Source organism: Neodiprion pinetum, chromosome 7 (assembly GCF_021155775.2).
Source record: "Neodiprion pinetum isolate iyNeoPine1 chromosome 7, iyNeoPine1.2, whole genome shotgun sequence".
NCBI classification, from domain to species: Eukaryota; Metazoa; Arthropoda; class Insecta; order Hymenoptera; family Diprionidae; genus Neodiprion; species Neodiprion pinetum.
Window position 1 is genome coordinate 4388389 of NC_060238.1, and position 69961 is coordinate 4458349.

General features: G+C 37.9%; 7 protein-coding genes and 2 long non-coding RNA genes across 14 annotated transcripts; 4 read left to right on the top strand and 5 right to left on the bottom strand.

Annotated features, from left to right (window-relative positions):
- Positions 1-2618: 2618 nt before the first annotated feature.
- LOC138191223 (uncharacterized) lies at positions 2619-4692 on the top strand. Its single transcript, XR_011177582.1, has 4 exons — positions 2619-2717; positions 2955-3039; positions 3278-3400; positions 3595-4692. It is a non-coding gene; the product is annotated as an uncharacterized lncRNA (long non-coding RNA).
- Positions 4693-12471: 7779 nt separating this feature from the next.
- LOC138191224 (uncharacterized) lies at positions 12472-14789 on the bottom strand. Its single transcript, XR_011177583.1, has 4 exons — positions 14651-14789; positions 14125-14209; positions 13764-13886; positions 12472-13569 (listed from the first exon to the last, which is right to left on the bottom strand). It is a non-coding gene; the product is annotated as an uncharacterized lncRNA (long non-coding RNA).
- Positions 14790-14879: 90 nt separating this feature from the next.
- Positions 14880-17546, top strand: IntS11 (integrator complex subunit 11). Of its 2 annotated transcripts, XM_046634417.2 has the most exons (3): positions 14880-15086; positions 15195-16714; positions 16918-17546. In XM_046634417.2, exons 2-3 carry the CDS (start codon positions 15218-15220, stop codon positions 17206-17208), a joined length of 1788 nt encoding a protein of 595 aa, XP_046490373.1. In that variant the 5' UTR covers positions 14880-15086; positions 15195-15217; the 3' UTR covers positions 17209-17546. The 2 variants fall into 2 exon arrangements, with proteins under 2 accessions (XP_046490373.1, XP_046490372.1); XM_046634416.2 differs by having other exon boundaries at positions 14880-16714.
- Positions 17547-18376: 830 nt separating this feature from the next.
- LOC124222920 (protein stunted) lies at positions 18377-20656 on the top strand. Of its 2 annotated transcripts, XM_046634419.1 has the most exons (4): positions 18377-18536; positions 18718-18848; positions 19750-19775; positions 20536-20656. In XM_046634419.1, the coding sequence occupies exons 1-3, from the start codon at positions 18508-18510 to the stop codon at positions 19761-19763; spliced, it is 174 nt and encodes a 57-aa protein (XP_046490375.1). In that variant the 5' UTR covers positions 18377-18507; the 3' UTR covers positions 19764-19775; positions 20536-20656. The 2 variants fall into 2 exon arrangements, with proteins under 2 accessions (XP_046490375.1, XP_046490376.1); XM_046634420.1 differs by lacking the exon at positions 19750-19775.
- On the bottom strand, positions 20124-24943 carry TH1 (negative elongation factor complex member TH1). Of its 2 annotated transcripts, XM_046634418.2 has the most exons (12): positions 24830-24940; positions 23783-23964; positions 23385-23604; positions 23182-23289; positions 22803-22952; positions 22573-22703; positions 22313-22500; positions 21678-21930; positions 21379-21589; positions 21045-21185; positions 20843-20972; positions 20124-20751 (listed from the first exon to the last, which is right to left on the bottom strand). In XM_046634418.2, the coding sequence occupies exons 2-12, from the start codon at positions 23962-23964 to the stop codon at positions 20714-20716; spliced, it is 1752 nt and encodes a 583-aa protein (XP_046490374.1). In that variant the 5' UTR covers positions 24830-24940; the 3' UTR covers positions 20124-20713. The 2 variants fall into 2 exon arrangements, with proteins under 2 accessions (XP_046490374.1, XP_068993719.1); XM_069137618.1 differs by having other exon boundaries at positions 20124-20972; positions 24830-24943.
- A 367-nt stretch (positions 24944-25310) lies between these two features.
- Positions 25311-32823, top strand: LOC124222663 (serine/threonine-protein kinase NIM1-like). 2 transcript variants are annotated; one of them, XM_046633866.2, is made up of 8 exons: positions 25311-25446; positions 25650-25708; positions 27840-28101; positions 28417-28631; positions 28775-28889; positions 29185-29475; positions 29590-29735; positions 29849-32823. In XM_046633866.2, exons 3-8 carry the CDS (start codon positions 27876-27878, stop codon positions 30092-30094), a joined length of 1239 nt encoding a protein of 412 aa, XP_046489822.1. In that variant the 5' UTR covers positions 25311-25446; positions 25650-25708; positions 27840-27875; the 3' UTR covers positions 30095-32823. The 2 variants fall into 2 exon arrangements, with proteins under 2 accessions (XP_046489822.1, XP_046489823.1); XM_046633867.2 differs by having other exon boundaries at positions 25324-25513.
- A 1910-nt stretch (positions 32824-34733) lies between these two features.
- LOC124222660 (PP2C-like domain-containing protein CG9801) lies at positions 34734-41973 on the bottom strand. 2 transcript variants are annotated; one of them, XM_046633861.2, is made up of 7 exons: positions 41274-41973; positions 39993-40219; positions 39092-39766; positions 37646-37843; positions 37249-37552; positions 36639-37125; positions 34734-36369 (listed from the first exon to the last, which is right to left on the bottom strand). In XM_046633861.2, the coding sequence occupies exons 1-7, from the start codon at positions 41438-41440 to the stop codon at positions 36151-36153; spliced, it is 2277 nt and encodes a 758-aa protein (XP_046489817.1). In that variant the 5' UTR covers positions 41441-41973; the 3' UTR covers positions 34734-36150. The 2 variants fall into 2 exon arrangements, with proteins under 2 accessions (XP_046489817.1, XP_046489818.1); XM_046633862.2 differs by lacking the exon at positions 39092-39766.
- Positions 41974-42105: 132 nt separating this feature from the next.
- Dph2 (Diphthamide biosynthesis 2) lies at positions 42106-45115 on the bottom strand. The gene is made up of 4 exons (XM_046633865.2): positions 44271-45115; positions 43457-43790; positions 42882-43363; positions 42106-42766 (listed from the first exon to the last, which is right to left on the bottom strand). Exons 1-4 carry the CDS (start codon positions 44424-44426, stop codon positions 42314-42316), a joined length of 1425 nt encoding a protein of 474 aa, XP_046489821.1. The 5' UTR covers positions 44427-45115; the 3' UTR covers positions 42106-42313.
- A 453-nt stretch (positions 45116-45568) lies between these two features.
- On the bottom strand, positions 45569-49641 carry LOC124222661 (F-box/LRR-repeat protein 18-like). Its single transcript, XM_046633863.2, has 8 exons — positions 49377-49641; positions 49099-49242; positions 48135-48760; positions 47370-47590; positions 47055-47196; positions 46565-46721; positions 45989-46465; positions 45569-45834 (listed from the first exon to the last, which is right to left on the bottom strand). Exons 1-8 carry the CDS (start codon positions 49385-49387, stop codon positions 45663-45665), a joined length of 1950 nt encoding a protein of 649 aa, XP_046489819.1. The 5' UTR covers positions 49388-49641; the 3' UTR covers positions 45569-45662.
- Between the last annotated feature and the right edge of the window lie 20320 nt (positions 49642-69961).

A 69961-nucleotide genomic window follows, 5' to 3' on the forward strand; every position in this document is an offset into this window, starting at 1 on the left:
TTGTCATGGTTACTGACTATAGTTTAGGTTCCGGCTTACGTACTAGAGCACCTCTACGGAATACGATCTGTTATGTATAATATTGTGTTAGTACTATTTTATGTGTAACCCGGATTGAAATAAATAAATAATCTAACGTTCTCATATTATATTCGCATTGTATCAGCTGTTTGTCCCACGATGATTTGAACGCCTTCTCCCAACTTCTAGAGGCCCGATCAGTCCAGGAAGAGTCGTATCACCAGAACCATAGATGAAGAGGGTCTTGCCTAAAATATCGTAAAAAAATTAAGGTAAACCTTTTACATCCTGTTTCCTAACATTGTAATGGGAAAATCAATCAATACCATCAACCATCAATCCCTTCGGATTTTTAGGTGACAATTTGTCAGTTTGAAAAATGCTGAAATTAATTCTGAGATAAACTATATCGACGTTATTTCGCGAGAGGAATCGATTGCGTTCAGTCAGACTACGCTGCGAGCAGCGGATCAAAAGTTGCAGCCAAAATTCGAAAGACTTCCTGTTGTCATTTCTCTGCTGTTGGTTTTACGCTCTTTTTGGTGCGTTTTCTGCGTTCCTGAGTGTCCAGTTGTTGGTTTAGACGTTCTAGAAAGTATTCTATAATGCCGCATTAATAGTATCGCTGAATGAAAAATGATCTGAATAGAGGTTTCCTCGGACCCTTCAGATAAACAACAATATTCACAGCTGATGGGTTGACGTATGTCCATACCACGAAGTAGCGGTCCTTGCACATTGTTACAATCACTTCTGAGGTTTCAAGTTTTCCATTAATATCGGGAATCGGGATATCGACTATCGAAAGGGGGATATCGAAGTAACCTGTCTTGATTATCATTTGAACAAAATATGAGTAGACATGTGCAACGTGAATACGTTGACTGAAGAATATGAAGACGGATACACCTGGGTAAATTTTTCTGACCAGTTTTCCGCGAGCAAGTGGGCCCAGGTGGGCCTGGGAGCGTAGGAGGGTATGGACTCTATGGACTCTACCTAACGGGCTCGCACTGACATTCGTAGCAGCCAAAGTAGTGTCGGAATGAAAGCTCGAGATTGAGTCCGTATGACATTAGTACGCAAGACTACTTGACGACTGCGACTTATCGTTAAAAATGTCGATCAGCTGCATCATCCCCGTGAAAAGACGCGTAACCGCGTCCACCGCCAACCACCGGAACAACTTCCGAGTACCTCCAACCACCGTCAACCACCTCCTCCCACCGCCGACGATCTTCGTTCTCCTCGTCCGCCTCATCGTCCTCGTCGTCCTCGTCCTCCTCGACCACCGCCGATCACTTCCAACCACCGCCAAACACCTCCTGCTACTTCCAACCACCTTCGTCCTCTTCGTCCTTCTGCTCGTTCATGTATTCCATAACATTATTATTCACAATTATTTCAACAACTTTTCATTTGCTCTCTCGATCTTGTATTTTCGTAGGTATAGAATAGAAACGCCGTTCTAGCTAGTCGCAAGTGAAGTATCTACGTTGGGTAGAGAAGCACAATTGTTTTTCGAAAAGTGTTCATATGGAATAAAATTCGGAGTAACTGTAATACATCACGAATGCGTTAATTTTGGTCGAGGTGAAATGGATGCTCCGTATATTAGGCAGTATTTAACGCAGTGTCCTGATTTAAAGACCTGAAAAGGTGATTGTCGGCGATTTTTTTTTCTTCTTTTGATGGGGAGAGATAGAACGAAGCTTCTTAAAACTTCGAGTGTATTTTAACACACGTTTGAAAGGTACGAGCAAAAATTTTTATCTTCCAACTGTCGCAGAACGACAGCGTTATTAGCTGACCCGTTAACTGGAGAACATATCCTCAGTCAACGGCTGACCATCGAAGGGCCTAGCCGCTTGAGTCTGGAATCGGCAGGAAAGATAAAGTGCGTATTTCTTGTCTGAAATGTAAAATCTAAAATCGTACATCATATCATATCATCGTACATCATACATCATACATCACCATACATCATGCATAGTATTGAAGTTCGAAACCAAAGTTTGGATGTTCGGACGTTCAGAAAGTGATGCAACCGAAAATTTTGTTTCTCTCGACGTCATCGATATAGAATCAGCTAACCGAATTCCTCAGTCTGTGAACAACCGCGCGGTAGAGCGGACGTATGAGAATCGCGCTCCGCAGATTTCGAGTAACGGGTTCTCTACCTCCTGAATCCTGCGCTCCGGGTCCACTTTCTGGTGCAACTCGAGCTCCAGGACAAGCGCTCCGTAATTTCTTTGCTCCAGGTCCGCTACCTGGTGAAACACGACTTTCAGGACACGCGTTCCGTAGTTTTTGCGCTCAAGGTCCACTACCTGCAGAAACTCGACTTCCAGAACAAGCGTTCCGTAGTTTTGGCTGTCCAGGTACTTGACCTGATGACTTTTGACCTTCCGGACTAATTTTTGAGTTTACAAGTTTTATTATTCAAAACGTCATGTTTTGTACTATCAAAGCAATAGCTAATAAAATTGCAATCATTTTTTATAATTTTCTCATAAATTTCTTGGTGAAATGTGCCGGTAAAAAAATTATATTAATCCTTGTACAATATTTTTGATGTCTTACAATACTGAGAACATTTATCAGTATTCGAGTTACAAGACGAGGTGGTTGGCGGTGGTTGGAAGTAGTTGGAGGTAGACGAGGAGGAGGACGAGAAGGACAAGGATTTGTGCTCGGTGAGTTTAACGTTTGTTTAATATTTCATGGCAATTGTAATGATATTTTGTCTGAAATTTTTCAAACTTGTCATGTTTACAATCAATTATCTCAATTCATTTTTTGCGCAAGCACATATTCAGTTGCTTCAAATGCGCTGATAAATTTATTACGTATTAATAATTAATTAATTATATTAATCCTTACACAATATATTTGATGTGTTCTTATACTGAAAATATTTATTACTATTCCAGGTATGACCCGAGGTGGTTAGCAGTAGTCGTTGGAGGTGGTTGGAGGTGGTCGCAGGTGGACGAGGAGGAGGAGGATTTGTGCTCGGTGAGTAAAACATGTTCATAATATTTGATGGCAATGCAGTTATATTTCATCCATAAGTTTTCAAACTTGCCATGTTTACAATAAATTATGTCAATTCATTTTTCGCGCAAGCACATATTCAGTAGCTTCGAAGGCGCTAATATAATTTATTACATATTGATTGATTAATTATTCATATTATTCGTTACACAATATTTTTAATGTGTTCTTATACTAAAAATATTTGTTACCATTCTAGGTATAACCCAAGGTGGTTATCGGTGGTTGATGGAGGTGGTTGGCGGTGGTCGAGCTGGACAAGGAGGAGGACGAGGAAGACGAGGAGAACAAGGTGGACGAGGAGGACGAGGATTTGTGCTCGGTGAGTAAAACAGTTTTACAATATTCAATGGCATTTGTAATTATATTTTATCTAAAATTTTGGAAACTTGTCACGTTTACAATAAATTATTTCAATTCATTTTTCGCGCAAGCACAAATTCAGTAGCTATAAATGCACTTATAAGATTTATTATATTATTAATTAATTGATTACTTATGTTAATTATGTTTCAGTTCTGTGCCCCACCTAGTGATCCGCTAGTACATATCCTCCGACGTGACATCGCTCTGCTACGTATGAAGAAGAAAAGATTTATTAAGATGCAAATTGCTCCTCTCTTCTTGCCATTGTGCTTTTAGCCATTGTTGTGCTGTGTGTTTAAAATTTAGGACAGTATGTAATATAGAATAACAGGTACAGCTACGAATATAGTACTACAATAAATCTTATAGAAATGAGCTCTCATTGAGATTTCTCTGTATTTATAACTCGACGCGAGAAGGCAAAAATCAATGTAATGCCATCTGTAAGGTAATTGGACTCGTATTTGCACTACGAGAACTCGTTGGGCATTTTGCGGTGAAATTTGAAAAAATTGTTGTACAAGAAATTAAATAACTATAAAAATGGATAAAAAATATTATCTCTAATAGTGAATGTAGCTAATACAGCTTTAACCGTATATTGATTATGTTAATGATCTATTGTGACAAGATCGGAATTAGATAAGCTCTCTAAATACTCTTTTCTAGACTATTAATTTATATCATGTATATGTAAATGTATATTTCTTCAGTTTATACAATCACTGCACTAGGATTACCCTTGCCATGTTTTATGGTGCGCTTGTGTAATTTGTATATTATTAACCTTACGTTTTACTCTATTTGCGACAAGTTGTGAGTGTTTCTAATTTCTTGGCAATTATTTATGTACATGTATGTGTATATATGTATATGTATACTTATGCATGCGTATATACATATATACACATATATAAAACTAGATTTTTACAATAAACACAGAGGTTTTAGTATATTCACATACGGATTTCTGTGTATAGGTATACTTGAACTAAAATATCCTTATCTCTAATACGGAGTTCTTCGTAATTCGCATTTGTTCTTGTAACCCAATGTCCTACATACGATGGCAAAAATCGAGATCCAACTTAACTGAGTCTCAAAGCCCTGTTGACATAAAAGCAGCTATTTGATAGAAATTATAGTTTGTAGTTTACACAGCCCATTGCATGATATTTCATTTTAAATACATATGTTTCAATGTATTTAGGAATAATTTATCAAATATACAGAGGTCATGTGCAAATAATAAATGAATTTAACAATAAATTTAAGCTTTGTTACTTCTTTTATTTTATTATGGATAATCAAAAACATTTCCGACTATTCGTGCTGTGGAAGCATGGGGATTAAACCAAATGTAGCAAAAGATTAGAAACAGTGTATGTAGAGTACGGGTATTTTTCTAATAATGCAAACACGTGCCGCTAGCTTAGTTTTGACATATCTAGAATACCACGCCTTGCGAATTAGCTTTCCAGACAGAGATGAATAAGCGATTTTAAGGACTGCATTCTCGTTGTTGAATACTCTATGCCTCATGGGAAAAGAAAATCTGTAACGACGAAATTGATGCACCGGATCATCGTCGACTTCAACTTTTGAAATGTCCTACCATTTCCGAACACCTCCAATCATCCTATTTACCTATATTACTAGATTAGCTATGATATGAAAAGAGAAGAATTATTCATTTTGAAATGGGATTCTATTCGACACGCGCTCGATGTATCCCATAACATTAATATTCAAAATTATTCCAACAACTTTTCATTTGCTCTCTCGATCTTGAATTTTCATAGGCATAGAATCGAAACGCTGTTTTAGCTGGTCGCAAGTGAAGTATCTGCGTTGGGTGGAGGAGCGGAATTGTGTTTCGAAAAGTATTCGGATGGAAAAAAATTCAGAGTACTAATTTTGAACGAGATGAAATGGATGCTTCGTATATGAGACAGTATTTAACGCTGCGTAGTGATTTAAAGACCTAAAAAGGTGATAGGGAGAGAAAGAACAAAGCTTCTTAACACTTCGAGTGTTTTTTAACACACATTTGAAAGATACGAGCAGAATTTTTCATCGCCAACTGTCGCAGAACGGCAGCGTTATTAGCCGACCCGTTCACTGAAGAATATATCTTCAGTCAACGGCTGACCATCGAAGGGCCTGGCCGCTTGAGTCTGGAATCGGCAGGAGAGATAAAGTGTGTATTTATTGTATGAAACGTGAAAACTAAAATCATTATACATCATATCATATCATCATACATCATACATCATACATCATACATCATACATCATACATCATACATCATACATCATACATCATACATCATACATCATACATCATACATCATACATCATCATACATAGTATGAAAGGTCGGCACTAAGTTTGAATTTTCGGATATTCGGAAAGTGACGTTACCAATCTCAAATCAGCTAGCCGAATTCCTCAGTCTGGAACGAACCGCGCAGTAGAGCGGACGGATGAGAGTCGCGCTCCGCAAATTTCGAGTACCGGGTTCTCAACCTCCCGGATCCCGCGCTTCGGCTCCGCTACGTATTTCGAGTACCGGGTTCTCAACCTCCCGGATCCCGCGCTTCGGGTCCGCTACGCGGTGAAACTCGACTTCCAGGACAAGCGCTCCGTAATTTCTTTACTCCAGGTCCGCTACCTGGTGAAACACGACTTTCAGGACACGCGCTCCGTAATTTTTGCGCTCAAGGTCCACTACCTGCAGGAACTCGACTTCCAGAACAAGCGCTCCGTAGTTTTGGCTGTCCAGGTACTTGACCTGATGACTTTTGACTTTCGGGAGTAATTTTGCGTAGTTCCGGCTGTACAGGTTCGTGACCTCGTGACTTTTGACCAAGCACTGTCTAGTTTCTGCGCGGGTCTGCTACGCGGTGAAACTCGACTTCCAGGATAAGCGCTCCGTGGTTCCTGGTTCATGTTTACAATAAATTATTTCAATTCGTTTTTCGCGCAAGCCCAAATTCGGTAGCTGTCGGTACGCTAATAAAATTTCTCGACTTCCAAAATAAGCGCTCCGTGGTTCCTGGTTCATGTTTACAATAAATTATTTCAATTCGTTTTTCGCGCAACCCCAAATTCGGTAGCTGTCGGTCCGCTAATAAAATTTCTCGACTTCCAGGATAAGCGCTCCGTGGTTCCTGGTTCATGTTTACAATAAATTATTTCAATTCGTTTTTCGCGCAAGCCCAAATTCGGTAGCTGTCGGTCCGCTAATAAAATTTCTCGACTTCCAGGATAAGCGCTCCGTGGTTCCTGGTTCATGTTTACAATAAATTATTTCAATTCGTTTTTCGCGCAAGCCCAAATTCGGTAGCTGTCGGTACGCTAATAAAATTTCTCGACTTCCAAAATAAGCGCTCCGTGGTTCCTGGTTCATGTTTACAATAAATTATTTCAATTCGATTTTCGCGCAACCCCAAATTCGGTAGCTGTCGGTCCGCTAATAAAATTTCTCGACTTCCGGGATAAGCGCTCCGTGGTTCCTGGTTCATGTTTACAATAAATTATTTCAATTCGTTTTTCGCGCAAGCCCAAATTCGGTAGCTGTCGGTACGCTAATAAAATTTCTATAACTTTATAATCTTCTCGTAATCTTTCTGGTAGATAATATCGATAAAAAAATTATATCAAACCTTACACATTATTTTTGATTTGTTCTTATGCTGAAAATATTTATTACTATACAAGGTATAACCTGAGGTGGTTGAAGGTGGTCGGAGGTGGACGAGGAGGAGGACGAGGAGGACGAGGATTTGTGCTGGGTGAGTAAAACACTTTTATAATATTTGATGGCAATTGTAATTATATTTCATCTGAAATATTACAAACTTGTCACGTTTACAATAAATTATTTCAATTCATTTTTCGTGCAAGCACATATTCAGTAGCTATGAATAATCTTATACAATTTATTATATTATTAATTAATTAATTAATATTCTTATAATATTTGATGGCAATTGTAATTATATTTCATCTGAAATATTACAAACTTGTCACGTTCACAATAAATTATTTCAATTCATTTTTCGTGCAAGCACATATTCAGTAGCTATGAATAATCTTATACAATTTATTACATTATTAATTAATTGATTAATTACATTAATCCTTACACAATATTTTTGATGTGTTCCTATACTAAAAATATTCATTACTATTCCAGGTATTACCCGAGGTGGTCGGAGGTGGACGAGGAGGAGGACGAGCTGGACGAGGAGGAGGACCAGGTGGACGAGGAGGAGGACGAGGTGGACGAGGAGCAGGCGGGGTGGGTCGTGGGAGAGGACCTCTCCTCTCCTCAGAGGAGGGGAGGGGGAGGGGCAGGGAAGGGGAAGAGGTGGGCGGGGAGGGGGAAGGGAAGGGAAGGGAAGGGAAGGGAAGGGAAGGGAAGGGGGAGGGGAAAGGGGGAGGGTGAGGGGAGGGGGTGGGGGAGGGGGAGGGGAGGGCGGAAGGGAGGGAGGCGGGGAGGGGGGTGGGGGTGGGGGAGGGGGAGGGGAGGGCGGGAGGGAGGGAGGGAGGGTGGGGGGTCGGGAGGGAGGGAGGGAGGGCGGGAGGGTGGGAGGGTGGGAGAGAGTGGAGGACGGATGTCGATGCGAGCCCGTTAGAGTTAATAGAGCAGTACCGCCCCCTACACGCCCGCCCTCCCTCCCTCCCGACCCCCCCACCCTCCCTCCCTCCCTCCCGCCCTCCCCTCCCCCTCCCCCACCCCCCACCCCCTCCCCGCCTCCCTCCCTTCCGCCCTCCCCTCCCCCTCCCCCACCCCCTCCCCTCCCCCTCCCCCTTCCCTTCCCTTCCCTTCCCTTCCCTTCCCTTCCCCCTCCCCGCCCACCTCTTCCCCTTCCCTGCCCCTCCCCCTCCCCTCCTCTGAGGAGAGGAGAGGTCCTCTCCCACGACCCACCCCGCCTGCTCCTCGTCCACCTCGTCCTCCTCCTCGTCCACCTGGTCCTCCTCCTCGTCCAGCTCGTCCTCCTCCTCGTCCACCTCCGACCACCTCGGGTAATACCTGGAATAGTAATGAATATTTTTAGTATAGGAACACATCAAAAATATTGTGTAAGGATTAATGTAATTAATCAATTAATTAATAATGTAATAAATTGTATAAGATTATTCATAGCTACTGAATATGTGCTTGCACGAAAAATGAATTGAAATAATTTATTGTGAACGTGACAAGTTTGTAATATTTCAGATGAAATATAATTACAATTGCCATCAAATATTATAAGAATATTAATTAATTAATTAATAATATAATAAATTGTATAAGATTATTCATAGTTACTGAATATGTGCTTGCACGAAAAATGAATTGAAATAATTTATTGTAAACGTGACAAGTTTGTAATATTTCAGATGAAATATAATTACAATTGCCATCAAATATTATAAAAGTGTTTTACTCACCCAGCACAAATCCTCGTCCTCCTCGTCCTCCTCCTCGTCCACCTCCGACCACCTTCAACCACCTCAGGTTATACCTTGTATAGTAATAAATATTTTCAGCATAAGAACAAATCAAAAATAATGTGTAAGGTTTGATATAATTTTTTTATTGATATTATCTACCAGAAAGATTACGAGAAGATTATAAAGTTATAGAAATTTTATTAGCGTACCGACAGCTACCGAATTTGGGCTTGCGCGAAAAACGAATTGAAATAATTTATTGTAAACATGAACCAGGAACCACGGAGCGCTTATCCCGGAAGTCGAGAAATTTTATTAGCGGACCGACAGCTACCGAATTTGGGGTTGCGCGAAAATCGAATTGAAATAATTTATTGTAAACATGAACCAGGAACCACGGAGCGCTTATCCTGGAAGTCGAGAAATTTTATTAGCGTACCGACAGCTACCGAATTTGGGCTTGCGCGAAAAACGAATTGAAATAATTTATTGTAAACATGAACCAGGAACCACGGAGCGCTTATCCTGGAAGTCGAGAAATTTTATTAGCGGACCGACAGCTACCGAATTTGGGCTTGCGCGAAAAACGAATTGAAATAATTTATTGTAAACATGAACCAGGAACCACGGAGCGCTTATCCTGGAAGTCGAGAAATTTTATTAGCGGACCGACAGCTACCGAATTTGGGGTTGCGCGAAAAACGAATTGAAATAATTTATTGTAAACATGAACCAGGAACCACGGAGCGCTTATTTTGGAAGTCGAGAAATTTTATTAGCGTACCGACAGCTACCGAATTTGGGCTTGCGCGAAAAACGAATTGAAATAATTTATTGTAAACATGAACCAGGAACCACGGAGCGCTTATCCCGGAAGTCGAGAAATTTTATTAGCGGACCGACAGCTACCGAATTTGGGGTTGCGCGAAAAACGAATTGAAATAATTTATTGTAAACATGAACCAGGAACCACGGAGCGCTTATCCTGGAAGTCGAGAAATTTTATTAGCGTACCGACAGCTACTGAATTTGGGCTTGCGCGAAAAACGAATTGAAATAATTTATTGTAAACATGAACCAGGAACCACGGAGCGCTTATCCTGGAAGTCGAGAAATTTTATTAGCGGACCGACAGCTACCGAATTTGGGCTTGCGCGAAAAACGAATTGAAATAATTTATTGTAAACATGAACCAGGAACCACGGAGCGCTTATCCTGGAAGTCGAGAAATTTTATTAGCGGACCGACAGCTACCGAATTTGGGGTTGCGCGAAAAACGAATTGAAATAATTTATTGTAAACATGAACCAGGAACCACGGAGCGCTTATTTTGGAAGTCGAGAAATTTTATTAGCGTACCGACAGCTACCGAATTTGGGCTTGCGCGAAAAACGAATTGAAATAATTTATTGTAAACATGAACCAGGAACCACGGAGCGCTTATCCTGGAAGTCGAGAAATTTTATTAGCGGACCGACAGCTACCGAATTTGGGCTTGCGCGAAAAACGAATTGAAATAATTTATTGTAAACATGAACCAGGAACCACGGAGCGCTTATCCTGGAAGTCGAGAAATTTTATTAGCGGACCGACAGCTACCGAATTTGGGCTTGCGCGAAAAACGAATTGAAATAATTTATTGTAAACATGAACCAGGAACCACGGAGCGCTTATCCTGGAAGTCGAGAAATTTTATTAGCGGACCGACAGCTACCGAATTTGGGGTTGCGCGAAAAACGAATTGAAATAATTTATTGTAAACATGAACCAGGAACCACGGAGCGCTTATTTTGGAAGTCGAGAAATTTTATTAGCGTACCGACAGCTACCGAAGTTGGGCTTGCGCGAAAAACGAATTGAAATAATTTATTGTAAACATGAACCAGGAACCACGGAGCGCTTATCCTGGAAGTCGAGTTTCACCGCGTAGCAGACCCGCGCAGAAACTAGACAGTGCTTGGTCAAAAGTCACGAGGTCACGAACCTGTACAGCCGGAACTACGCAAAATTACTCCCGAAAGTCAAAAGTCATCAGGTCAAGTACCTGGACAGCCAAAACTACGGAGCGCTTGTTCTGGAAGTCGAGTTCCTGCAGGTAGTGGACCTTGAGCGCAAAAATTACGGAGCGCGTGTCCTGAAAGTCGTGTTTCACCAGGTAGCGGACCTGGAGTAAAGAAATTACGGAGCGCTTGTCCTGGAAGTCGAGTTTCACCGCGTAGCGGACCCGAAGCGCGGGATCCGGGAGGTTGAGAACCCGGTACTCGAAATACGTAGCGGAGCCGAAGCGCGGGATCCGGGAGGTTGAGAACCCGGTACTCGAAATTTGCGGAGCGCGACTCTCATCCGTCCGCTCTACTGCGCGGTTCGTTCCAGACTGAGGAATTCGGCTAGCTGATTTGAGATTGGTAACGTCACTTTCCGAATATCCGAAAATTCAAACTTAGTGCCGACCTTTCATACTATGTATGATGATGTATGATGTATGATGTATGATGTATGATGTATGATGTATGATGTATGATGTATGATGTATGATGTATGATGTATGATGTATGATGTATGATGTATGATGATATGATATGATGTATAATGATTTTAGTTTTCACGTTTCATACAATAAATACACACTTTATCTCTCCTGCCGATTCCAGACTCAAGCGGCCAGGCCCTTCGATGGTCAGCCGTTGACTGAAGATATATTCTTCAGTGAACGGGTCGGCTAATAACGCTGCCGTTCTGCGACAGTTGGCGATGAAAAATTCTGCTCGTATCTTTCAAATGTGTGTTAAAAAACACTCGAAGTGTTAAGAAGCTTTGTTCTTTCTCTCCCTATCACCTTTTTAGGTCTTTAAATCACTACGCAGCGTTAAATACTGTCTCATATACGAAGCATCCATTTCATCTCGTTCAAAATTAGTACTCTGAATTTTTTTCCATCCGAATACTTTTCGAAACACAATTCCGCTCCTCCACCCAACGCAGATACTTCACTTGCGACCAGCTAAAACAGCGTTTCGATTCTATGCCTATGAAAATTCAAGATCGAGAGAGCAAATGAAAAGTTGTTGGAATAATTTTGAATATTAATGTTATGGGATACATCGAGCGCGTGTCGAATAGAATCCCATTTCAAAATGAATAATTCTTCTCTTTTCATATCATAGCTAATCTAGTAATATAGGTAAATAGGATGATTGGAGGTGTTCGGAAATGGTAGGACATTTCAAAAGTTGAAGTCGACGATGATCCGGTGCATCAATTTCGTCGTTACAGATTTTCTTTTCCCATGAGGCATAGAGTATTCAACAACGAGAATGCAGTCCTTAAAATCGCTTATTCATCTCTGTCTGGAAAGCTAATTCGCAAGGCGTGGTATTCTAGATATGTCAAAACTAAGCTAGCGGCACGTGTTTGCATTATTAGAAAAATACCCGTACTCTACATACACTGTTTCTAATCTTTTGCTACATTTGGTTTAATCCCCATGCTTCCACAGCACGAATAGTCGGAAATGTTTTTGATTATCCATAATAAAATAAAAGAAGTAACAAAGCTTAAATTTATTGTTAAATTCATTTATTATTTGCACATGACCTCTGTATATTTGATAAATTATTCCTAAATACATTGAAACATATGTATTTAAAATGAAATATCATGCAATGGGCTGTGTAAACTACAAACTATAATTTCTATCAAATAGCTGCTTTTATGTCAACAGGGCTTTGAGACTCAGTTAAGTTGGATCTCGATTTTTGCCATCGTATGTAGGACATTGGGTTACAAGAACAAATGCGAATTACGAAGAACTCCGTATTAGAGATAAGGATATTTTAGTTCAAGTATACCTATACACAGAAATCCGTATGTGAATATACTAAAACCTCTGTGTTTATTGTAAAAATCTAGTTTTATATATGTGTATATATGTATATACGCATGCATAAGTATACATATACATATATACACATACATGTACATAAATAATTGCCAAGAAATTAGAAACACTCACAACTTGTCGCAAATAGAGTAAAACGTAAGGTTAATAATATACAAATTACACAAGCGCACCATAAAACATGGCAAGGGTAATCCTAGTGCAGTGATTGTATAAACTGAAGAAATATACATTTACATATACATGATATAAATTAATAGTCTAGAAAAGAGTATTTAGAGAGCTTATCTAATTCCGATCTTGTCACAATAGATCATTAACATAATCAATATACGGTTAAAGCTGTATTAGCTACATTCACTATTAGAGATAATATTTTTTATCCATTTTTATAGTTATTTAATTTCTTGTACAACAATTTTTTCAAATTTCACCGCAAAATGCCCAACGAGTTCTCGTAGTGCAAATACGAGTCCAATTACCTTACAGATGGCATTACATTGATTTTTGCCTTCTCGCGTCGAGTTATAAATACAGAGAAATCTCAATGAGAGCTCATTTCTATAAGATTTATTGTAGTACTATATTCGTAGCTGTACCTGTTATTCTATATTACATACTGTCCTAAATTTTAAACACACAGCACAACAATGGCTAAAAGCACAATGGCAAGAAGAGAGGAGCAATTTGCATCTTAATAAATCTTTTCTTCTTCATACGTAGCAGAGCGATGTCACGTCGGAGGATATGTACTAGCGGATCACTAGGTGGGGCACAGAACTGAAACATAATTAACATAAGTAATCAATTAATTAATAATATAATAAATCTTATAAGTGCATTTATAGCTACTGAATTTGTGCTTGCGCGAAAAATGAATTGAAATAATTTATTGTAAACGTGACAAGTTTCCAAAATTTTAGATAAAATATAATTACAAATGCCATTGAATATTGTAAAACTGTTTTACTCACCGAGCACAAATCCTCGTCCTCCTCGTCCACCTTGTTCTCCTCGTCTTCCTCGTCCTCCTCCTTGTCCAGCTCGACCACCGCCAACCACCTCCATCAACCACCGATAACCACCTTGGGTTATACCTAGAATGGTAACAAATATTTTTAGTATAAGAACACATTAAAAATATTGTGTAACGAATAATATGAATAATTAATCAATCAATATGTAATAAATTATATTAGCGCCTTCGAAGCTACTGAATATGTGCTTGCGCGAAAAATGAATTGACATAATTTATTGTAAACATGGCAAGTTTGAAAACTTATGGATGAAATATAACTGCATTGCCATCAAATATTATGAACATGTTTTACTCACCGAGCACAAATCCTCCTCCTCCTCGTCCACCTGCGACCACCTCCAACCACCTCCAACGACTACTGCTAACCACCTCGGGTCATACCTGGAATAGTAATAAATATTTTCAGTATAAGAACACATCAAATATATTGTGTAAGGATTAATATAATTACAAGAATCCCATTTCGAAATGAATAAGTCTTCTATTTTCGTATTATACCCGATTATTGTAGATAATCTAGTTTGTCTTCTGGAAAATTATAAAATTTATAGTATGCATCACGTATTAATCGTAAATGGATCATTTATATTAGTATCGTACGTGGACCGCATATACATATATACTTTTTGGTCTCTGCATCATTATTACATCTGATCTATTATTATTTGTGATCCATGTATACATTCTCCTCTCGGGTACCTATACTTTAATTAAATCACTGTTTTGCGATGAATTTTGGAAGAAATTTGTTCTCATTATTAATTTCCTGAATCGCCGACAAGCTGGTAAGTATACACAGGCCAAATACTGGCTTGGACTTACCATTGCGAAGACTGTGTTACTCGGAAGGTGAATGGGGTAAATGCAACCAGCAATCATGTCGAAATCGGTAACCCCCTGATGTTCTGCAATAAGTTCTCAACTCTACTATTGGCAGAGAGAAACCTCTATTGGAACATTTCAGGAGGCGCAAGCGCACAACGATTTTCGGTTGTCGTACCAAAGCCCATAGGGGGGAAACTGTCTTTATATTCTTCAGTCAACGGTGAGTATCACTCTGGTGGTGATTTACCCATATGTAGTCATCTCGTAGTTGCACGATAATCCTAACCTAACCTAACCTAATCTTATCAAGATCTCTTTACTTATCATGTTACTTGACCTCCAAAATATGTCTATTATCTAAACTAATATGGCTAAAGCCTATAAATAATTATTATACACCAAACAAAGTAAATCAACGAAAATAAAATTGGAGGTTAGTAACGGCATCGCGATGTAAACACAACACGTTCGTACTTGAAGAAAATTATTAAATATTCGCAATTCCGACCTTTTCTATCTAGAAATTTATTCAAATCCACAGACACGATTTAATAATCACAAATAATGCCTGATATCAAAGTAACGCCTCTTGGCGCAGGCCAAGATGTGGGCAGGAGTTGTATTCTGGTTACCATGGGAGGTAAAAATATAATGCTGGACTGCGGTATGCATATGGGATTCAACGACGAGAGAAGGTTCCCGGACTTCTCATACATAGTGCCTGAAGGACCAGCCACTAACTACATAGACTGTGTCATCATCTCGCACTTTCACCTGGATCACTGTGGGGCGCTACCCTATTTCACAGAAATGGTGGGCTACACAGGTCCGATTTACATGACTCACCCGACTAAGGCGATCGCCCCAATTCTCTTAGAGGATATGCGCAAGGTAGCAGTGGAGCGAAAGGGTGAGAGCAACTTCTTCACCTCCCAAATGATCAAGGACTGCATGAAGAAGGTAGTCGCTGTTACGCTGCACCAGTCAGTCATGGTTGACCCTGAACTGGAGATAAAGGCTTACTATGCAGGGCATGTGCTGGGCGCTGCGATGTTCTGGGTTCGAGTAGGTTCGCAGTCCATTGTCTACACTGGTGACTACAACATGACTCCGGATCGGCATCTAGGAGCCGCCTGGATCGACAAATGCAGGCCAGATCTGCTTATATCGGAATCAACGTATGCCACCACCATCCGAGATTCGAAACGATGCAGAGAAAGAGACTTCTTGAAAAAGGTGCACGAGTGCATAGACAGAGGCGGCAAGGTTTTAATACCAGTATTTGCTCTTGGTCGCGCCCAGGAGCTCTGCATACTATTAGAAACTTACTGGGAGAGGATGAACTTGAAGGTGCCTGTGTACTTCGCCCTTGGTCTGACGGAGAAGGCCAACAATTACTACAAGATGTTCATTACATGGACCAACCAGAAGATAAAAAAGACGTTTGTTCAGAGGAACATGTTCGATTTCAAGCACATAAAGCCCTTTGACAAGTCCTACATCGATAATCCTGGCGCCATGGTGGTCTTCGCTACTCCTGGGATGCTGCATGCTGGACTGTCGTTGCAGATTTTCAAAAAGTGGGCACCCAACGAAGCCAATATGGTCATCATGCCGGGGTTCTGCGTCCAGGGAACTGTCGGCCACAAAGTTCTAAATGGCACTAAACGTATCGAGTTTGAAAACCGGCAGATCGTCGAGGTCAAAATGGCTGTAGAATATATGTCATTCTCAGCTCACGCTGATGCAAAAGGCATCATGCAGCTGATTCAATATTGCGAACCTAAGAACGTAATGCTCGTTCATGGTGAGGCTGCAAAAATGGAATTTCTGAAGGAGAAAATTAGGCAGGAGTTTGGTACCAGCTGCTACAATCCAGCCAATGGAGAAACGTGCGTTATTTACACTACTGCCAAAGTTCCCGTCGATGCCTCGCTAGCCCTTCTGAAAGCTGAGGCAAAGAGATACTCTGCTCTGCCTCCAGATCCAAAAAGAAGAAGGCTCCTACATAGCGTGTTAATGCTGAGGGAAGACGGCGTTTGTCTAGTTGATGCTGACGAGGTAATACACTTTGATATCCATCATAAGTCATCTCACAAGGAATTTTTATATTTTCCTTTATGATGCATTACATCAGTCATGATTTGAATACAGTTTTCAAACATTTTTCAAAATGTGTAATATAAATGGTTGCACATTTTCAACCTCAACAAAGTGGGTGAAAATCAATAGTAACTTTGAATCACATTCAAATTGATTTCCAGGTTGCCAGGGCAGCAGGAATCACAAGGCATGTAGTAAGATTCACGTCTACAGTACAAATAAGGGATCCAGGTCCTGCCCACGCGACAACGCTCAAGCTTTTGCAACCATTAACGGAAAGATTAGTAGGATGGACGGTACAACTCACTGATGGTGCGATATCAGTAGAATCAGTATTGGTTAAAGTCGAAGGAGGTGAAGATGAATCCAAGAGCGTGTATGTTTCGTGGACGAATCAAGACGAAGATTTGGGAAGCTATATTCTGGGCTTCTTGCAAACAATGCTCAACTGAAATCTTTCAATCAAATTTCTATGAAAGATTTTTATACACAGGATTTTGTATAAAACTTGTGCGTGTGCACAAACATATAGATATATAGGATTATTGACTGATTGGTACTTGTAAAAATTCATTGCAGAGATACGTCAACCAATCACCCCAAATTCGTCTTCAATAAAATTCATTGATTTATAAGAAGTGTATTTTATAATTGGTCGTATTTTGACTAAGAACCAAGACGAGCAGTTTCCATATAATTTCTCTGATGTACATATCATTCCATTGTATGATAATGATGATTTGGTGAAAAAAATGGTAATAACTTGATAAAGCACTACCTTTGCAGCATGGTTTACCGAGTCATATTTTGTTATGTTAGCTCTGTACATAAATCCAAATAAATTCAATAATTTATTTGCCTTAATATAATGTTTCCTTGATTTTAAAAAGAGTAAAAACTATTGCTTAAATCACTTAAAATAGATCTTAAATAGATTTCTCAACTACTGACCCTTTTCGAATACAATATTTTAATTTGACGGAAAATTAAAAATTATCAATTTTCTATTCTTTCGAAACGTGACAACTTTCAGCAGTAATATTGAATGTATAATATTCGAAAAGTGAAAGCTCAATAATTGTGGCATCCACCTTAAGCATTACATTGCTACATTGAGTACTTGATATCAACAGGTTCTTAATCTTCGATTTACAATGACGGATTTGACAATTTACGCAAAATAAGTCATTAGATCGAATCTCGTAAAAATGTCCGGTTCGGTTACCTGAAAAATTTATAAATCTTACTTAATAGTGGACAGCGACAATAACAAACCACGAAGAATTAATTTTCATACTTCGCGATTTCGTTGTTTCACTGCAAAACGATTAACTATCTATTAACGTCAGTAAGACATTTGACAAAATCATCAGTACTCGGAGGATGAGCAAAAATTCAAGTGATTCTGAACTATAGCGTGCCCCGCTGTCTAGCGGATAATAGCGGTGATGCCATAAGTTTGAGGTGTCGTTCTCTTTACTCTTCATACTTTATGCAATATTAATTTAGGGTGCGTTCCGAAACTTGCGCTAAAAGCTCCGTAAGACATCGACAGAGCTAGTCACGAACTCGGCAGCGCAAAAGAGATACAAAATTATTGACAGCACTGAGAGCTAATTTCGGAACACATCCTTGGAAAAGCAGACTACTATTTCCGGTAGCAGTTCTGATAGCTCTTCCCCGATCAGTGCCTCCCGTTTGGTCGATTGAGATATTTTCTGGAGTGAACTTGACGTTGAAAAGGAATAAAGATGAGTGCGTGGAGGCAAGCTGGACTTAAGTAAGTTTATGCGCTTCATTTATTGTTCAGATAAAACTAGTCCAGTAACCTATGCCACAAGAGTTCAGCTAGAAATTCGTTTCACCGATTTTTTCTGTATAAGTTATGTAACCTAACATAATGTGAAATTAATTGATTAAGGTGGAAAACTTGAATACTACATTGGTATTAATTATTTCAGCTACATCAACTACTCGCAAATTGCTGCTAAGCTCGTTCGGCGTGCTTTGAAGCCTAACTTTCAAGCTGATGCTCTCAAACGGGATGATTCTACCGTCAAGTTTACCCAATGGAAGGATGGCAAGGCAATCAGTAAGTTGTCTACTTTTTCTTATCGTCGACTGGTTGTTCTATTTTACAAATACGATTTACTTCCCACTCTGGTTAATCAAATTTGTTTAAGATATTTCTTATTTGAATGGCAATCAAAATTAACTTAATGATTTTGCTCATATTCGTCTACTTCGTATACACAAATATTTAATAAACACAATTTGACCCAGAGAAGAGTCGTTAATTCCAATTGATTTTTTTTTTTTGGCAATACAAAGGCTGCACATGAATTTACCAATTGATTATATTGAATACAATTCGGTTCGGCTTTCATAGATTTTGATCACTTTTTATTGGGTTTCTTAACTACGGCAGTCACACAATTCTCTTAGTATTCCAATTAATAAAAAAACAGTTCACTTGGAATATGGAACAATCAGTCCTGTTTTGTATAGTTACAATACTTTAGTTAAATTTCCAGTTTGAACAGTTCAATTTATTCTAAAAATTCATTGATATAGTTTGGTAATCCAGTTTTGTAATTTAAAAATCATCCAAATGATTTCTTGCATTTTTATTCATTTATTTTGACCTCATGACTTTGGCCAATGAGCTAATTTCACTATAAGTAAGAAATCCATTTTTATTCACTGTAAAATATAGCTACGAATATCTTTTTTAGTTACAAATTGCATCCTTACTTTTTTTCTTTCCTCACGATGCCTCTCATCTTTATTCATAAATGAATATTGCAATGGGTTAACAATATACTTTAGAAATCCGTGACCGATTCAAAGCTTTGCCTTTTGATTCAATCATAGCAGTTGAAGGATTAAAAGTTCAGATGTACTCCAAAGATTTTCACAAAATACTAACAATGTGACCCTTAATTTTAATATTTCTGATTTCTATTATCTGAGTAATTTTGTACCTTTTACAGCCGATAAATACTAAAGTCATCAATACGTAAGTTTATAGTTTCAAGTGTGATAAAACAAAAAACGCAAGTACTTGCATTTTGAAATGTTGTGAAAGTGTGAACTGATGTGTTATAATAATAATTATTTTAATCATTTACAAGTATCTATGTTTCATTATTAATCACGCATGGGACTTGATTACAATTTCGTGAAAACTAACCATCTGATTCAAGATTTTAAGCAACTGATCCTTTTGTCCAAACAATCAACAATTGATTATTGAATTAATACCATTTGAAGGCATGCAATATCGGTTGAGAATTGAATTTTTTCCCTAAAACGAACGAAGCCCTAATTATGCACAGACTGAGAGTTATGACTAAGATAGACTGAATAATTTTTTGAAAAATCGGTATGATTTATTTCAACTTCAGTAAAAGTTTAACATGTTCATTTTATTGTACGGTGGTAAAATCTTTACCTAAGTTCCAGTTATTTCGCAGCTGTATACAGCCATCTGACCAGGCTACGTCTTGACTATTGGACTCTTAGTCTCCGCCATTGGTCTTATTATCCTATTATATCGCTCTTGCGTGTAGCGGATCATGTGCATAATAGTTGACAGGGAGTAGAAAGTCCTTGTCATGATCAAATAGTCGAAGTAGCCTGGTCATGTCAGTCAAGTAGATGAAACTCTACTGCCATCATATTACTAATCAATAGTATGATAAACTAATAAATATTCAAAAAAAAAAAAAAAACTTGAATTAACTAATTTCTGTTTAAAATGAATAACTTTGTTTCAGAGCAATAAACTACAACATTGTGGCACCATAGGGCAGTTCACCTGATGAATGCGGGTTGATTAAGAGTAATTCATGTATGATAATACCAGTTGTTATGTAAAATAAACACATCTTCACACAACCGGTAAATTTATTCTTTCGGTTCTCCATGAGCACTGGCGTCTCTGTTCTTTAACCGTCATCTCACAGCTGTGCCACTGTGTGCCTTGCAGTGAACTGAAAACAATAAAATGGATAGTACAACACTGTGTAAAGAGTAACACTTTGACGGTATTCAATTTGATGATGTAATGTTGGGCCAACGTACCTATGAACTCAGAAACAAGGTCGTTATCACCATCGCCACGCATCGTGCCTGTTATCTCATCATCTTCCACCATAGGTAAAAATAGTTGGATAAATTCCGGAGTGTATGGTGGTGCAATAGCCTCTAAAACCTAAAATGCAGATACAGATTTAGTAAAAATATAAAAAACACAGATTGCTGGAAAAGCCAAATCGGTGCTTACCTCGGTGACAAAATATCTAATAAGGGAAACGTCAGTGTCACTGCGTTGCCAGCACTGCTTAATATAGCATACAACAGGGACAACACATCCTCGACTCAATAAATTGACCATTCGGTCTATCAGCATCTTTTTCATCTCCAACTGAAATATTATAAGTTTGTCAAATACTGGGTCTTGCAATAATCGGTTATAGGAAGAGGCTTGCAAACTGTGAAACTGTGGGAAGTCTGTCTTGCTCTAGAAACTTGTGATTTCACATAGATACTAAAAATGTCTAAATTTAGGTAATAGTATTATGCGATAAAAATATAACAACTGGTAACTAGGTATTCACCTGAACAAGTATTTCGAGTTCATCCTGTTTGCTCTCAAATAACTGCACCAAGAGTTGAAGCACTTTTGGATGTAAGAGAGGATGACAGGCTACAACCTCGTCCAGAAGAGCCAAATGTATAGGACAGTGTTCTGTGCTCAATTTAAAATACGATGGTTCTGTTACCGTACATGCAACCCATCTGATCACACCAACGCTCACCACTGGAAATCTGTAATTACACATTTTATAGTTTTCTACCAATCAATCGTTTTGGAATTACGAAGCGTATGATTGCTTTGAGCTCAGATTGTGCTTACCTAATGCACTGATACAACGTGTTCAACTCGGCTATCAGTTCAGTTGAACCTTTATTAATATTGCAAATGTTATGAACTTTCTCGATGGCTTGCATCGTGGTTTTTAATTCATCTTTGTTGATCTTTCGTTGTGTTCCCTTCTTGGCTGGTGTTTCGCAAACACTAGCTGCATATGCCAGCAAGTTAATATACTTTGATTTATGCTCTGGGTTTACCTTTACTCCTGGCTTAAATAGAGCATCAACCAATAATTCTGTAGAATATTATACGACAATGAATATAGTAAAATAAAATTGTCCTGATTCACAGAAAAATAGATTTTCTTCAATCGACCGACTTCAATTTTTACTAAAACCTTCCAATTTTTACAGAGTTTCTAAATGCCAAAAATGTATTGCTACCTTGCCATTATATGTGACTCATAAAACATTTTTAGTTCAGTTCAAACTTTTTCACACATTTCAAAACTTTTCTAGAACGAATAAAATTTTGTCAAACTTGGAAGATTTCTAAATATGCAATTTTTACAGCTTCCATAACTATCTGTATTCCGTAATTATCAGTCTTATTTTTTTTTTTTATAACTAGTACGATTTGTAAGGGAGAATAACAGAATTAGACAATTGAATATTTACCTAAAAATTGAGGATTCCGAATTAATTCAACCGGAGGAGGTTCTGGGTTGGAGTAATTCCTAAACAATACTGTTATATCAGCCGGATTCAAAGTATTTCGTGATAACATCGAACCTAAGGCTTGACAAGCGCTTGGACTACCAGCTGCTCCGTTTAATGCCATTGTTATGGGAGTTACGTCGTGACGGCTGAAAACGTATTCGTTGTCATGTACCAGTAGATCACATTAACCACAAATAAAACTGAATGATTTTTCTTACTTCTGTTGAGCGCACTTCGTAATCTCTTGTGAAAGTCGTTTCATTGTAAAACCGCCCCGAGGTTCTTGTGCTAAAATTTGTAACAATACTTGACTGTACACATATGTATGTTGCCCATGACAAACCATTTTCTGTAAGTAAAATTTTATGGATCATGAGTGATGTTTATGATTTTTGGCGGTCTGAAAAAAATGTTACTTCTTTTATTCTTATTATGAGGAACAACTTACGGCACATTCCTGTATGCTAGATTGCCAGTCCTCAGTATTTTGAAGGAATCCTGCAATGGCAGTTTTTAATACTCTCGAGAATACTTCTATTTGTTGTGCAGCTGTTGAAATGCTTGTTATTTCTCCTTGGAATCCAGCATCAGATATAAGCTAAGAGAAATGTCGTAATGGAAATGGATTATTTGATAACTTGCTATGTAGAGTATACATGATATTTTTACATCAATTATGTATAGTAGTAATTCGTGCAAACAGCAATTTTGCGCAAGGAATAACTATCACAATATCAATTATGAAATACTGGGAAGCTTTAACAAACTTATTAGCAGGTAAATAAATATTTTAAATGTTCTAATGAAATATAATTATGATTACTCACTTTTATGGTAAAATTTAACATCAAGCAATCAGGATATTCTTCAGCAAGTCTATAAATTAGTGAACGCCAAGTAGGATGTTGTATCATCTCTGTTAACCAGGCTGGAGTCTGTAAAGTAGAACAGAAATTTATTTACAAAATGATACATTTCAAGATTTTGAAACTAAGCACGAATGAAATTTGGAAAAAAAATTATAACTCACTTCACCCTCCTCAGTGAAAATTTTGTCAGCCTTTTTTGGATCAAACGTTTTAAGAATCATGTCTTTGAGATTATTTTCTACCATAGCTTGTACATCCGTTACTTTTACACCAGCAAGAATTAACCATTCGGCCAGAAGATTTGCCATCTGAGCACATGCCGTATAATTTTGAGACAATAATTCAATAACTTGTTCGGGATTACCGCCTGCTTGGAAATATCTGAAAGGAAATACTCAATTGAGATGATTTTCATATGCTTCACCAAGTGTGGATAGGCTTGGTCTTGTGTAAATAACCAATCATAAAAACAGATAAATACAAATATACCAAAATGAAGCAAAAAACAAAATTAAATAGGAATTGTAAATTCAATGACCTCTCGGTTTGCTAGTCTTACCGTTTCAACTGAGTAAATATACCAGGCTCCATGATGTAGTCCGGCGTTTTAAACTTGTCCAAACATTCTTTAAGAACATCTTGAGGATTATCTGTTCCATCGTCACCTCCAAAATCGTCTGGGCCACCTCTACCCATGTCGTCTCCCCATCCTCCTCGATCCTCATCATAATCAGTCTCCATCTAGAATATTAAACACTTTATTGACAGATAGCTATTTGGTTATTCGATATTTAATAGAAATTAAAATTCAACGTATCTGGACTTTATACTTGTTACTTCGCTGAGAGAATTTCGAACAATTAAAAAAATATGAATATATGTTTAGATAGGACATGTTTCCTCAAGTACATATGCAATAAATAAAATATACATAATTTTGGAGAAATTATAGGTGAAGAGTAGGTTCTATAGTTTCATATGGGATTAGGGACAATATTTAAGTCAACGCCAAGTTTTCTTTGCATTGTTAGCGATGAATGGTTGCTCAAATTTTTTAAATTTCAAAAGCATCACTAACAGTACGATAAAGCTAAAATATGTAACTTGACAATCAGCTTTAGAGCTAGCATTACCCGTGTACTTAAAGTATACTGGTACAAGTAATTGCCTAATTTCAATCAAGAATGTCCTAAGATTTACTCAACTCCTTTGGATTGAAGTTTCTAAGATTATTTAAGGGTTTGTAACAGATAATTGTCAGTCAAAAGGAAATGCAAATAACCATTGCGAGCGATACGTGAAAACTGAGGTGCAATAAATTAACTTGCAAGAAGAAATGGTGGCATTAATAAACAAGAAATGAAGGATTGTATTAACTAACGCTGTGGTGTTTTCACAACAAGTCAACGGCAATTTTCAAGCTAAAGCTATCATCAAATTTGAGGTTAGAAATGTATTTGATGATGAAAAGTAGCTGCAATGTAGAGAAAATAGACAGTAATCCGGAGAAAATCACACGTCCGGTTGCAGTAGGAATATGTCTATATCTCTAGACGTATAGATAGAAAATTGATAGACTTTTACTGGATAAAATGAAGATTCTTACATCTCGCGCGTCAAACCGTATCAAGCGTTTCCCTCACAAATTCTTGTTATGGATCTGTACAGCAGTGAGCTTGTAAATTTAAACATGAATTAACGTCCCAGTTAATCGCCTCGATCTTGGCCGCCATTTTCTAATGAAAAAAAATAGAGGGAAATTTTGAACACATATAAGTAGGTAGACACGTTATTGATAATAAAGAAACATATTACAAGCTAATTTTCAGCAGAAACGTTTATATAAGATATTTTTGAGAAAATATTCAGGATGTTATCATATTTGAGAAACCTGATCTAGTAAAAATGATGAAGTTGGAGAATAAATTGAAGTGACTCGGTCAATAAAATAGAACTACTACATAACCTCCGGTGAGTTTTTTTGTTTCAACACAATGCAGGGTCGACGAAATGCAACCCGATGACGCTCTTGTGCAATTCGATTATTCAGCGGACGCCAAGTGCAAATTCAAATTTCAGTTCTCGCTGGGTCGACGCGCGCGTTCAGTTTCAGTTGTCATTTGCGCTTGGTGCGCGCGGTTCTGCATCGTCCCGAGCAATGATACATCGATCATAACCTCATTAATAATTTTTCAGTATAATTGGATTCCCCGTATTCGTCATGTAAGCTTTTTTTTATGTAAGACTGGGTGTAATCCAGTTGTTGTGATCGTTCGTCGTCAAAGAACTGGTGCGTACTGTGCTTCTCACAGTACTGAATTCAAAGGGTGTATCGACTGAATATTCCTAGATGTCAAAAATATTTCTGACAGTTCAGTCTCCCATCATCCTCTCGGTTGCATCAATTAAGTGTTCAATTTTTCCAGTTGTAAAGAATCGCGCAACGGAACGACATGGCCATTTGATCAAGTCAACTATAAAACACGTAGGTATTTTTATACGTATAAATACAGTGATTGATATATACAATTCTACAAGTTTTCCACCTGGTTTCAATGAAATTTAATTCAAGGTGAACGTCCCAATTTCTAATCATTTTTATAAGGGTAGTGGCAATGTTTTCATGAATGTAACTAACGCAGTGAAAAAACGAAAAGTGTACAAATTTTCACGTATTGACTTAAATCTCTAGTTTTTTCAAATTACTGCATAAATACGAAAACGTGGAACTAGATGAAAGAAAATTCAAACGGCATGTAGTACAAAAATATGACCATTTCTGATTAATCGAAAAATTCGCACAAACGGTTTTTCATTCATGACGTCTAATTAATTTGTATTAAAAAACAATCTTTAAGGTACTTCAACGCACAGCTTAAACCATATCATTCGTTCCATATGTTAAATCAGATCTTAAGGAATCAGAAATTGGATCAACTATCTTGCAAGGCGATTGAAAACCTCCAGTGTGCTATAAGTACCTACTTAGGAAGCCAAAACTAGTTGTAGGATGTGATTTGGTATTGATACCTTTGTTGCCACGTTTCAAACAGAGCTAGCAGTCTTATCACTCGCATTGATAACATTCTTAGCAGGTGTTTATTGTATCCAGCTGCCACACCAAGACAAACTTCATAGATCTGTAATTTCTAAAATAATCAGATTGAACTTGATAATCAAATTATCGATATGAAGTTGCATTAAATGGCAATCAATGCAAAACAAATAGTTGATTCTAAACCACTGACAATTTGAGAAATACAAAAAAACTATAAAAATTTCCATTAAAACAATTGAAAGTTTAAAAGATGGCATAGAAATTATTGTTTAATGTTACAAAAGTTGATCTAAATTTACCGAGTCTTTGTGTAGATACAATACTTCCTAGTTCTGTTCCTTATAAGTAAAAGAAAAAAAAGTAGAGTAGAATATTAGATTATTTCAGTAAACGTCAATAATCCAAATCGTCTATGTTGTCAATTACATTTAAACGCAAAGTAAAAAAAAAAAGAAACCAATCCAAGTTTTAAGTATCATTTCGGATAAATATGCTATTGCGAAGTAACACACTGTTCACCAAAGCTGACTTTAGACATATATCTAAACTTGAACTCCTGAACTTGTAATTTTTCTTTCATAATGTTATCTATTTTTACTCATGTTTACTCGGCCCTGTTTTGCTCGTGACAAAAGAATTTCAAGCATCCTGAAGCCAACAAAGTTGTTTATTTAATGTAAGATGAAGCAATCTCTGGTAATACACGTACTTTTCATTTCAAATTGTGATTTAAAAATCTAGAGAAACCGAAAAATGAAATTTCAAAGTTTGTTATTTCTGATGGAAAACTTAGTGGCGTTTTATACTTTACTTGCTTCACTGATATTCAGGTAATGGATGTATAACAGTGTGTGTAATTTTATGCGCATAAATATTCTTGGTACTAAGCTCAAATTTATGGGCATAATTTATCACCTGTACTAAATATTGATCCATATTAGTCTGCAATTGAATAATTTACGTTACACCCTACATTATATTGATACCGATTATTTTTGAACACATTCTCATGCAACTCGTTGAACATTTGTATGCATCTCATGATTCAATAATAACATATTATAAGCTCAATAGAATAATCAACCCGAACATTTGTTAGATCAGCCTATTATCTCTGATTGTATCTCATCTCTTCATTGCATCCTCCGGATCTTTCCACGTGAATTGATTCTTTGAATTTATTCTTTATTACCTCTATTCTATCCGTTTGAATTGATTATTATTTTTCAAAACGCCTCTGAGATGCAAATAATTTGAAAGATTTTCTTTTAAGGTCTTCGGAGCTAAATATTTTAGAAGAGCACTGCTAACTTTAAAAGTCTATAAACGTTCGTTGCTTTGCATCAAGCATGACTAAATTTTCATACCTTATGACGATTAGCAATTTATTTCTGAAAATTGATGCCTAGTTAGTTTATTGAATTTTTACTTATTCATTTATACAGGCGGCAAAATTAATGACGAAAGTATAGATTACATATTTACGTGAATTTCCTTTAAAAATACCCATTTTTCTAATTTTTTTACACATCATTATCAAAAAGAGTTTAATTTTTAGGAGTATCCCGGTGTCAGCGAAAAAAATAACTGATAAATGAGGTCGTCCACCATCTGTGTACCCGGTTCCGTCCCTCTGGAATCACCCTTGCAAAATGACAATTTTATGCCAAAAAATGACGGACCCATGGATCCAATGGAAGATATGCAACGGCTGCGTAATGTCACGCTCAGCAAAACTGTCGGCCTGTACAGATTGCGCGGGGATCTTGGATCCGGGAATTTTTCCAGAGTCAAAATGGCCATTCATCATCCAACTAATGGTGAGTAAGTTTGCTTTACCTCATTCCACGCCGGTTTCGAAGTAAGTGTTACATTTCTGAAATTCAATTAGCTTTCAATCACGCCTTTGAATTGTGTGATCACTTTTGTTCAAATGAGTTTATGGCATGGTCGTGTGTCGTTTGGCAATTTTATAATCTTTCCTCAGATCATATACATACTCAAATCAGATATGTGCGACAACTAATTGTAAAGAGCTCGTTGCGAAGAAAGGATAAAAAAAAAATGAATAAAAAAACATCATCTAATAAACGTATTGATAATATTTGCATAAGCAAACTGATGTGAAATTACAGAGCGTGTGGCGATTAAAATTTTGGATAAAACGAAACTTGATGAAAAGACACGAAAGATGCTGGCCAGAGAGATAGCTACTATGGAAGGGATTTGCCATCCACATGTAATACGATTGTTTGAAGTTGTTGAAACGTACGCAAGAATCTATCTTGTTACCGAGTATGCTTCTGGCGGTGAACTTTTTGAGAAGATCTCCGTTCAGGGCAGATTCAAAGTACGTGTGTTACTTATTAATGAATTACAATTGAACCCAATGCTTAGAATAACTAAATTGAAAAGTTTCAGACTAAAAATATTTTGATATGCATGAAAATGGCGGTCTGAGTATTATAAATTTATACGATATATAACTTTCAGGAAGAAGAGGCAAAGCTGTTATTTGTACAGATTTTATCTGCGGTAAAATATATGCATACCCTGGGATTCATTCATAGGGACATAAAAGCAGAAAACGTTTTCTACGCAGGACCTGGTAAGGTAGATTCTCACGTGTCTCCACCATTTTGTAATGATAGAATTTGCAGTTGAAAACCTTTACATGCTGTTCCGAAATTACGAAATAGTATTTTTGCAAATGGGAAAAAATTCGGTGATACTATGAAGATTGGAAATCACAGAGAACATCTTTTACGGATAAAATGACACCAAAGCTAATTTTAGAGACGTAGGATTCCAATAATCGACCGATGAAAATTTTTGCGAAGGATGCCAGGTATCGAGTAACTTGTCAGATTTTTTTTACCATTACGATCACATTTTTGTTAAAGGTCTGATAAAACTGGGGGATTTTGGATTCAGTACACGTCTTACCGATGGGCCTGATCAGGTTTTAAAGACTTTTTGCGGCAGTCCACCATACGCAGCCCCAGAATTATTTCGGGATGAATCATATCTCGGGCCCTACGTTGATATTTGGGCTCTGGGAGTATTGCTGTACCTGGTAGTTACTGGCACGATGCCTTTTCGGGCCCGCACTGTTCTTGGTCTTAAAACTCTGATACTTGAAGGAAAGTTTTTCACTCCTGACCACGTCAGTTTGCCCTGCCAATCGTTGATTTGTAAGCTCATTTTCACTAATCATTTGTACAACTGTTAAGCCGTGCTAAAGTCCCTGAAAATACCAAAGAAGCTTATCCTGTAAACAGTCGTTACATGTGCAAATTACTTGATAGGTGGATTGTTGTGTCAAACGCCTCTGGAAAGGTTGACAATTGATCAGATGCTGGCGAGCGAATGGCTCAAAGATACTACCGTACCTCCACATACCCCGTTTCAAGATTGTCTTTTACTGCCTACGATTACCAGCGATCCTAATCAGGTATGTATATAATGTTTGCATCGGACAGAAATTTGGCGTAAACAGTGAATGTGAAATTTGATAATTCTGCAGTAATCTGGTTTATTTATAAGGTATACCATTGATTATTTCAGATTCCTGGAATCGAGCGTGTGGCTCGATTAATGTTGGAAAAATTAGGTATAGATGGAAATTTATTAGCGACGCATGCTGACAAAGGTCCGAGGTCCAGTGTAATTGGAACATACAGGATAGTTGTGCACAGATTAACAAAACCTCCACGGAACCCGGTGCAACCAGACACGTCGAGTGTCCCGAAAACATCGCAGTCGTTAATAACTAAGAAAGGACTAAAATCCAAGATGTGTTTGATATTATGATCACTGGATAGATCAGTAAAAAAGCATGAATAAATGTTAAAACTTATTACTTGTATGACCTAAGAAGATGGGTCTTTTCACTATGAAAATTGAGAGAAAATTTGGTTTGAAGAAACTGAACTTCCTCGATACTACGAATTGACCAGTCGGTGGAGACTGGCACTAGGAATGAGTCCTAAAAAAAACGAAACTATTAGCAATCGTATAATAGTGGAGGATATAAATGTACTTGGACTCTAATCCTAGAGGCAATTTGGAACAGAGGTATCCAAAATCAAGCTCAAATAGTAGTTTTCTTTGATTAGAGAAAAATTTGCAATGTGTTTTTCAGGGCCAGCTCTTGGCAGCCCTCAACACCCGTACCGTGTAGCGGTAATAAGCTCGTGTAGAAATGTACTTCGTTTAAACGATGCACGATATTACATGATAAATTATTAAGTACAAACGTTATCAGAGACTATTGCTCATCAACATTATTTACTATTGTAACTTTTGACAGTTGCGTGTATATAATTGCTATCATCGATTTCTTTTAACTCTCGAGGTATGTACATATCAGGAACTGCTTCGCAGTGATTGATCACGTTAACAATCTTATTAATAATACTTGGCGTTTAACTGTCAAATGCACTTCAACCTTGCACTTCAATTTATCTTTTTATTTTATCGTATTATCTATCTTTCAAGTAACATTCAAGTTGTACAATAAAGTACAACTTCATTGTTACTTCAAAGATAAATATAAAATATTACCGTTTGACCGATTCATCGTAAATCCATGTATTTAAGTTTGAAGTTAAAGTTAAGTTAAAATCAAGACCACCGCATAAGCCTAGCGTAAGGAATATTGAATTTCATAGAAAATGATTCTATGTGAAAATTTCAGTTCACTTTGTGAATAACATTCACACGATCGACGGAAAGACTTGACTGGGTAGAACAGTATCCAAATAATACACACAGCTTCTACCAAAAAGCAAAAGAGAGTTGTCCTCGGATAAATTATCCTTAGATAGTTGCAGTACTTTACTGTACTTAGTACAAATGAACGTTACCCCATAAAGAGGTTTAGTATTAGAATGGTAGCCTTATACTTGTAAATATTTTCGAGGCTGTAAGATACTATTTTCACGTACCTATATAGAAGCACAGAGTTATCGACTTGAATTTAAAGAAATTCTTTCTCTAACTCAACGTGGTATAATATTGAAACTGGTCATGAAAGTGGGCTGTTAGATTTCACGTTTTGTTGAATTCAAAACGGAAATGCTATTTCTTTCAATGCCTTGAAGCCGTATCCTAGCAAATCCGTGTTGAAATAGATTTTGTAGCATTAAGAGGTGTTATATTAGGTGTACATTAGTTGTATATACCTTAAATTTATATTATTGGTCAAATTTTCGTGTATTCTTTTCTTTTATTCATAGATTTTTCCACTAATTACGTCTTTAGATGTGCTCAGGGTGAATAATATTGCGTATCTTATAAGACAGAGTACTTGTCATACCATTTTTTACAAGCGGAATCTCTTCAAAATATATACTGAATTTGATTGAGAATCAACTATTTGGCGTAAAAACGTTATTTTTTTCAGTGTCAATTTTGATTCCACTTCTACTTTTTGTATTAATTATAATTCGTTATTTTATCAATTTATATTATAATTCCGTTTTCAAAGTGGCCTTGCATATCCAAATTTAAGGTATATACACATATATTTATGTATACAATATTAAACAACGTAGTTGCTGGACAAACTACGAAACATTATCAATAAGGATATTTTCCACAAGTAAAATTTCCGTTTGATTTACATGCATTGCGCTGGCGCAATTTAATCGTATTGTTCAAGAAAATTGAATCAATGTCAAGACACTATTTTCTAGATATATTTCTTCAAGTTAACCCTACAAATTTCATATTCTATAGGTATGAATTGGATTCGCATGAATTATGGTGATGTATAATAAATGTGACAATATGAAATTTGAAATTCTATAAAAAAAATTACTTTCGCCGTGCTATGATTTTGTAATAAACTGAATATGAACATGAGCTTCAATTCTGTAGTCGATGTATGAAAAATTTATCAATACGTACGATTATGGTAAATGACTGTAGTCACGCATTTTTCGTGGCTGAAAACCTTGATTTATTATTCATGCTTAAACGCATGTCCCGCTTTAAGATTCATTTTAAAAAAATTGCATTGTGGTTTATTTACCATGTTTCCAATTTCCAGAGCACTAACCTTTACCGTAACTATGATAATATATGAGGATATATTTCTCAAATTAAGTTTACGCGAAAAGGCTCGAGTATAATGGTTTTTAAGGTAATAATTTCACTCTGCACAATCCTTTGAGAATCCACGGGTAGTATATGAAAAATCGAGAAACTCTTAATATAATGTTAAACTTCAATGAATAAAATGATTTTTTCTTCCTCTGAGAGAATGTGAAATCAGAAAAAATTGTGACTGTACATGATGATTTACGAAAAATGTGGAAAGGAAATTTTTTAAATTTACGCAGTGCAGAAATATATGCAGCCTATAAATTCTTACACTCTTCTTTTGAGAATAAAGTATTCTACACCACTTTTCGTACACAAGACTCGAAATACTAATTGTGCTACCGTTTCAAAATGAATTATTTTTAATTACGCCTAATTTTTATCATACAATAAGTGTTACATAGTTATTGTTGTGTATATAATAGAATGCAATATGTGATAATATCGAATATACTCAGTGTTCCCTTAAAAAATTTTGAATTTATTATTGTCCAAAATCATTATTCCCTTTTTTTTACAGGATTAAACGTTGAAAATACCTAATTTTATTCACTAATAGTAAGTCAGGCTTAGAGTTTGAAACACGAACTTTTCTACTCATGCAATATATGTATAGACACAGTGAAAAGTCTCTGAGATAAATATGTTTTGGAATTTTGTAGACAGTTTACCGAACATGCCCAGCAAATAATTGTTTCACATTTGCATTATTGGTAAAATTAGAAAATCTAGAAGAGTACTTTTGGTGTTCTTTTTATCATCTGGTGATGTACTTTCTTTCTTTGTCGAAATGGCTGAAAGGTCGACGATGTCCCTTACATCGTTTAGCAGACAGACATCAATGTGCAAACTTTTGCGCTCCTGCTGTACGTTCGTGTCGATCTGAACCGTTCAAACGCTAACAAATATCCTTTGAAAGATGTTGACGCTTGTATCAATTTGATAATCAAAGGAAAAAATTAAGGCTGTACGTTTATAATGATTGAATTCTGCTTCTCACCTAACGTTTAGATCCAAAAACTCTGAATGAAAATCTGTACATTGGCTCCATATTTTACCTGAATGTTTTAGCATCTCAAGCCTCTGTTGGACTGTTCGTTTGATCACAAGCTTTTTTCTCTGTTCTACGCTGAATTTTCAACACACGAGACTCATTTTAGATGTCATTCTAAATGCGTCGTTGAACATAAAAGTATATAGTTAGTTGTACGAATAATTATTAAATTCTCTAGTTAGTCTAGCTATTTAAACCTGAGGATTCTGTGAAAATCAGCTATTACTTAGAATAATATAAATCTTCAAAAGATCAAGAGATCTTTTAATTTTTTCTATTACTAGAAAAAATTCATTTCCTCCGTGTGGTTCAGTTATTCATACAAATGCGAATTAATTTTATAATTTACCATCAAATCCTGTCTCTTTCTTAAGTATTACACGAAATTTTTTTTTGTCAAGTATCATATTTATTGCTACCGACTGTGAGCTTCTTTGGCTGTGTTATGATTTGAATTTACTCACGAATTAACTTTATCAAAAATCACCAAATTTCATCACCGACATTTTCTATTATTAAAACACGATCAACAAAAGCGTTTTCTAGTAAATTTTGGCATCAACTTCATAACAAAGACCTTCTCAATCTTGCCAAATTATTTCTCAACGTCACAATCCTAACGTTTGTGAAATTCAAATTATACGTTTGTTTACTTTCAAGTCATAAAAAGATTGTACACCACTACAGCTAAGTTCAAGATCTACTATACCTAAATAAATTTATTGGCTGATTATTATTTTTGAATTGATTATCCTTAGTAATAAGTCAATTTTGTTAAATACATAAGCGAACTTTATTATTATTATTATTATTATTATTATTATTTATATGTATATATTATATTGTATAAAAAAGAAAACGTACGTTTACGAAAATAACACAAGACTGGGCAGTGTTCTATTATACAGGTATATTGGTTGTGGAATAATTTGGCTGCTTCAATGTACGCCTTCACCTATTCGCACTGTATACGTCTGTTTACTCAGAGATGTATAACTAATTCCAAGGCATTCTATGCAAAATCACTCACACTTCAGTTTGGCAGTTTTTGAGAAACAGTGTGTCACCAAAATTGAAATCTGCCAATCGCTATGTTTCTAACACCGTTCAATATTTGGGAAAAGTACCTGCATGATATTTAGTTATGTTGGATCGAACAAGACGACACTAAAATAATAATTCAATATCATATGTTACCTACATTTAATGAACTGTAGTTGATTAAGCAAGGGATGTCCCTTCGCGATTGTAAAACTAAAATGAATTATTGTTTGTAAATGTTACATCTAGTTATTTTCTGTTTTTCATTTTTTTTTTTTTTTCTTCGTAACCAAATATTAATGTTAAATTTGTCTTTTAAGCAATACTGAACTTAATTTTCTTTCAATACTAACAGGACCACCATCCAATTATCACGTAATCAGTTTGGGCAGTTGTACAAAAGTATGTGCCGTTTCATATGAAAGTGGATCCTTGTATGAAAGTTTTTTATACTGGAATATGTATATAATATGGGTATTGATTTAAATAATTACTTTTTAGTATAAAATAGTTGACTACATTTATGTCAATATTATCCGCGTTATATACTTCGAAGAGTTTCATATTGTTACATCTGAATATTGGTTTCCGTCTTTGGAATTTTATCAGAATGGTAAGTAAAAGTTCATCTAAAAGTGAACAATGGTGAAAAATCGTTGACAACACATTAATGTAATTAGAACGAAAATGAATCACACTTTGTGTGTTTGACAGCATTATTTCGAAAAATTAAATTTAGATCAAAAATTATAATTTGTTACGCTTATCTGTTACAAGTCGCTTTATAATGTTCATAAAATTATTAAATAAACAACAAATTTTCAGGTCGTACGATTACGAATCATAAAATATGACCCATATATTTAAAGATATTCCTGCCAGTTTGACTGGAAACTTTTGTTTTGTTCTTTCAGAATTATTTGCTCGTTAAATTATTATATTAATAGCTGCTAACTGTGAAGTGGACAAAGGACCAGACTCTAGACCTTGTATTCTTAACGAGGTTAATGTTGCTTTTTCTTTTTTTCTCAGATACAACGAGAAAACAAGAGATTTCTATGAAGGAAACACTCTCCAATGAATCAAACTTCTTTTCAATTAAGTAAAAGCAACTCGTGAGAATTACAAAGCATACTTCAAAAAACGACAATCATTAAATCCCAACTAGAGTTTGATGAAAAGTGCAAGTGACATATAATTCTGTAATATGTTGCAAATTTTAATTTCTGAAATTATGCATTTGAACAGCAAATTTTCGGAAAAAAAAATCTAAATCAAACTTCAAGTTTTTTTTTTTTCATTTTACATTACTATCACAGAAAATAAAGGATAAATTCGCTGCGAAAGTAGAATCTAGAGCCTGATAAAGTGAGATGAATTGCTTCATATGCTACGTTACCAGGTGTAGCGTAATAGCTTCGATTTAGTTATATGGAATCCATGTACGGAAATTTCAAACCGCTTTACGTCTTACGTGGTTTATCCTAATCAAAAGAATAACTTTCACCGTTTCTAACGCACAATATATACAAATAATTATACATGGTACATACATGGCGACTACCTTAGCTCTTTAAGAATCATACTATAAACGTTATTCTCTTGTAAAAATAAAAATACTTCCTATTTGTACATGTACACGTTATACATACAATTTTATGAACAACTAAAGATTGGTATCAGATTCGGTGTACTGACCAACCGTGTACGCCACGACAGTTGCATGATCCAGTTTACCCGGTACCATTGAAATCTTTTCCAGCATTTTTTTACGCCGATTTCTTTGTTCCAATTTTGATAATTGGATCATGTGGCCATCTTTTTGCTGAGCATAATACAGATCTGGATCTTCTAGAATACGACGTTTTGCAGCTGTGATCCTCACCTAAAATACAATTGTAACAACTTGCTTTGAGAAATTTCAATTTTTATTTCAAATAGTTATTTTGAAATTTGCCTCAATGTTTCATTCGACAAGGAAGGATTAAATCGATCGCTTAGAGTTGAGAATGACTTCGATAACCGCTGTTCCTTTACAGTGGAATGGCGAAATTTTCATTTTCAAGAGAATGATCTCAATTTGAAAATACTTAAAGTGACTCCTAAACTCTGGTATCATCAGCGATTTATTCGCTGAATTGTTAATAAACTTACCGCAAAATCGAGAAGTAATTCGCAAAGACGTCTGGCATTATCGCAAGGTGGTCCTTCCCCGGATACTCCACGCCTCAACAAATCCTCCATTCTTAAAAGAGTCAGTTCGTGCCTTTGATAAGCCTCAACGACAGGTAATCCACTGTTGCTACTACCGATCGAATCTGACCTTCTTAAATTTTCGGCAGACTTACGACGAGTTCTGGTCCTACTCTGGCCCTCATGCTTGACACTTTTGTCAGAACTTGCAGTGTTATTGGTAGGTAATATGGCAAATTTTCCCACTACTGGATCAAAGTTATCCGATATTCCATCGCTGGTTAAAAATACTATATCGCCATTTTCCACCTCGGTCATAGACAAAGTCAGATTATTCAACTCTGGATTAGAACCGTCGACCGGACCCAAAGCTCCCAATGCATCTCGCATATCTCGCATGCAGTGAATGTCGTGAGAGCCTTGCGTTATCTCCCTTACACCCGTTCGTCTGTACAGAACAACATTTGAGTAGATGGAAGAACGTTAATGTCGACATTGACAATCGATTCATTTCGTTTAATGCTTTAGAAGCAAAAGAAATTTTTGTGACTAGTGGAACTTTTGTTTTCACCTGGAATAAACGTACGCCAAACTGTCGCCAACGTTGCACGTACACGCCACGTACCTTTCGGTACGACAATTTGACCCAGAGTTGGGACGCAGTAAGGGTAGTACAGCACATACTGTTAGAGTCGTGAGCATTCCTTGCTCCTGTAGAATGAGAGAATGCGCCGAGTGAAAGGAGCGTAACAAAGCCACGAACACGTCCCTAGTCGTAGTTACTCCACCGCCTGGTGCTGACGAGAAAAGAGCCTTGTTCAAGTATTCTATACTCCCGTGCACCGCTGCTCGAGCGGCAATGCTTGCTTTTGGGCCTAAGATAAAAAGTCGATGAGTCATAATTGTAAATAATTCTTGTTCGCTGTGTTGACATTCATGGATCATGAAGTATTTTGTCAAAATTATACCCCAGTTAACGCCATCAGCGAGACCCAAAACGGCTGCCTTTGGTCTAGCCGAGATACCAAAACAATCGGCAATTGGTTCTCCGTTGTTGATATTTGTCGTTGGATTCTTCTCATACAGCGTGGTCGCCACTCCGTAGGCTAAATCGTGAGGCCTGAACCAGTCTGATACGCAAGCTATTTCACCGTCAGATGTTGTTCCTAAACAGACATTTGGAAACCGTTAGAATTTATTGACATCAATTTTTCAAATTTTGTCTTCTATTCAATTTACTGAACATCGCCAATGACATACTTTATGAAAATTTGAATATGGATATAAAGATGCTACGTTACTTGCATGGAAGTGTTTATTTTTTGACTGGTCTACATTTGTTGGCACCCTTACTCCACCTCTTTGGATAATTATTTATAATTTGCCAAGTATCAAGACTATAACTACTACTTTAGAATTCTTGGATGTAATAAAGCTGCATCCCAAACAGAGAATAAGTAAGTTCAAATCGTAGATGTTGGAAATACACACGATTTTCCAAGAATTCTGCTTGATACTAGCAAATAATAAAAATAAAAATAGCACTAAAAGTGATTCAGGGCACAATTTCTTAGCATTATCTGTCATCTGTATATATTATAATATGCACAGACTTTCATTAGAGTCATTTTGACTAAAAATCTAAGTCATAGAGTGAACTCATTGATGCTAGTTATTTACTTCTGTTACCCCTTTCATCTTTTAACAAATAATTTCTGGCTAGAGATCGCATGTCATCTGTATAAATAAAAACCCCCTTGCCAGCTTAAAACACTGATTGAAAGTATATGAACATTGCTGCTATTCCGGAGTAAATCGCATCACTAGATGTTTGGATTTTTAGGTGCTTCGGTTTTAAATTAACCAGGAAATATGCGTTCACACTGGATTTTGATGATTAATTTATTTCGTAATACCAATACCAATACTGTTTTCTTGATTCTTCCAATACTCTACGAATACAGCCCACTATTGTTTCATCATTGTCATTTTTCCATTCCCTGCATTCCGCAAGTTTTGTAAGTACCCTGGACTTGAGAATAAATGTATCTGTCCAAAAATATTACTAAACATGCAACTACTATGATTTCAGCCAGTATAAAAACATTCTAAGCATATCATTGAATGACAGCAAAATGAGTAAATCTACCCCATCAGTATCAATAATCTACTCTACCTACATACTTACAAAGTATATGAAGTGATAGTTACGTAAAGCGCATAACAATGTGCTTTAAATAATAAGTTTTATAACTATCGTGATAATAATAATGATAACAATAAAAGTAAATACTATTATCGTGTCAAAGAGCACTAATGACGAAAATTATAAGAGGTTGCAATAATGGGCTTATTAATGATCCATTAGCATATCGAAGGTTTCCAGCACATGCAAATAATGCGAGGATAAACACCTTTTTTTGCCTTTCGAAACGGAGCTGGAGCACTTTTTGATTTCCTCAATGGATTCATCTCAGAAGCAAACTCAGACGGTGGTGGAATTATGTCGTTTTTGAAATTCCCTTCCTTGGAAGCATCCGCAATATCATTGCTTATATTTTCATCATTGAATTGCATACCATTGTCATTCAGACTATCGTCAAAGCTTACATTTGCCTGTTTGGTAGGTACAAATGTACTTTCTGGTATGAAACTGGTCGTTTCAAATGTAAAGTGTTCTTTGGATGTGAGACTGAACTGAAAATTGTCCAACTTTTCTTTGATTTTAGCATCATAATCAAACGTATCTTCTAATTTGGAGGTTGAATCTTCAGCGACCATAACATCCGTTTCTAAATTATCAATATTCTGCCTAGGCAGTCCTCTGACTCCCACATCAGATTGATCTCTCGATGTTGTATAATCTTTGCAGTCATCGTCCAACAAATCAGTCTGTTCGTTATTGCAATTGGATTCCAAACTATCCAACAAGTTTTCATTAGAATACTTGGAATCTGGATCATATAACTTTCCAGCGGCACGAATTTTAATTGAACTGTTGTCGATGGGACAAGACGGGGAATCACTTGGGCGAATCATAAACCATCGATCGTGAGCCACAGAGAATATACAGTCCATCGATGTATTTACTGTATTCAATACATGCAATGCTCTTATCAAAATGTAAAAAAGCTTTCCCCTATTTCTCCGATACAGATAACTTACAATGTAATACGAATAGTTCATTTTACCACGTTATATGATACCAAAAATAAAAGCAAACGTGAACTCGCCAAATAATTTTAAAAGAATTTATAAATTTATTTGCGAGTGTTCAATCTTGCTTTTGAATATATCTGATGTTTCGTTACATACCAGTTCTTTCATGGTCGGACTGTTCCAAAATATCAATGTAGTCAACGTCTGGATCGCTGATACTTAAATGCCGCTGCTTCAAGTTTACCGTGGTCAAACCCAGATCTGGGCCTGTTAAAGCTGCAAATACTTCCTCCCCATTATCCAAGGTACATAATGGATACGATGGTAGCTCCTCCGGATTACGCCCATGCAGTATTACTGGACCCTCCATCTTAATCTCCAATCTGCATAAATAAGAATAATTGTCAGGATAATTTCATATTTCATTCAATATGTCTGGTCTAATCTTATTAATAAAATTCCTAAAATCACAATATGAGATCAATTAGAAAGACTAGTAGGGATTGAAATTGAAATACTTATACAAGATTATTATAAAACATTCATATTCGAACTATCCCAACTTTTCCACGTTTTTTAGTTCAAACAGTAACTTTCTGTTCGTTCAATTCTGATTCTAAATATACACTTGTTGAAAAAAAATACATCTAAAATAATTTCCATGCTGTTTAATTGATTATACACCAATTGATGAAATTTTGTTATCAACATCATAAAGCTGTGTATAAAGCTCTATGAATCATAACGTAAACAAAATCTACCTTGATACAATTCCCCAAAATCCAACAGTTCTTATCATAGTAGTTAAACTAGTATGTAAAAGATTATCAGTACTGAAAGAGAAACTTTAGATGTTTGACAAGATCCATTGACGTTTGTTTCTTGTAGGTATGTACATTGTCAAAATTTTATAAATGATATAATTGGTAAGGTAGAAAATTATGGCAATTACACTATTTGTTATTTACAAGCAAAATCACGTGATTTTCAAGATATTTTGGCAACATTATACAGAGAAATGTGGCAGCGGTAATTTAAATTAACGTTTCTAGTCATACGACAATGTTTAACCATTGACCAATTGAATAATAACCCTAGCAGTAAGTAAACATTGTTGAATGATCCTCGGTGCAAAAAAAAAAATAGTTTTTTATACAAATGAGACGTCTTAAAGCCTGAAACTGTTTCAGGTGTGCAATTAAGGTGTGGTGACATTGAATTAAAGAACAATTTAAACAGAGTCAGACAGTATTTCTATACAAGTACATAACACTTGCATACCTTTATTGTTGCCAAACTTAAAAGAGACTCACAATGTTGTTGACAACATCAACAATTGCGTGTGAAAATAGTGTAAAAGAAATTAAAAAAAAAAAATGAAAGAATGAAATAATTTGATTCAAATGTATATTGTGTGAAGTGATTGAATACACATACCCATTCAGGTATCGAGTAATGAAACAACCGCCAGGTAGGTCCTGCGGAACATTTCTAGGACTACGTGGAGAAGATTCACCGTGGCCGATATTCTCAACAGCAGCAGCAAGATTGCTGACAGACAGCTGACGCATAAATCCAGCAACGCGTTTTCGTAAACTCGGCATTTTAACAATCAAGGTGTTACTTCAGATTCCTTAAATCGAACAACTGACACATTTTATCACAACTTTTAATACTGTCAAATGGAAATAAGGAAGATATGCTGGACCAAAAGCATTTTTAAATCGCAACCAACTTGTGTCAGACACTTATAGCAGCCATTTTGGAAAGAATGTCAAATCAACGATAGGTAGATAGGAAACGGAAAAGAGAACGACGAATTCCCACTTCAGAAATTGGGATGGTTGAAGGTTGAATGGGACTTCGTTCGCGTGTTTCGGATTTTAACCCCTAGGGGCGCTGTATCGTAAACATCGTGATACAGCGCCCCTCCTCGCCCCTCCAAACAGATATAGGTTGAATAAGCTGATTTACCCGTAATCCGGTACTTTCAGATAATCATATTTCTTTTTTACCGAAACGATTAAGCCTTTATTTATTTTCTTCAAATTATTTAAAATAGTTTTGAACCATTGAAATAGATGCAGATCTAAATTTGAATTAATTGAGTCCAATGCATCTCGAGCTGAAGTATTTTTCTACTTGCAAAATATTCTACATGTTTTAATTGTTTAGACTGCTGATCGTATTCCAAAAAATAAGACCCCGATTAACACGGTAAAAATCATATTAGAATGATCGGTGGAGTCAAAGAAATAAATGCAATATCTACGATTTTTAGCATTATGCATTATGAGATCGGTTTTGTACACGTACATTAGAAAACTTTAGCTTAAAGAATTTCTTTTTTTTTTTCGTTTTGTCATTTTCCAGATCTTAAGGATAATTGAGTAACTTCACTCAAATGCCTTATCATGCGGGTTAACATGTGTGAATAAATTATTTAATTATCGAAACACTAAAAGATTACTACGTTGTCATGTTTCCTTTTTCAAAGGTTCATTTTCATAAGCCATTGGCAACCCAATACGGCCTTTAGCTGCGATTTTAACAGAATCCTGCCCTAACTTTTGTTCAAGTCCTTGCCAACTTCTGTTGAGTAAATAGTCAGCTCCTCCCTTTCCAATCGCAACAGTGCCAGCTGACTTTGACACTAATTTCCCCATGCCGTTGACTGGAGATTCGTCGTTGGTTAAATTCCTGATAGATCCAGAAATTAGTGATACATCTGAGTCACTGGAAGTTTCAAGAGGTACATAATTAAGCCCCGTGGAAAGGATATGCCGAAAGTCCATGCAATATTGCGTTGAGAATGCTCTTGAAGCGTTGAACGCTATTTCCACTTCGAAAGGTGTTAACATTGGTTTGAAGAAATCTCTCGAATCGTATACAAGGTTTTCTGGACAAGCTATCACCACAAACGCATCTATCTATAATACAGAAAAGTTTCACCATTAAATAAGTGTAATCATTTTGTACAGATTGATTATCTGCAATCATCATATGGTAGTATGAAGAGTAGTAATTGAAGTCAGCTATATTTACCTCAGGGAAATTAGCCAATTTTGCTGGATTTGGTTTGCCAACGCATACAATGTAGCTCTTTTTATTTTTTCGTTTAAGTACGTTTTTTACTGCTGCAATAGATTCTAAGTAATTTTTTATGCCGAGCGTTGCCACCACTATACCGACAACACGAGCATCCTTCAATTTTTCGACTAGATATCTCCTTCTTTTAAGCCATATTGAATCACTTGCCGTAAAGTGAGCAATTTTGCTACCATCAAAATGGTACCAACTTTCAACCGCCATTCCTAAAGCTAAATTGTTCAAGGTTTTTCCATTTGGACCCAAAAAAATGGCCTTGTAGTCATTTATATTGTAACCAGCATCCAACTTGTAACTTCGGCCAAGAAAAATTTCACTGTCCACGTCACCGGAGTCTGTGTACCTCGTGTTAGAGGAACAATTCAATTTGGTCAGAGTAAAATTTTTGTACGTAGATCTCAGAGTATTATAAATGCATTCTGTAAAAAAAAAGTGCAAATTGTTTAGTATAATATGCTAATAATTTTACAAAATTTTGGGTGCCTGTGAAATCAATAAATAAAAATATTTACCAGCTAGATGCGCGTAAGACACGTCATAGAAAAACAAAATCCTCTCCTCTTCCATTTCAAAATGTTGCTTGAACTCGGCAACAAATAATCGTATGTCAAGTTGTTGCTTAGGCAATATATGGAAGACTGGTAATCGGCTTGTAGGGTTGAGACAGGCGTGTCCAAAATGTACGATCCCATCTGCATTGACATGTTGTGCCGTAACTTCGTCTACGCAACAACTTCCGTACGACGAATCTCCCAAAATGTAGACATTCTTGTTTAAACGCTTTTCTAACCGTAAAGCTATCTCAACAGAATCTGGTAAAAGTGAATCCGGGAACTGCAGACATACCTGTAAATTGAAAGAACAAAAAAAATTTAATATATGAAGCAATGTTACTCTTATGAATGAATGTTCATGCAATTGGAATCAAATGATCATTGAAATCCGTAACTTTATGTAAAATTAGTAACGTACAGCAAAATCTAATTGTTGAATTGATCAAGGAATTAGTTCGGACTATTGCTGTATTTTTGGATATTGCAATGATGGACAATTTTTGTTTATTTGAATTCAGTAACGCTTTATTGCATACGAGAGTTATCTCTAAACCAAAGATGACACTCGGTTAATCTATTGACAAGTTTACCTCACCGCCGTACAGAAACTTTTATCCTCAACTTATCTCAAGAATAATTTACTCGTAAACAATCAAGCGTGACAGTGAGGAGCAAATAATTCTATCGAAGTTGTTGAATGATCGGACGGTGAATTAAATTTACAAAAGTGAATCACGAATTAACAGGTATTAATTCTCCACTGCCAACTGACCTTTCCAAGTGAATTATTGTTGATCCATTCAACACACATATCCAAATCATATTGAGAATCCAAATTTTCAGGAAGCGTTTTGGTAGGCAGACCATCAACTTCAGCGACCCGTTCAAAAACTGCCTGTTCATTGCTACTGAAATCTGCAGCTGGCATTTTGGATATAAATTATTGTGCAAAAGAATACGTGACACAGATTAAAACGACAATCTTGTCATTGATTTCATACGACTTAATATCGAAATCAGACCACATCACAATCTTCTCTGTATTGTTGCACAGATTTCAAAGTGCCAAATTACAGAATTTGACATTTGGTAAAAACAAACTGCATACGAATTAAGAATCACATGTGAAGTCACGCAAATTATCACTGCAGTTGTTTTTCCAGACTGCAGATGTAAAATTTCCTCACAATATTTGCGACACTAAACTTTCAATTGCTGGGGTCAAACGTTTCGATGCGTCTCGTATCGTACACCCGTACGAACACATGGTTGCGTATATTTCGCGGGTACGTGACCCGCAGTGTGATGACAATGGCCTCTCAGCATCTTTGACATCATGCGCAGTAACCAAGTTTAAGCTGAGCGTAATCCGAGTTGAGAAGCACTGACGGAATGCCACTCAACACACACGCCGTTGATTGAAGATATATATCAGTCGTCGCAGACGGTGCTTTCATGGAGACAACACGAGGAGCACGAACTCCAAGTAAACAGCTGCCTGAAATATCATGACACTGGCGTTTCGACACTTTGGTACAAAAAGAACACTGTAATAAGTTCTGTCAATTCACCCATTTGAGTTCCTGCTCCTTGCATAGTCTCCATGGTTGCTTTATTCACTTTTCAGCATTGCCACACTATACTTCATGGTTGTATTCCTGTTTCAACTGGCGGCGTTGTTTGAAAATACGGTTTTGAAAGACGAACGAAATTACTGCCGGTACTTGCAGTCGTTGATTTATTGCAGTAAATAATTATTAGATCATGACGGTTATCGCAAAAACGACACAAAACATTAATATTTGTGCTTTTCATTAGATAAGAATCTCAATCTGATTTTATTCTCACCGGTAAAAACTGCGATTAACGGGGTCAATTTCGACGCTATTGTATATACGTATCTCGAATTTTTCAAAACGTACCTCAAAAGCATTAAAGGACATAATGAACGCAAGAATAAAGAAATGGCATGATTTTTACGAATTTACTATCGCGATTTCGGAGAAATCATGCCATTTCTTTATTTTTCCATGACACTCATCATACAAATCGAATAAGGATAGTAACAATTTCAATTCAACATGTTTTTGTAGATGTTTTACAGGAAAAATCTTATTAAAATAAATAAATACATTTTGGCGAAGCTAAACAACATATTGGTATATTATAGACAATCCAGCCGAAACAATGAGTCAGTGAAGCGATATGGTAAAAGCAAGTCTTTGTGTACAAAATGCAAATTGAAATTACGTGGAGGTTTCTGATAACCATTATACCCGTAATCCCATCTGACAATTTCGAATTGAAATTTTGGGCGGCGCAATTCATTCTTTAATCTGAAAATTGAGAATGTACATACAAAAATATGTAATGATGCGATAAACATAACAAAGTATGAAAAACAATTACAGGATAGCTCAAAATCAAAAAATTGAAGATACTTAAAAATATATTGGATCAAAGACGACGATTTATTTGCCTTCAAATTACCTCTGTAAAACGGACTTGAGTTTGTCACAGGTTGCCTGTGTAATTCCTTGAATTTCATATATAAGTAAAACCAGTTCACACGACTGTACTAGATTTTTGATGGGCAACACCAGGTCCCCGGTGGTATGATTACCAGTACCCAAACTTTTGATATAAATTCTTCTAAGTTTGCGATTTTTTCCAAACATGGTAAATATCGTAGAAGTCTGGCCAAAGTTGTCTTGCTGAATTGAAAAGTCTTTCAAATTAAGACAATGGGCTAGCATTTGATATAGTTCATTTTTGTAGCAGCAGGCACCACGATGACCCAAATTTTCAAGCTTCAATTTCTCCAAATTTTTACACTGTTTTCCTATTTCAATAAGAAATTTACCACTCCTGATCGGCAGGTTTACCAGGTGCAAAGTTGTGAGGCTTGTCCAACCACTGATTAGATACAAAGCGGTTAAATCCCAATATTCGTTTTCTTTTAACGTACTGCAATAACAAACACGGAAAATATTTATTAAAGATTTTTCTAATTTTTAACGGTGTTACTTTCCACTTTGTCACCATATTCTCTAAATTTGCTTGTACCTTGCGCTTAGTGTCAGGTCTGATACATGTGGAGTATTTTTTACGAGCTTTGCAAAAGATGAACTCAAGTCTGGTGTTTCTGTGTCATTAACGAGGGATGTACGTCTTTTTTTGAAGGCCACTTCGGTATGAAGATCGGTTTCCTTTTGACTTGTTACTGTAATTACGCAAGTATCGAATGTTGTCGAAGGTACTTTCCAAGTCAAAGTTTATAAGGAGATTCAACTACGTTAAGACATTATTTTATGACATTTTTGTGACTCTGGAAGAATCTACAACGTTTTGGAAATGAGCAACTATTCATTGAGAAGAAAACTTGAAGAGAACTTATCGAACTCGTAAATAAGGATCAAATAACAAGCTGAAATTTGCAAAGGCACAATTGACATAAATATTCCATATCTTGTTTGTTCGAAACAGTTACAAGCCTATTGCTGCAGATGAAATTACATTAAAATCTAGTCAGCTTGGATAAAAGTAAACAATTCACCTTTGTGTTTTACTAGGTTACTTAGTATGAGTTTCGTCAGACATGGAAACGCTGATCCAACTAAATACACATCACATTCTGGTTCAATGTTGTGGCTCAAATATAAATACGAAATTTGATGCCTGGGATTTTTGAGCAGTTGCTGAAATACATATAATTTTATGAATTTTTTGAAAGTGAGGTAAATTGTTCGAATTTATTTATTCATTAAACACAACTTTTGTTTCAAGTGTTGAACGAAAGTAAAGTAAAGTAAATAAGTAAGACAACTAAGTATCCTTAGTTGGTGACTCATGCACATCGGTTATTCCATACCTTAGCTTCGTTGATCTTCAACAAACACATATAGTCAAGCGTACAGTTGGATAAGCAGCAAAATTTCTTCAGGGCTTTGTGGCTGTTGGTGATTTCGACGACCTCTCTCAGTAAAAATTGAAAAAACAGACCACAGCCAACTTTCTGAAGAGATTGCGTAAAGGGGTTGAAATCCACGAGTACTTTTGCTCTAAGCTTCTGCGATACCCCAACATTTTTTTCTAAAAACATTTGTACTCAGTGCCAACCATCATTGCACATATACGGCGGCATTTCTCCCAGTTCTATGCTGTAACACTTACCAAATGTAAAGACCCTTAGATTGATTCTGATACATTTAAGTCCATCAATGGTATCTGCGTCCCATGTTGAACAAGTAGTAACGGACCACAAAGGTTACTTTGAATGAGTCAGAATCGCTCTGAGGATCTTTACAAGATATTACAAGTACCTCGTTTAATTTCGACTGATTTTGGCAATTAAGCAATTTAAATTGAGAGCTTAATTTCGAACTGAAAACAAGCAAATTGGCTCTACAAGCCATCCATTGTTGCACTGTGTGTTATACTTGAAGTTTAGTGATTTTAACACCATTTTCGCTACAACTTTGTACATTGTTGATAACCTTCTATGTTTCGTGTTCATGGTCGAGTAACTTTTGGTACTATAGAAAATACATCAATAAATTAAAAAAAAAAAAAAAAAATTAACTGCATATTAAAATATGTCTCTTATTTTAACAATACTTTAATATAATACGCATACCAAAATAGAAGTGATGCGTATCCACAGCATCATAGGATTTGAATTCCATCCACTGTTCCGGATTTGGAAGCATATCGACAATGATTCTTCGCAAAAATTCTGTATCGCTTCCAAAGCAAGCAGCTATTTGAAGATTTTCTAATTTTTTCGGCTCAGTTAGCCAGGGGTCCCCTTCTCTGGGTAAAATATTTTCGTGTCTCTGTAATAATCGTAGCTCCCGCAACTGTTGACATAGTTCTAACGCATGAATCAGCGTTGTTTTGTATTTGACATCACACAATGTCATTGTTAATTTCGTTAGTCTATTGAATGGTAATTTCAACATTTCACAGCATTGTCTGTTGTCAATTAACGATGTAGGCCAATCAATGGATAAAATTCTAAGGCACTTCATAGGTGTCAAAAAAATTGCCAGCTGCATAACATCTATGAATTTCAGTCCAATGATGTTGATCTCGACTAGATTTTTTGCTTTGCCAATAGTATTCAGCATATCTCCTGGTCTTGTATAGTACATGTTACTGACATTTATTTTAAGTATATGCTCGTACTTTTTCTTGCTATTAAAATATTGTTGCACGTCTGAAATCGAGTTTAGGTAGCCTTCTTCGGAAAAATCTAAGTGCCTGAAAATTAAGAAATATCGTCAAAATGCACACTAAGAAGTCTATCACTAATTTCAGTTTAAGCAGTGTAAGCAGTAGGACTTTTTTTCAAACCCTGCTTTTTACACTTTTGTGAAAGGGTAGTAACGTTGTTTTTCGACAATTAAATTATCATTTCATATTATTTGGACAGCTAAAGAAAGCATTGAAATTCAAATACTGCAGTGAACGGATTATAAATGTTTTCAATATACTATTTTATCATAACATCACAAACTGATATAATTTCAGTTGAATGCATCGTAGCCTAATAATAACATAATCTTGTATACACGGCGCAGTGGAAGAGTAGTATTTACCTCAATGATTTTTTTTCGTCGAATACAAGGCTATGGAATCGCTTGCATGATTTACTGAGCAGCAACATATCCCTAGCATTCAAGTATCCAATAATTTCCAACAATATCTCGTCCGGGATATCCAAAATGCCCCAAGTAATGGAACTGAAACATGAAGCATAATACAATATCAATGGATCGCGGTCACATGTGAGATTGCTTAAAACAAAAAATTGTTATTAAGCAATTGATTGTACTGTCTGTAAGGTTCTATTGTTATATCAATTGTTAGTATATACCTGTTACTCATTTTTATTCCTTTTACGCTTTTCAAGCTTCAGAGTGCGTAGACTCGCACCATGTGCATCCCATGTAAACAATGATCCTAACCTGACTTGACCTGACAATACTGATGTCAGATCATACGGATCATACGGAGGATAATGTGGCGAATGGAAGAAAGGACCCATCATGATATATGTTCCTTTTTTCCGCTGCCAGTGCTTGTAACATGGCTGCTGATGGCGGCTTGTAGCATGCTGTTTATGCGTGTGAGTTGCATCACTGGAAAAAAGAACGATTCTATCAAAAAACGGATAGTGGCATTAAGTACCTGTTTTCACCGTCGGATAGAGCTAGCGTGTAAAGTCAATTTTCCTTGGTGATTCCCCGCTTAGAGTCTAGACGCCTTGTAGTTTAGCTATTGAAGTATTCTTGTACAAGCGGTGTGTAGATAAAAGCTATGTATATATGTATAGACATTAAAGTTATAAACGAACGTATGTAGTGGAATGAATACGAAGAGGTGAATCATGAAATCAGGAATTCATCACACGCGAATGAAGAAAAGACAATATTATTTCCATTGAATTGAAAAACAAAATAATAATAATGACTTTTTTCTTATACATCACGGGATCAAAAATTCATATAAATAGTGCGGTTTTATAATGCAGTCATACGCAATGCGTGCGGGAGGCGCTTGATGGTAACTGTTAAAGCAACTTGTCAACCAACTTGACCAGATTTGACTTTAGTAAGGCAAACTATAGTAATGATAATAAATTCATGTCTAATGTTGGGTGGATCTCAGTCCTCGACACCATCGAAATGGATGGTAAAATTAAATATTTTTTTATTCTGGGACGATATAATATGGTACGATAGCGAATTTTGCACTGTAATATTCGAAAAGAAACCTGTGTACGGGATTTAGAAAATCTCTAGGATGATTGTATCAACTTCAAATTTATTAAAACTGAATGCATTGCAATGTTCAAAACTTGTAGCTTATCATATATCGAGAGTATAAATCTGATACTGGGAGATACTAACGAAGCGTTCTGGTCCTACCCGAAGGATAAAAAATTTAACATAGTCGAAATATATTGATTTAATGATCAAAACTCGTTTCAGGTGAAGAAAAAAAAATGATAAAAAAAGATTTGTAAGTATTTTTCCATACCGATGGCCAAATTCTTCCATTTCTAATCGCTTAATTGTAGGGTTTTGTGAACTAAAAATCATGCAAGCAGTGATCAACGATTGTTTCAATTTTCCGACAAAGTAATCAGTGATTTGCAAATATGATGAAAGAAAAATGTATAACCAATTTTCTACATTTATAACATAAGAAATAATTAATTGAAGGTTATGAGGTATCAAAAGAATGATTTGGACCACCTGTGTGAAAAAGTTTAACACTATTTTTATTTCGAAATAGTTTTTTGATGTCAAATAAAACTTGATTAGAAAATGAGTCGAATTTGGACTATGTTCATTGTTTTCTCTTCGAACTAGAAAATCCACAGGGATTGATACATGAAATTGGATTGAGATGGGAGCTTGGGATTTCAGCTTCAATGGAAAAAAATTATTGAGAAAAATTTTAGTCGATAGGAGCACCAAACTTCGAGAATGACTATCGAAGACCGGCCTAGTGTAGACATATCAGATAGGGGGATGTTCAGAGGAGATCTGAGAAAAGGAGGGGATCGCACATAGTAGTGAGTAGATACTTTTTAGCCATGTGCAAGTACGAAAATACGTGACAGATAGAGGAACGAAATGAGAAGTATGAGGTTACGGCAAGAGTTGAAAGTGACAGTCCGGGAACGTGCTGGACGTGAAAGATATAAATTTGGAAGAACTTACATCATTATTATACTCGTTTCCACGCCACTGCAAGCGGTAGAGTATTCGGCGCGCTTTTTTTACCGTGGTATCCCCAGTAGGCCTAATCCACGAATAAGAAACTAGATTTAACACTACGATTTTTAAAATTATTCTTATGAGAAATATTAACGCGGTTTATCTGGGTCCGGCAAATAACCAGTCTCGGCCCACGTCCGCCCCAACACAGACTCTCCCCAGACGTCACGTTCCCGCGACTAGGACATTCAGTGAAAGTCCAAACGTACAACCCGCCGCCACCAGGGTGTCGAGACACCGCAGTGCACCAGCTTCGTCTCACCTACATAAGTACTGCTTGATTCCGGTACCCTGGCCGGGCATCGGAGCAGGTACGTATACAGAAGAGATATAGGCCTGGGATATGCCTACTGGCGTCACCATGCACAAGGACACGGTGAAACTTAGGGGTCGCCCAGAACGTCGTAACGTCTGGAACGACTCTACGGGTGCACGGCCTGCTTAGAGACGAAAGCGTGGGACAGGCGCAGTTTTCAACTAGAGATTCTTGCCATCTACGAGATGTTCGCAATTTTATTCCGAATAGAAGTCAACAATTACAAGGTGTGATACCTGTTTGAAAGGTTCAGACTCCAATTTTAAGGTGTGAGACGTGAAAGGTTCACACTCTTGTTTCGAGGTGCGGTCTCAAAATGTGAGAGGTATTCTCCGCTTCTCTTTCAAGGGTAAACCGACCAGACGTATTCACTCCTTAATCATGGAGGAACCGATCAGGGGTTTGCGAATTTTCCGTGTTAACATTAGCGTTCTACTTGTTTCCTAACGTACCAGTCAGGACCGGTAAGCAGTTCGCACTTTGATTTCGAGGGGGAATCGCGGCAACGGGTCGAGACTCCATTTCGAGGTGTGGTACATAAAAGGTTCAGACTCCAATTTTGAGGTGTGAGACGTGAAAGATTCACACTCTTATTTCGAGGTGCGGTCTCAAAATGTGAGAGGTATTCTCCGCTTCTCTGTCAAGGGTGAACCGATCAGACGTATTCACTCCTCAATCATGGAGGAACCGATCAGGGGTTTGCGAATTTTCCGTGTTAACATTAGCGTTCTACTTTTTTCCTAACGTATCAGTCAGAACTGGTAAGCAGTTCGCACTTTGATTTCGAGGGGGAATCGCGGCAACGGGTGAAGACTCCATTTCGAGGTGTGGTACATAAAAGGTTCAGACTCCAATTTTAAGGTGTGAGACGTGAAAGGGTCACACTCTTGTTTCGAGGTGCGGTCTCAAAATGTGAGAGGTATTCTCCGCTTCTCTGTCAAGGGTGAACCGATCAGACGTATTCACTCCTCAATCATGGAGGAACCGATCAGGGGTTTGCGAATTTTCCGTGTTAACATTAGCGTTCTACTTTTTTCCTAACGTATCAGTCAGAACTGGTAAGCAGTTCGCACTTTGATTTCGAGGGGGAATCGCGGCAACGGGTGAAGACTCCATTTCGAGGTGTGGTACATAAAAGGTTCAGACTCCAATTTTAAGGTGTGAGACGTGAAAGGGTCACACTCTTGTTTCGAGGTGCGGTCTCAAAATGTGAGAGGTATTCTCCGCTTCTCTGTCAAGGGTAAGCCGATCGGACGTATTCACTCCTTAATCATGAAGGAACCGATCAGAGGTTGTCACTCCTCCGCAATGGGCGAACGGATCAGGGGTTTGCGAATTTTCCGTGTTAACATTAGCGTTCTACTTTTTTCCTAACGTATCAGTCAGGACCGGTAAGCAGTTCGCACTTTGATTTCGAGGGGGAACCGCGGAAACGGGTCGAGACTCCATTTCGAGGTGTGGTACATAAAAGGTTCAGACTCCAATTTTAAGGTGTGAGACGTGAAAGGGTCACACTCTTGTTTCGAGGTGCGGTCTCAAAATGTGAGAGGTATTCTCCGCTTCTCTGTCAAGAGTGAGCCGATCAGACGCATTCACTCCTCAATCATGGAGAATTCGATCACGGGTTTGCGAATTTTCCGTGTTAACATTAGCGTTCTACTTTTTTCCTAACGTATCAGTCAGGACTGGTAAGCAGTTCGCACTTTGATTTCGAGGGGAAACCGCGGAAACGGGTCGAGACTCCATTTCGAGATGTGGTACATAAAAGGTTCAGACTCCAATTTTAAGGTGTGAGACGTGAAAGGGTCACACTCTTGTTTCGAGGTGCGGTCTCAAAATGTGAGAGGTATTCTCCGCTTCTCTGTCAAGAGTGAGCCGATCAGACGCATTCACTCCTCAATCATGGAGGAATCGATCAGGGGTTTGCGAATTTTCAGTGTTAACATGAGCGTTCTACTTTTTTCCTAACGTATCAGTCAGGACTGGTAAGCAGTTCGCACTTTGATTTCGAGGGGGAACCGCGGAAACGGGTCGAGACTCCATTTCGAGGTGTGGTACATAAAAGGTTCAGACTCCAATTTTAAGGTGTGAGACGTGAAAGGGTCACACTCTTGTTTCGAGGTGCGGTCTCAAAATGTGAGAGGTATTCTCCGCTTCTCTGTCAAGAGTGAGCCGATCAGACGCATTCACTCCTCAATCATGGAGGAATCGGTCAGGGGTTTGCGAATTTTCCGTGTTAACATTAGCGTTCTACTTTTTTCCTAACGTATCAGTCAGGACTGGTAAGCAGTTCGCACTTTGATTTCGAGGGGGAACCGCGGAAACGGGTCGAGACTCCATTTCGAGGTGTGGTACATAAAAGGTTCAGACTCCAATTTTAAGGTGTGAGACGTGAAAGGGTCACACTCTTGTTTCGAGGTGCGGTCTCAAAATGTGAGAGGTATTCTCCGCTTCTCTGTCAAGAGTGAGCCGATCAGACGCATTCACTCCTCAATCATGGAGGAATCGATCAGGGGTTTGCGAATTTTCCGTGTTAACATGAGCGTTCTACTTTTTTCCTAACGTATCAGTCAGGACTGGTAAGCAGTTCGCACTTTGATTTCGAGGGGGAACCGCGGAAACGGGTCGAGACTCCATTTCGAGGTGTGGTACATAAAAGGTTCAGACTCCAATTTTAAGGTGTGAGACGTGAAAGGGTCACACTCTTGTTTCGAGGTGCGGTCTCAAAATGTGAGAGGTATTCTCCGCTTCTCTGTCAAGAGTGAGCCGATCAGACGCATTCACTCCTCAATCATGGAGGAATCGATCAGGGGTTTGCGAATTTTCCGTGTTAACATTAGCGTTCTACTTTTTTCCTAACGTATCAGTCAGGACTGGTAAGCAGTTCGCACTTTGATTTCGAGGGGGAACCGCGGAAACGGGTCGAGACTCCATTTCGAGGTGTGGTACATAAAAGGTTCAGACTCCAATTTTAAGGTGTGAGACGTGAAAGGGTCACACTCTTGTTTCGAGGTGCGGTCTCAAAATGTGAGAGGTATTCTCCGCTTCTCTGTCAAGAGTGAGCCGATCAGACGCATTCACTCCTCAATCATGGAGGAATCGGTCAGGGGTTTGCGAATTTTCCGTGTTAACATTAGCGTTCTACTTTTTTCCTAACGTATCAGTCAGGACTGGTAAGCAGTTCGCACTTTGATTTCGAGGGGGAACCGCGGAAACGGGTCGAGACTCCATTTCGAGGTGTGGTACATAAAAGGTTCAGACTCCAATTTTAAGGTGTGAGACGTGAAAGGGTTACACTCTTGTTTCGAAGTGCGGTCTCAAAATGTGAGAGGTATTCTCCGCTTCTCTGTCAAGAGTGAGCCGATCAGACGCATTCACTCCTCAATCATGGAGGAATCGATCAGGGGTTTGCGAATTTTCCGTGTTAACATTAGCGTTCTACTTTTTTCCTAACGTATCAGTCAGGACTGGTAAGCAGTTCGCACTTTGATTTCGAGGGGGAACCGCGGAAACGGGTCGAGACTCCATTTCGAGGTGTGGTACATAAAAGGTTCAGACTCCAATTTTAAGGTGTGAGACGTGAAAGGGTCACACTCTTGTTTCGAGGTGCGGTCTCAAAATGTGAGAGGTATTCTCCGCTTCTCTGTCAAGAGTGAGCCGATCAGACGCATTCACTCCTCAATCATGGAGGAATCGATCAGGGGTTTGCGAATTTTCCGTGTTAACATTAGCGTTCTACTTTTTTCCTAACGTATCAGTCAGGACTGGTAAGCAGTTCGCACTTTGATTTCGAGGGGGAACCGCGGAAACGGGTCGAGACTCCATTTCGAGATGTGGTACATAAAAGGTTCAGACTCCAATTTTAAGGTGTGAGACGTGAAAGGGTCACACTCTTGTTTCGAGGTGCGGTCTCAAAATGTGAGAGGTATTCTCCGCTTCTCTGTCAAGAGTGAGCCGATCAGACGCATTCACTCCTCAATCATGGAGGAATCGGTCAGGGGTTTGCGAATTTTCCGTGTTAACATTAGCGTTCTACTTTTTTCCTAACGTATCAGTCAGGACTGGTAAGCAGTTCGCACTTTGATTTCGAGGGGGAACCGCGGAAACGGGTCGAGACTCCATTTCGAGGTGTGGTACATAAAAGGTTCAGACTCCAATTTTAAGGTGTGAGACGTGAAAGGGTCACACTCTTGTTTCGAGGTGCGGTCTCAAAATGTGAGAGGTATTCTCCGCTTCTCTGTCAAGGGTAAGCCGATCAGACGTATTCACTTCTTAATCATGGAGGAACCGATCAGAGGTTGTCACTCCTCCGTAATGGGCGAACGGATCAGGGGTTTGCGCGTTTTTCGAATTTCCATCAACGTTTGATTATTGTTCTACAGCATCGACCATCGCCCTTACGCACTTAGATACATCTTACAACTAATGTATATGAAAGTAATCCTAGTCTTAGAATCTAGCTCTAGAGCAACGTTGCCTTTATATTCCCTCAAACATCAGCCTCAGCCTTTATATTTCAGCCCTCTAGGATCATTGACTTTTGCTTCTATAATTTTACCTTCCAGCATCGGCCACTGTGAACATGCACTTTCTTACCCATACATGTATGTCTACGTCTATGTCTACCTTAGAATTTGGACTCTATTGAAATAAATTTCAGTATCTGAATTTAGCCCCAGAGCTTTGACCTTCACCTTTCTACTCCCTCGAGCATCAGCCTCCGCCTTTAGACTTCTGCCCTTTAGCATCATCGACTTCTGCCTTTAGAAATTTGCCTTACAGCATAAGCCTTTGCATGCATGCACTTTCCTACCCATGCACTTATATCTATTTCAACACTTAAACACTGATTAAATTAATCCTAGTCTCAGATGTAGCCCTGAATCATTCACCTCTGTCTAGGTTAAAGTCCTTGGGTACCATCAATCATTGGTACAGGAAATTTATTATTAAGCTGAATTCTGAAAAAATCAGGGTTAGAAAACCGTTTACATAAATCATTTGATTAGATGGAGAAAAATCTGTCGAGCTAAAAGAACAAAAAAATTAATCGGGAAAATATCATAAGGGTTGGAAAAAACTCAGATTAAACTGGTTAAAAAACTTTGTGGACGCCAACAGGAACAACTTCAATTAGGCCCCCGAAGAGATGCGACGATTCACTGGAAAGCTAATGGAATTTGGATTAAGTGTGTTGCATTATTTTGTGAAAACATAAAGCAATTCATTGGGCCGACGTCGTGGGCACACTTGCAGTACTATTACAAGCATGAAAAGCAAAATTTAGGGGCAAATATGCAAAATGACAAGGTTTTATGTGAATACGGTCTTCCAAATACATGATTTATAGTTTTCGTCGTCTATGATGATATAAGAAAAGTGTTGTCTGCTTCACAACGGTTCTGCTTTTCCCGGGAATCAGTATGAACTAACCTGATGAACAAAGAAAAAAAGAACGCTGCAGGAAATATCCAGGCAAATGGTTGCTGCCATTAGTTTTGGCTGATTGGCGCAATTCTGAAATAGAAAACTCATTTTCCGAGATCAGCTGTGAACCAAAAAAGTAAATATTTTGCAGGGTAGGGAAATAATTTTGTGCCCCTAGGGACACCGAACCCCAAATGATTGACACAACACAGAAATTTTCAATTCAGTGACGTGAAAAAGGAGGAAAAAATTATAATTGAATGGATGGAAAATATGACTAGTACACTAGATAGCTGGAGCTAAAGAAAAATGTGAGTAGCAAATTAAACTCAAATTCGGATTATTGATGGAGCGTTTAGTACGGTGACTGACGGTACTACTGCAGTTGATTTCTGTAAGTTCGTACAATATTTTGTTAGTACATTCAATATCTATCATCAGTGAGAACACTGCACAGAACAATTCATCACAAATTCAAACAAAAACATTACGATATCGTGAGGAATAAATAACGTGCGACGGCGTTCTGTTTCAGATAAACCTTGGTTCCACTCACAGCAATCACGTGAAAAGGAAATTCACCCTTATCAAGCCGCTGCACTCTTCACGTAGCGGTTTCTTCAACGTTGGTTTCGACGTGAGCATGGATCACGTAGAAAGCATTGGACTGTGTGGGAAATCGATAAAATCGTGTATTCAAACTATTAATGGGAGTCAATCATATTCAAGTGTAAAAGTTCTGAGTCGAAAGATTAATTTTCTAGATAGATGACTATTCATTGAAAATTGGATCCACTGCTGTCCTATCGTTTTTGTGTCGATAGAGTAGCTGTTCGAGTGACGTAGTAGTTTCTCAAGAAATCCAAATTGACCGAGCTGGAACGGAAAAATCTGTCTCAAAAAAGCTCTAAGGGAAAATTTATTGCGAAGGTTCTTCGTAGATTGTTTCGATTGCGAAGGAATATTCCTCTGTAGACTATAGGAAGTCGGACCAAGAACCATTGCAAAAAATATTATCTTCAAAAGAGAATTATTTCCGTTTTCACAACCAGTGATACCAATGAAAAAAGATCGATTCACCTGAAACAGAGAAATACTCGTTGTGTTAAAAAATTATTCAGAGATTTACTGAAAACAACACGTGATCCACAGAAGAATGATTTTTCCATGACTTCTTGCGAATTGGATTATTCGAATCCAGTAAAGTATTTGTGGAATGAATAAGCAATTTGCCGGAACTTGATGGAACGTCTGACACACAGACGTTTCTTTCATCATTTTAGTATGAGAAGGAAATGATTGAGTGACCTGGAACATGGTGTGAAATTATAGCTGCAATAAAGGCAAAGTTTTGTGAGCACAATAACAGCAGGTATAAAAAGGATTTTACCGTCACATCATACAGCAGAAATGGATAATTATCGGCCAAATAAATGATTGACATCATTCTGATCGTCATTTCCATATTCAGGATTTTAGATCCCATGTATCAAAAAATGCCGCTCTTGTTCTCAGTCTGAAGGTATCAAGTCAGGAGTAGAAAACGTGCAATGGCGTTCTGTTACAGATAAACCTTCATTCGACTTAGGGAAATCACGCGAAAAGAAATTTCTCAGTTTCCAAGCTGCTGCACTCATTTCGTAGCAGTTTCTCCACGTTCGTTTCGGCATGAGCATGGATCACGTCAAAAGCAGTGAACTGTAATGAAAATGAATGGAAACATGTATTCAAACATTTGACGCAAGTCAATCGTATTTGCGTGTAGTACTTCTGAGTCGTAATATTGATTTCCAAGGTGGATAATTAATCATTACAAACCCGTTCGTCTGCTCACCTATCGTTTTTGTTTCGATAAAGTAGCCGTTCGTGTGCCTACGTCGTTTCTCAAGAAAACCAGATTGACCGACCTGAAACAGAAAAATCTATCTGAAGAAAGGCTCGAAGAAAATATTTAATGCAATAGTTTTTGGCAGATTGTTTCGATTGCAAAAGAATATTCTTCTTTGGACAATCGATTATCGGACCAAGAACCATTGCAGCAAATATTTTCTTCAAAATAAGATTATTTCCGTTTTCGCAACCAGTGACGTCAATGAAACCGGATCGATTCACCTGAAACAGAGAAATGCACGTTGTATTGAAAAATGATTCACAATTTGACTGAAAACAAAACGTAATCCTCAAAAGAGTGATTTTTCCAAGATTTCTTGCAAATTGCATTATTCGATACTAGAAAAGTATTTGTAAAACGAATAAGCAGTTTGCGGAAACTTGTTGTAACGTCTGTTTGCCAGTTTGTTTGTTTCATAATTTTAGTATAAGTATAATAGGATAAGATTAAGTGACCTGAAAAAAAGTATGAAATTATAGCTGCAACAGACAAAAAGTGTTATTAGCACAATAAGGGGGGGGGGGGAAAAAAATGACTTTACCGTCACATTATATAGGAGAAATAGAAAATTATCGACCGTAAAAATGCTTTGCATAATCATCATCGTCATTTCCACATTCAGGATTTTCATTCCCGTGGATCGGAAGATGCCGCGTTTTTTCTCAGAGTCAGAGGGTGTGTCAAGTCAGCGCGCAAAAGGCAGCGATGTCTAACTTGCACACGGGTTAAAAACAAATAAAAAAAAATTCACGTTAGAATTGTTGATAGCGTTCGCGAAATCGACGCGCTAAAAGGCGCGATCGATTGATTCGGAAGAAGGCACAACTTAGAGTAACTGGACTTGTCGCATAATCCTTTAGAAAGAAAATCCGCATCAGCGTCTTTACAATTCCGACACATTGCGATGCTGATTCTTTTTCTCAGATACGAAATCAAGTCCGGGCAGGGGGTTGGGGGAGGATGAACAGCATGCATTGTCTGGCGTGACGGTCGGCGGTCCTCTTCGACGCGACGTCTTCGGGCTCAGCATCTCTTCTCATCCAGCGCACCACGAAACGCGTGGATGATTCAGAGACGCGTTCAGCCCATTCAGGCGATTACAGAAAGTGGCATTCGGAGGAACCGGCAAAGTCAAGACGTCGGGAGAACACGCGAATTTCAGCATCATCAAAAGTTACCACGACTGAACAATAATTCTGCAATCGCCTGACGCTGTGGAATGTACAAAAGTTAGTCACTTCCGGTACATCGCGACCTGCCTACCCTCGCCTGATTCCCTGTATCTTCGAACCACCCAACGGAGTTTTCGAAATATAGAAAATAAAAGAAAAAACAAATAAAAAAAGGAGAGACAGACACTCGCACTCACAATCATAAACAACCGATCCCATTGCATTCCCCTCCCTACCTGCCCGATTCAATACCTATATACGAGCTAACGATTGTCACACTCTTTCCAACACAATCATTCTTCTCCAATCGCCTCGTGGTTGTGTGTGTGACTTACTTGTTCGTCGTGTACCTGTAGGGAGGAATCTGTTCCTGTACCGCCACCCGCCAGCTACTCTTACACTGAGTAGTTTTGCGATTACTGGAGGGCTCGTGGTACAAAAACGACAAGAAAATAAAACGGGTTAGACATCCTATATGATGCTTAACAGCATCTTTCTAAGCGAGCTAAACCTGCAATTGTTCAATTCGTGCTGGCTGATGTAAAACGGAAAGTAACTCGAATAAAAGCATGCAATTGAACTGCGTTAACTTGTGCCAGACTTTAGGAGTTAAATCGATTACAGAATCGTTGAGAAATAATCAAACCTCAGGTAAATCCACCGCTTAAACGACAATACCTCGAATAATTTCAAAAGTCAATCTAATTTTGGTTTTGCAAGTGTCGAGTAAGCGAGGGTTCCCTGTCGCGATGCTCATTCCGCTTCAGGCAGCGGGCAACGGTTGTGACAATACTTGGACATTGCTCGATAAGATTACAAGGAAATGATTCGATTGACGAATGAGCTCCGCTGCCTTAGCGAATGAGCCTATCCGTGCAGCTAAGCGAACATTTTGTGTGACAATTTTTACCGCCACGCCACCTGACAAAGGGACACCAGGGAAGAAACAACCAAACCCAAACGCGTGCGACTCACGGACGTTTCCGATTATTCCAGGGGTTACTCGGATGTCTCTGCTTCCGAGCCATGGCGCAGTGTCCCCAGCAAATTCCAACAGTCATCAAATGTGTCAACGTCACGTTTTTCCTTTTGCTCATTTCCTCGAGGCTTCTCGTAGTTGAACTGAAAAGTCAATCCATATCTTTTGCTCAGTTCATCTATCGAAGTTTGTTCAACAGGTATCGGCACGGTCAAAGCAAATTAATTATTTTACATTATTTCTTCAAATAGGCATATCGTTGGTGTTACATATTTTAACGTAATTCGATGAGTTTCTTTTGCTTGAATAGTAACTCAAGGATAGATATTTCTCTTACCCGTCACAGGCCCCTTTGCACTTCGACGTGCGTTATTTTCGCATCATCTTATTGGACAGCTTCAGGATTGCATGCGTGCTCGTTGCGCTGAAGTGTAAGAGAATACGCATGTTAAATCACACGATAAATTCGGATTTTATGTAAGCACACGCCGCGCCGCTGCGTGTATCGAAAATAATTGTAACTTCGAAAGAATGATCTGCAGAGTGTACAAATGAAAGACAGAAGCACGCGTGAGTACACAGAATTGAAAATCAGATGTAGTTCAGAACGGAGTGAGGAGATTATGAATAGACAGCTGGTAAGTAAAAATCGTAACGATAGCGTACCTATATTTCCCCATGAAGAATCAGTCGGTGCAGCAGCGACGTTCCTTCTGTATGTTCGTCCGATCAAGGAACGCAATTCAGTCCATTTATAACCATGACTGACGTTATAACTGCAGTTGAATTCCGTAATTCGGTGCGATATTTTGTAAGTGTATTCAAACTGCATCATCAACGAGTACACCGCATCGTAAAATTCACTACAAATTGAAACAAAAATATAATGATAAAGTGAGGGATGAATGATGTGCGATCGCTTTCCATCTCAGATAAATTCTACACCGTGGTTTCAGGTTGCATTATTCATCGAAGCGTGAAAAGGTACGAAAAACTTGCTCGAGGTATCCGAACAGTTGTCTGATAATATTTTGTCTGCAACATCGACTGGCCATGAAAATCCGTAAGAAAATCGGTATCAGTCGACCATGAAAATATAGCCGGCAAGAATCGAATCGAAAACGTACCTGCTTATCCTCGCGGAGAAGCAGTCTGTGCACCTTCGACGTTTGTTCTGTATGCTCGTCTGATGAAGGAAAACAATTTGGTCCGTTTATGACAATGACTGACGATATAACTGCAGGTCGGTTCTGTAAGTTGGAACGATACTTTGTTAGTGTATTCAATCTACAACATCAGTGGATACCCTCATGTTGTAACGATGTAAAATTCACCGGGAATATAAACAAAACTAGAATGCTGTATGAACAGAATGAATTATGTGCGATCGGTTTTCATTTCAGATAAACACTACATCGTAATTTCAGGTTGCATCATTTAACGTCGCGTGAAAAGATGCGAAAAACTAGCTCGACATATCCGAACAGTAGTCCGATAATTTTTTTTCTCAGCAACATCGACAGGCCATGAAATTCCGTAAGAGGGACGAAATCAGTATACGATGAAAAGATACCTGGCAAGTCAGAATCATATCGATGACGTACCTGTTTATCCTCATGGAGAGGCATTCGGCGCAACTAGGACGTTCGTTTCGTATGCTCGTCCGATGAAGGAAAACAATTCGGTCCGTTTATGACAATGACTGACGATATAACTGCAGGTCGGTTCTGTAAGTTGGAACGATACTTTGTTAGTGTATTCAATCTACAACATCAATGGATACCCTCATGTTGTAACGATGTAAAATTCACCGGGAATATAAACAAAACTAGAATGCTGTATGAACAGAACGAATTATGTGCGATCGGTTTCCATTTCAGATAAACACTACATCGTAATTTCAGGTTGCATCATTTAACGGCGCGTGAAGAGATACGAAAAACTAGCTCGACATATCCGAACAGTTGTCCGATAATTTTTTTTCTCTGCAACATCGACAGGCCATAAAATTCCGTAAGAGAAACGAAATCAGTAGACGATGAAAATATACCTGGCAAGTAAGAATCATATCGATGACGTGCCTGTTTATCCTCATGGAGAGGCATTCGGCGCAACTAGGACGTTCGTTTCTTATGCTCGTCTGATGAAGGAATACAATTCAGTCCATTTATGACTATGACTGAGGATATAACTGCACGTCGTTTCTGTAAGTTTTAACAATATTAGATTAGTGTATTCGATCTGAAACCTCAACCGATACACCGCGTTGTAAAATTCACCCCGAATATAAACGAAACTAGAATGCTATACGAGCGGAACAAATAATGTTCGATCGATCTCCTTTTCAGATAAACACTACATCGTAATTTCAGGTTGCATCATTTATTAACGGCGCGTGAAGAGATACGAAAAACTAGCTCGACATATCCGAACAGTTGTCCGATAATTTTTTTTCTCTGCAACATCGACAGGCCATGAAATTCCGTAAGAGAAACGAAATCAGTAGACGATGAAAATATACCTGGCAAGTAAAAATCATATCGATGACGTGCCTGTTTATCCTCATGGAGAGGCATTCGGCGCAACTAGGACGTTCGTTTCTTATGCTCGTCTGATGAAGGAATACAATTCAGTCCATTTATGACCATGACTGAGGATATAACTGCAGGTCGTTTCTGTAAGTTGGAACGATACTTTGTTAGTGTATTCAATCTAGAACATCAGTGGATACACCGCGATGTAAAATTCACCCCGAATACAAACAAAAATATAATGATAATGTGAGGGATGAATGATGTTCCATCGCTTTCCATCTCAGGTGAACACTACATCGTAATTTCAGGTTGGATTATTCAACGAGGCGTGAAAAGGTACGGAAAAATTAGTTCGAGGTATCCGAACAGTTGTCTGATAATACTTTGTCCCCGCAATATCGACTGGCCATAAAAAACCGTAAGAAAAACGGTATCAGTTGACCATGAAAATATAGCCGGTAAGAAAGAATCATATCGATGACGTACCTGTTTATCCTCATTGAGAGGCATTCGGTACACCTTCGACGTTTGTTCTGTATGCTCGTCTGATGAATGGATACAATTCAGTCCAGTTCGAACCGTGACTGACGATATAACTGCAGGTCGTTTCTGTAAGTTGGAACAATATTTTGTTAGTTTATTCAATCTCCAACATCAATGGATACACCGTGATGTGAAATTCACCGCGAATACAAACAAAATATAATGATAATGTGAGGGATGATTGATGTTCCATCGCTTTACATCTCAGGTGAACACTAAATCGTAATTTCAGGTTGCATTATCCAACGAGGCGTGCAAAGGTACGGAAAAATCAGCTCGAGGTATCCCAACAGTTATTTGATAAAATTTTTTCTCTGCAACGTCGACTGGCCATCAAATTTTGTGAGAATGAACGAAATTCGCAGACGATGAAAAGACAACTGGTCAGCAAGAATCATATCGACAACGTACCTGGTTCTTCCTCATGAAGAAGCAGTCGGTACAGCTGCAACGTTCGTTCTGTGTGCTCGCCTGGTGATGAAACGCAATTTGGTTCATTTCTTACAATGCCTGACGATACTACTGCAGTTGATTTCTGTAAGTTCGTATAATATTTCGTTAGTACATTCAATATTTATAATCAGTGAGAATACTGCACGGACCAATTCAGCACAAATTCAAACAAAAACCTTATGATATCGTGAGGAATAAATAACATGCGATGTCGCTCTGTTCAGATAAACCTTGATTCGACTCTGAGCAATCACGTGAGAAGAAATTTCTCAGTTTCCAAGCTGCTGCACTCATCTCGTAGCGGTTTCTCCAACGTTCGTTTCGGCATGAGCATGGATCACGTCAAAAGCAGTGAACTGTAATGAAAATGAATGGAAACATGTATTCAAACATTTAACGCAAGTCAATCGTATTTGCGTGTAGTACTTCTGAGTCGTAATATTGATTTCCTAGGTGGATAATTAATCATTAAAAATCCGTTCGTCTGCTCACCTATCGTTTTTGTTTCGTTAAAGTAGCCGTTCGTGTGCCTACGTCGTTTCTCAAGAAAACCAGATTGACCGACCTGAAACAGAAAAATCTATCTGAAGAAAGGCTCGAAGAAAATATTTAATGCAATAGTTGTTGGCAGATTGTTTCGATTGCAAAAGAATATTCTTCTTTGAACAATCGATTATCGGACCAAGAACCATTGCAGCAAATATTTTCTTCAAAATAAGATTATTTCCGTTTTCGCAACCAGTGACGTCAATGAAACCGGATCGATTCACCTGAAACAGAGAAATGCACGTTGTATTGAAAAATGATTCACAATTTGACTGAAAACAAAACGTAATCCTCAAAAGAGTGATTTTACCAAGATTTCTTGCAAATTGCATTATTCGATACTAGAAAAGTATTTGTAAAACGAATAAGCAGTTTGCGGAAACTTGTTGTAACGTCTGTTTGCCAGTTTGTTTGTTTCATAATTTTAGTATAAGTATAATAGGATAAGATTAAGTGACCTGAAAAAAAGTATGAAATTATAGCTGCAACAGACAAAAAGTGTTATTAGCACAATAAGGGGGGGGGGGAAAAAAAAATGACTTTACCGTCACATTATATAGGAGAAATAGAAAATTATCGACCGTAAAAATGCTTTGCATAATCATCATCGTCATTTCCACATTCAGGATTTTCATTCCCGTGGATCGGAAGATGCCGCGTTTTTTCTCAGAGTCAGAGGGTGTGTCAAGTCAGCGCGCAAAAGGCAGCGATGTCTAACTTGCACACGGGTTAAAAACAAATAAAAAAAAATTCACGTTAGAATTGTTGATAGCGTTCGCGAAATCGACGCGCTAAAAGGCGCGATCGATTGATTCGGAAGAAGGCACAACTTAGAGTAACTGGACTTGTCGCATAATCCTTTAGAAAGAAAATCCGCATCAGCGTCTTTACAATTCCGACACATTGCGATGCTGATTCTTTTTCTCAGATACGAAATCAAGTCCGGGCAGGGGGTTGGGGGAGGATGAACAGCATGCATTGTCTGGCGTGACGGTCGGCGGTCCTCTTCGACGCGACGTCTTCGGGCTCAGCATCTCTTCTCATCCAGCGCACCACGAAACGCGTGGATGATTCAGAGACGCGTTCAGCCCATTCAGGCGATTACAGAAAGTGGCATTCGGAGGAACCGGCAAAGTCAAGACGTCGGGAGAACACGCGAATTTCAGCATCATCAAAAGTTACCACGACTGAACAATAATTCTGCAATCGCCTGACGCTGTGGAATGTACAAAAGTTAGTCACTTCCGGTACATCGCGACCTGCCTACCCTCGCCTGATTCCCTGTATCTTCGAACCACCCAACGGAGTTTTCGAAATATAGAAAATAAAAGAAAAAACAAATAAAAAAAGGAGAGACAGACACTCGCACTCACAATCATAAACAACCGATCCCATTGCATTCCCCTCCCTACCTGCCCGATTCAATACCTATATACGAGCTAACGATTGTCACACTCTTTCCAACACAATCATTCTTCTCCAATCGCCTCGTGGTTGTGTGTGTGACTTACTTGTTCGTCGTGTACCTGTAGGGAGGAATCTGTTCCTGTACCGCCACCCGCCAGCTACTCTTACACTGAGTAGTTTTGCGATTACTGGAGGGCTCGTGGTACAAAAACGACAAGAAAATAAAACGGGTTAGACATCCTATATGATGCTTAACAGCATCTTTCTAAGCGAGCTAAACCTGCAATTGTTCAATTCGTGCTGGCTGATGTAAAACGGAAAGTAACTCGAATAAAAGCATGCAATTGAACTGCGTTAACTTGTGCCAGACTTTAGGAGTTAAATCGATTACAGAATCGTTGAGAAATAATCAAACCTCAGGTAAATCCACCGCTTAAACGACAATACCTCGAATAATTTCAAAAGTCAATCTAATTTTGGTTTTGCAAGTGTCGAGTAAGCGAGGGTTCCCTGTCGCGATGCTCATTCCGCTTCAGGCAGCGGGCAACGGTTGTGACAATACTTGGACATTGCTCGATAAGATTACAAGGAAATGATTCGATTGACGAATGAGCTCCGCTGCCTTAGCGAATGAGCCTATCCGTGCAGCTAAGCGAACATTTTGTGTGACAATTTTTACCGCCACGCCACCTGACAAAGGGACACCAGGGAAGAAACAACCAAACCCAAACGCGTGCGACTCACGGACGTTTCCGATTATTCCAGGGGTTACTCGGATGTCTCTGCTTCCGAGCCATGGCGCAGTGTCCCCAGCAAATTCCAACAGTCATCAAATGTGTCAACGTCACGTTTTTCCTTTTGCTCATTTCCTCGAGGCTTCTCGTAGTTGAACTGAAAAGTCAATCCATATCTTTTGCTCAGTTCATCTATCGAAGTTTGTTCAACAGGTATCGGCACGGTCAAAGCAAATTAATTATTTTACATTATTTCTTCAAATAGGCATATCGTTGGTGTTACATATTTTAACGTAATTCGATGAGTTTCTTTTGCTTGAATAGTAACTCAAGGATAGATATTTCTCTTACCCGTCACAGGCCCCTTTGCACTTCGACGTGCGTTATTTTCGCATCATCTTATTGGACAGCTTCAGGATTGCATGCGTGCTCGTTGCGCTGAAGTGTAAGAGAATACGCATGTTAAATCACACGATAAATTCGGATTTTATGTAAGCACACGCCGCGCCGCTGCGTGTATCGAAAATAATTGTAACTTCGAAAGAATGATCTGCAGAGTGTACAAATGAAAGACAGAAGCACGCGTGAGTACACAGAATTGAAAATCAGATGTAGTTCAGAACGGAGTGAGGAGATTATGAATAGACAGCTGGTAAGTAAAAATCGTAACGATAGCGTACCTATATTTCCCCATGAAGAATCAGTCGGTGCAGCAGCGACGTTCCTTCTGTATGTTCGTCCGATCAAGGAACGCAATTCAGTCCATTTATAACCATGACTGACGTTATAACTGCAGTTGAATTCCGTAATTCGGTGCGATATTTTGTAAGTGTATTCAAACTGCATCATCAACGAGTACACCGCATCGTAAAATTCACTACAAATTGAAACAAAAATATAATGATAAAGTGAGGGATGAATGATGTGCGATCGCTTTCCATCTCAGATAAATTCTACACCGTGGTTTCAGGTTGCATTATTCATCGAAGCGTGAAAAGGTACGAAAAACTTGCTCGAGGTATCCGAACAGTTGTCTGATAATATTTTGTCTGCAACATCGACTGGCCATGAAAATCCGTAAGAAAATCGGTATCAGTCGACCATGAAAATATAGCCGGCAAGAATCGAATCGAAAACGTACCTGCTTATCCTCGCGGAGAAGCAGTCTGTGCACCTTCGACGTTTGTTCTGTATGCTCGTCTGATGAAGGAAAACAATTTGGTCCGTTTATGACAATGACTGACGATATAACTGCAGGTCGGTTCTGTAAGTTGGAACGATACTTTGTTAGTGTATTCAATCTACAACATCAGTGGATACCCTCATGTTGTAACGATGTAAAATTCACCGGGAATATAAACAAAACTAGAATGCTGTATGAACAGAATGAATTATGTGCGATCGGTTTTCATTTCAGATAAACACTACATCGTAATTTCAGGTTGCATCATTTAACGTCGCGTGAAAAGATGCGAAAAACTAGCTCGACATATCCGAACAGTAGTCCGATAATTTTTTTTCTCAGCAACATCGACAGGCCATGAAATTCCGTAAGAGGGACGAAATCAGTATACGATGAAAAGATACCTGGCAAGTCAGAATCATATCGATGACGTACCTGTTTATCCTCATGGAGAGGCATTCGGCGCAACTAGGACGTTCGTTTCGTATGCTCGTCCGATGAAGGAAAACAATTCGGTCCGTTTATGACAATGACTGACGATATAACTGCAGGTCGGTTCTGTAAGTTGGAACGATACTTTGTTAGTGTATTCAATCTACAACATCAATGGATACCCTCATGTTGTAACGATGTAAAATTCACCGGGAATATAAACAAAACTAGAATGCTGTATGAACAGAACGAATTATGTGCGATCGGTTTCCATTTCAGATAAACACTACATCGTAATTTCAGGTTGCATCATTTAACGGCGCGTGAAGAGATACGAAAAACTAGCTCGACATATCCGAACAGTTGTCCGATAATTTTTTTTCTCTGCAACATCGACAGGCCATAAAATTCCGTAAGAGAAACGAAATCAGTAGACGATGAAAATATACCTGGCAAGTAAGAATCATATCGATGACGTGCCTGTTTATCCTCATGGAGAGGCATTCGGCGCAACTAGGACGTTCGTTTCTTATGCTCGTCTGATGAAGGAATACAATTCAGTCCATTTATGACTATGACTGAGGATATAACTGCACGTCGTTTCTGTAAGTTTTAACAATATTAGATTAGTGTATTCGATCTGAAACCTCAACCGATACACCGCGTTGTAAAATTCACCCCGAATATAAACGAAACTAGAATGCTATACGAGCGGAACAAATAATGTTCGATCGATCTCCTTTTCAGATAAACACTACATCGTAATTTCAGGTTGCATCATTTATTAACGGCGCGTGAAGAGATACGAAAAACTAGCTCGACATATCCGAACAGTTGTCCGATAATTTTTTTTCTCTGCAACATCGACAGGCCATGAAATTCCGTAAGAGAAACGAAATCAGTAGACGATGAAAATATACCTGGCAAGTAAAAATCATATCGATGACGTGCCTGTTTATCCTCATGGAGAGGCATTCGGCGCAACTAGGACGTTCGTTTCTTATGCTCGTCTGATGAAGGAATACAATTCAGTCCATTTATGACCATGACTGAGGA

Bases quoted from the DNA above. Each gene is read 5' to 3' on its own strand.
- LOC124222660 (XM_046633861.2), bottom strand. From the start codon at position 41,440: ATGCCGAGTTTACGAAAACGCGTTGCTGGATTTATGCGTCAGCTGTCT. The intron at 37,844-39,091 runs GTGTTTATCCTC...ATGTCTGTTTAG, and splicing joins GTTTCGAAAGGCAAAAAAAG to GAACAACATCTGACGGTGAA. The intron at 36,370-36,638 runs GTAAGTTTATTA...ATTGTATTTTAG, and splicing joins AATTACTTCTCGATTTTGCG to GTGAGGATCACAGCTGCAAA.
- TH1 (XM_069137618.1), bottom strand. From the start codon at position 23,964: ATGGAGACTGATTATGATGAGGATCGAGGAGGATGGGGAGACGACATG. The intron at 23,605-23,782 runs GTAAGACTAGCA...ATTTCCTTTCAG, and splicing joins ATATTTACTCAGTTGAAACG to ATATTTCCAAGCAGGCGGTA. The intron at 22,501-22,572 runs GTAAGAAAAATC...ATACGTTTTCAG, and splicing joins ACGAAGTGCGCTCAACAGAA to CCGTCACGACGTAACTCCCA.
- LOC124222661 (XM_046633863.2), bottom strand. The intron at 47,591-48,134 runs GTATGCGTATTA...AAATGTTTTTAG, and splicing joins TACGCATCACTTCTATTTTG to AAAAAAATGTTGGGGTATCG. The intron at 47,197-47,369 runs GTATGGAATAAC...TATGTATTTCAG, and splicing joins TGAAGATCAACGAAGCTAAG to CAACTGCTCAAAAATCCCAG.
- LOC124222663 (XM_046633866.2), top strand. From the start codon at position 27,876: ATGAGGTCGTCCACCATCTGTGTACCCGGTTCCGTCCCTCTGGAATCA. The intron at 28,102-28,416 runs GTGAGTAAGTTT...GTGAAATTACAG, and splicing joins CATTCATCATCCAACTAATG to AGCGTGTGGCGATTAAAATT. The intron at 28,890-29,184 runs GTAAGGTAGATT...TTTTTGTTAAAG, and splicing joins CGTTTTCTACGCAGGACCTG to GTCTGATAAAACTGGGGGAT.
- Dph2 (XM_046633865.2), bottom strand. From the start codon at position 44,426: ATGCCAGCTGCAGATTTCAGTAGCAATGAACAGGCAGTTTTTGAACGG. The intron at 43,791-44,270 runs GTCAGTTGGCAG...TTCAATTTACAG, and splicing joins ACAATAATTCACTTGGAAAG to GTATGTCTGCAGTTCCCGGA. The intron at 43,364-43,456 runs GTAAATATTTTT...TTTTTTTTACAG, and splicing joins GTCTTACGCGCATCTAGCTG to AATGCATTTATAATACTCTG.
- LOC124222920 (XM_046634419.1), top strand. From the start codon at position 18,508: ATGAGTGCGTGGAGGCAAGCTGGACTTAA. The intron at 18,537-18,717 runs GTAAGTTTATGC...TAATTATTTCAG, and splicing joins TGGAGGCAAGCTGGACTTAA to CTACATCAACTACTCGCAAA.
- IntS11 (XM_046634416.2), top strand. From the start codon at position 15,218: ATGCCTGATATCAAAGTAACGCCTCTTGGCGCAGGCCAAGATGTGGGC. The intron at 16,715-16,917 runs GTAATACACTTT...ATTGATTTCCAG, and splicing joins GTCTAGTTGATGCTGACGAG to GTTGCCAGGGCAGCAGGAAT.